At 37.6% G+C, this 72089-nt stretch overlaps 1 protein-coding gene and 2 non-coding genes across 3 annotated transcripts; 1 reads left to right on the top strand and 2 right to left on the bottom strand.

The window, feature by feature from the left end:
* Positions 1–7358: 7358 nt before the first annotated feature.
* LOC126007351 (U6 spliceosomal RNA) lies at positions 7359–7469 on the bottom strand. The gene has a single exon (XR_007494931.1). It is a non-coding gene; the product is annotated as a U6 spliceosomal RNA (small nuclear RNA).
* A 14828-nt stretch (positions 7470–22297) lies between these two features.
* On the top strand, positions 22298–67066 carry LOC126007187 (disintegrin and metalloproteinase domain-containing protein 20-like). The gene is made up of 6 exons (XM_049772663.1): positions 22298–24286; positions 24615–24770; positions 24807–25055; positions 25089–25223; positions 25392–25598; positions 66770–67066. The coding sequence occupies exons 1-6, from the start codon at positions 22298–22300 to the stop codon at positions 67064–67066; spliced, it is 3033 nt and encodes a 1010-aa protein (XP_049628620.1).
* On the bottom strand, positions 26787–26927 carry LOC126007698 (small nucleolar RNA SNORA70). The gene has a single exon (XR_007495194.1). It is a non-coding gene; the product is annotated as a small nucleolar RNA SNORA70 (small nucleolar RNA).
* Positions 67067–72089: the final 5023 nt, after the last annotated feature.

The following is a 72089-nucleotide window of genomic DNA, read 5'->3' as shown; positions in this document are numbered from 1 at the left end:
AATATGAAAATTCCTCAAAAAACTGGAAATTGAGCTCCCGTATGATCCAGTTATACAACTCCTAGGTATATATCCTAGGAACACAAAAATACAATTCAAAAATCCCTTACTGACACCTATATTCATTGCAGTGTTATTTACAATAAGAAGACTCTGGGGGGGCCAGCGTGGAGGCCCTGTAAGGTGTCTGCCTTGCCAGCGTCCCATATGGTCCTCCAAGCCAGGAGTGACTTCTGAGCGCATAACCAGGAGTAACCCCTGAGCGTCACATGGTGTGCCCCCCCCACCAAAAAAAAGAAGACTTTGGAAACATTTAATATCCCCTTCAACAAGCAAATGACTAAAGAAACTGTGATACATAGTCATGATGAAATATTTTGCAACCATCAGGAGACGTGATGTCATGAAACTCCTATACATGTATGTACAAGGAATCCATTATGCTGAGTGAAATAAGTCAGAGTGAGAGTGAAAGACACAGAATAATCTCACAAATCTCTGGTTTTTAGAAAAATTAAAGACATAGTTGTAATAATACCTAGAGATAATAGAGATGAGGGCTGGAAGGACTGACTCACAATGTGAAGCTCACCACAAAGTGTGGTGAGTGCAGTTAAGAAATAACTACACTGGATGGGGCCAGAGAGGTGGCACTAGAAGAACAGCGGTTCGATCCTCTGGCGTCCCTTATGGTCCCTCCAAGCCAGGGACAATTTCTGAGCGCTTATCCAGGAATAACTCCTGAGCATCAAACGGGTGTGACCCAAAAACCAAAAAAAAAAAAAAAAAAAAAAAAAAGAAATAACTACACTGGAACTAGCATGACAATGTTAATGAGTGAGAGAAGTAGAATGCCTATCTTGGTGAAAGTGGGTCATTAGATTTGGGAATGTTGCACTGATGAAGGTGTGTTCTGTTTAAAACTGAAACCCATTCTTGTAATTATGATTGTAATCATGGTGCTTATATAAATATTTTATAAAAATATTATCAATAAGTGAACCACTATGAGAAAATAGAATACAAAGCAATGACAGCACAGTAGCTAGGGCATTTTCCTTGCATGCTGCGACCTGGAGCAAACCCGGGTTCAATCCCTGGCATCTATAAAGTCTCAAGTGCCTGCTAGAATTGAGTTCTGAGGGCAGAGCCAGGAGTAACCCCTGAGTGTCACAGAGTGTGGCCCAAGAATAAAAAATAAAGGGTGGGGGGGAGGGACTTTAAAGTAAGGAGACAAAAGTAAAGTCTTTTCTTCGAATAGCAAATACTTGTATGAACACAGTGGCTACAAGGTTATTCATTTTATAGGTGATTTGTTTTACAGATAAATTTTATTCATGGTTGAGTTTCATTAATACAATATAAATGTGCAATAGGAACATTTCTTGCCACCAATGCTCCTAGCTTTCCTTCTGTTCCCTCATTCTCTCCCCTTTTCTGTTTCTACGTCAGATATTCTTCTTCTCTCTCTCTTTTTCTCTTCCTCTCTTTGTCCTCTCTTTTAGACACCATGGTTTGCAATATTGTTACTGAAGAGCATCATGCCTATCATTTTATTTCATTTCAGCAGCCATTTCTTTGCTAGAGTGATCATTTCCAATCGTTATTCCATCTATTATTCCTGGTAGGACCAGGAAGAGATTCAATTATCTCTGAATTTTATTACCATAATATTTTATTGTTTTCCAAGAAGGCTGGACCAGTTGCACTTGCACCAGCAATGAATGAGAGGCCCTTTGTTCCTGCATTTATGCCAACACTGGTTGTTTTTGTTTTTTTATGTGTGTATCAGTCTCTGAGATAAGAGATTGTATCTAATTGTTGTTTTGATTTGCATCTCCCTGATGATAAATGAAGTGATGCATTTTCTCACGTGCCTTTTGTCCATCTGAAATTCTTTCTTGAGTAAATATCTGATTATTATTTTATAATGGGCTTAGATGCTTTTCTTGCAAAGTTTAATCAGTGCCTTGTATATCTTAGCTATTAACCTTCTATATGATTAGTATTGGGTGGAATTTTCCTATTCAGTGCATGGCTTTTGTATTTTTGTTACTATTTCCTTTGAAGGGAAGAAGCTTCTCTCTTTAAGGTAATCCCATTTACATATCTTTGCTTCTACTTTTTTTGGCCAGTGTGTTCCATCCTTGAAGATCCATTAGTTTTAATGTCATGGAGTGATCTGCCTGCATTTTCTTCTATTTACCTTATAGTTTCAGGTCTGATGTCAAGATATTTAATCACTTTTATTTGATCTTTCTGAAAGATGTTAAAGACAAGTATGAATTCACTTATTTTATATGCAGTTGAAATATTCCCCAAACCACCTGGTGAAGAGGTTTTTTTTGCTCCACTAGGTATTTCTGTCCCTTTATCAAAAATTAATTAATCATATACATGTGGGTCCTCTCAGAATATTCAAGACTATTCTTTGAACTGAGGGTCTATCTTTATTCCAATAGTATGCTGTTTTCATTATATTCAGGAATTATTCTTGTGTTTACCCACAAAGAAACTTCTCAGTGCTTAGTAAATTATGTAGTGGTAGTGGGGATCATTCCAAGTTTAGCTAAGGGAATGGCCACAGGCCTAACTGTTGTAGTCTAACTCCATGCCAACTACTAGGCTTCCTTAATATAAAATATTATTTGGAACCAATCCCAGAAATGCTTAGGGCTTACACATGGCTCTTCAGTCATCACAACTGAGAGCTTGGAGAAATTATATACTTTTGTTCACAACATGAATCATTGCAGAATTCAGTACAATTATGAAGTTTTGCAATCAACCAGATGCTCAACAACAGGTGAATGGATCACGTAGATGTGGTAAATATACACAAAGGAATATTAAACAACAGAAAAGAATTATAAAAATATTCTAATTCTCCTGCAATATAGAACTCCAAAAATGTTAAATGAGGTAAACCAGAAGAATGATATCACTGATATCTGATATCTGATATATAGAACAACTGTATGAGGGAATGCAATATATTAAAGATGGGGTGCCTAGATTACTTTTAACAGTATAAAATAAGGAAACACAGCAACAAATAGAATAAGCACAAAGAGAAGACAGAGGAAATTGAAAAGAGATAGGTCTGGAGATCAGAGATTAAGGACATTCAGGTTTTTTGTGGTGTTAAGGAGTGAGGTTTTTCTGTGGTGTTAAAGAGTGACAGAGCTGAATACACAGATCACGAAATCAACAATTCTGAAATCATGAGAGCTAAACTATAAAAAGTGAACATAAAAAGGTGCCTATAAATATGGAAGGATAGTGTGTGTTTGCATGGGGGAGGAAACTTGGCAAAATTGATGTCTAGAATTTGACACTGGTGATAGGATCTGTGTGGTAATATTGGGTTTTTAATACTTTATAAATCTGTAAATAAGTTTTTATTAAATAAAAGGCATACTCAGTGGAACAAAAGAATCAAAGGAAAACAGAAGTCTTCTGTCATAGGGAATAATTTAGAAGCATATTGAGGATAATATAACAATATCTTAATTATGAATCAGAATTATCTAATTATCTAATTATGAATTAGAAAGAAAGAGGTTCCAGAACATAATATAGGAATTTGGGGGTGAGGTAATCTTGGCCACACTTAGTGATGATCAGGAGTTTCTCCTGTCTATGAGCTCAGAAGTCGCTCCTGACTTGAGGGATCATATGGATGCCCGGAGATAGAACCTCAGTCTGGTCCTTCCTAGGTTAGGCGTGTGCAAGGCAAATGCCTTACAACTTGCACCACCCCTCTGGCCTCAATATAGGAATATTAGATTCCAGGTTTTCACTTAATCGATTTATTTTTAGACCTGCACTTAATGGTGAGTTGATGCAATAATTCTATAAAATGAATACAAAGATGTGCACAGTCTGTCACATTTGTTTCCTAAAATAAATTTAGGACAAATGTTAGATAATATGAATGTGCAGTGAGAGAAAATGAACTTGGTATGTAGCAAAAGACTCTGAAAGGTATCAGACTGAAATACATGAAATTAAAAGAGATTTCAAAGACATTTTTAAATAAACACTAAGGGTTTGTATATATAAGTATATAGTTTATATATATCTTATCTTACATAGGACTTATTAATAAAAAAACTTATCATGAAAATGTTTGAATTTTAATACATGTCTTCAATTGAACAAACTATTTAGTTTTCTTTAGCTTGTTTACTTTTAGTTTATATTCAGTGAATGTTCTGGAATCAGAAGGATTTCATTATTTAGTTTGTTACTTAAATGTACCTCAGTGATTATATACAATGAAGATAAGGAATAAAAATAAAAGTATTCACATTAAGGAGTAGTTCAAAGGAAGTTACATGAAGACAATGTTCCACTGAGGAGACAAGCCTGTTTCCATGGTGTATAGAACAGGGCATGTTTATTTGCTAAGCATCTAGATCTAGAATGAATTCATCTTTAATGACTAAAGAAAATCTAAGTCATATTTCAATTATCCACAATCTCATTATGTAATGGTAAGATTAGCAGTAATAACTATAAATTTATTTTTACATAGAAAGTAAGATGGATGTTTTTAAATATTTGAGATGCAATAACTTAAAAATTTAATACAATCAGTAGTGTACTAATATTTTTGAAATATTTATTAAATATGTACTCATGAAACCACACTCAAATGCATGTAAATGACATTATATTTCAATTATTGAAATCTTGACATTTATAAATATTTGAAATATTGAAATTTATGAAATACATTTCAAATTTAACTTAATTTAACTTATTTGAGATAAATGACTTATTTAATGGATAATACTCATCTAGAAGTCTGTCACTTATAATGAAAAGATTTTAATGAGAAAGCAGTTAGGATAGAGATTGATGAATTTAATAAAATTAGCCATAATTGGAAAATTAAATTCTTAGAAAAGGTAACAAATAATGTCTGCTTGCATGGACTGTTATTGTATATATTAGAGCATAGTTCTGGTGATGTCTAATGTCTCAGAAAATGGAGTATCTATAGTTATTATAATAAGCAGCAAAATGACGGTGGATATTCTATTTATTTATCTATCTATCAGTATATCTTATCTAGCATTCTGTCTGTCTATATCAATTTTTACTCGAAACCTGAGAGCTAAGACATATATTCTGATTATTTTGTGTTAGCAAGTTTTTCCTCAATACTATTATATGATCATTATTTTGAAACATCTCTTTTTATGTTGCACAATTATTTGTACTCCACAAAATGAATTTGTATTCAGAGGGATACAAGGTGCATCCCAGCCACTTTTGTTTCAGTTATATTGAAAACTTTTTTCTTTAAATTTGAGTCTTTTTCTTTGGCCTATGAACATTTTGAAAATATTTCCTCAGTGACAGAAATCCCCATTAGCACTGAAAATATACAAAATATGACAGAAGAAACTTGAGACCAGAGTGATAGTGCAGTGGGAGAGCATTTGTCTTCCATGCAGCTGATCTAGGACAAACCTCAGTTCAGTTCCCAGAGTCCCATATGGTCCCCCAAGCCAGGAGCCATTTCCGAGTGCATAGCCAGGAGTAACCACTGAGATTCACTGGGTGTGGCCCCAAACCAAAATAAACCAAAACAAGTAAACCAAATAAAAACTAGTCATTCGTTATCATAATTATCATCACAAAACATGTGCTCTGCCATTCTCTGGACAATAAATAGTTCATTTCTTATTTAAGCACTTAAGAAAAATATGGTAAGTGAAGAAATTTTGATTTTATAATTTAAATGACCAATATAAAATATATTAATTAGTATATGTAAAAATGCTAATGTGTATTTTAGCTATACCGAGTGTTTTAAACACACATTTAATATATAATGTAAACAGTTCTCTGAAAAATTTTAAAGAAAACATTTAAAATATTATGATCATTATAATTAGAAACTGGACTATCATATCTCAAGTAGTATTCTTACACTTTTTTACAAATTATGAATATAATTGAAATTATATTTGGGAAGAATTAGTGTTTTAATGAGGAAGCTGCTAACCTAGGTACATAGCTTTAACCTACTTTACTATGTTGATTTGTCAATAATACTAAAGTAATAGAAATAACAGTATATAGGGTAAAATGATGAGATTTCAAACATTGTGAACTCTTGGGCCTGGAGTGAGCACAGCAGGTAGGGCATTTGCCTTGCATGCGGTAGACCTGGGACCAACCCAAATTTGATAACTGACTTCCTATATGGTTCCCCGAGCCTTCCAGGAGTGATTTTTGAGCACAGATCCAGCAGTAACTTCTGAATGCAGCCAGGTTGGTCCCCAAAACAAAACAAAACATAAAACCCTAAAACTTGGAATCTATTATGTTATCTATTATGCTGAGTGAAGTAAGTCAGAGGGAGAGAGAAAGATGCAGAATGGTTTCACTCATTTATGGGTTTTAAGAAAAATGAAAGACATTTTTAACAGTATCTCAGAGACAAGAGAGATGAGGGCTGGTAGATGCAGCTCACCACATAGAATAAAAAGTGCAGTTAGAGAAATAACTACACTGAAAACTATCATAACAATATGAATGAATGAGGGAAGTAGAAAGCCTGTCTCAAGTATAGCTGTGGGGGGGTGGGGAGGAGGGAGATCTGGGAAATTGGTGGTGGGAATGCTGCACTGTGAAGGGGAGTGTTCTTTACATGACTGTAATCATACAACTATAATCACATTTGTAATCACAGTGTTTAAATAAAGATAATTAAAAAAAACCAAAATTTTCAAAAAAACATTGGAAACTCTTCTGATACTTAAATAGTATGTTTTTGTTTGGTTTGGTTTTGGTTTTGGTTTTTGGGTCACACCCGGCTGGGGTTACTTCTGGCTCTATGCTCAGAAATTGTTGAAGAGATAATACAGTAAGTAGATCGCTTGCTATGCATGTAGTCAAATTGATTTTGATCTCAAGCATACACATGATTTCATGAGCACTGCCAAGAGTTAATTCCTGAGAGGAGAGACAAGAGCAAAGCCTAAGTATCACTTGGTATGAACTTCCAAATATAAAGATTAAAATCTTAGGTAATATCATATGCAATGTTATTCAGTTAGTTAAAGTGAATATTAGTCAGAGATAAATAATTACATAATTTTGAAAAATGTATTTTGAGGATGGAATTCATGTTTTATCAGTTATTGAAAACATATTAATTAGCATATCTTATGCAAATACAAAATGAGAGTGAAGCTATGTATCGTTCCTTCAAACCTAAATGTGAGTCAAGTTGGGTGCATTATTCTAGATGAAGCCTCCATTTCATTCAGTCTTGTCACAATATCCCACCACTGTCTTTGGCCCTGAGAGTTTCTTGTGATATGTCTGCTGTAAATAAAAATATGAAATGCTTCACGAATGAATTTGCATGTCATCCTTGCTCAGGGGCCATGCTAATCTTCTATGTATTGTTCCAATTTTAGTATATGTGCTTCCAAAGCGAGCACTATTTTTAATATTCTAAACCAAAGCTAGTACCATAGATATAGAGAAAAGCATTTGGCTATCGGATCTGCAGAGTATCCAGAGTGACTTAAGATAATTTGATTACTACTATGGAAGCCTGTCTAGAGTACAGCAGGGGTAGGGTGGGGAGGAGGGAGATTCGGGACATTGGTGTTGGGAATGTTGCACTGGTGATGGGGTGTGTTCTTTACATGACTGAAACCCAACCACAATCATGTTTGTAATTAAGGTGTTTTAATAAAATACAAAAAAAAAGATTAATTCTATAGAATAGTATGATGTGGTATGATATGCTTTGCGATGATGTGTTATTGTGTACTGTAGTACAGAGTAATATTGTATGCTACTGTATAGTATTATATAGTATAGTAATGAGTCATGGTGTGCAGTATATTGTAATGTAATATAGCATAGCATAACATAGTATAGTGTAACATAGCATGTATTATTTTAGTGCAGTAGAGTGTGGTGTAGTTTGATTTAGTATAGTTTAGTGTATTACAGCATAGTGTAATATAGTGTGGTATATTATAGTGTATAATTGTATAGTATTGAATAACAGTGTAGAATAATGGTATAATGAACTACAGTATATAATATCGTGTAGTGTACTATTAAATAGTATAGCAGAGCATAGTGTGGTGCAGTATATTATATTATAGACAGCATAACAGCATAGCACATTTCAGTAACATTTTACAGTAGAGGCATACAAAAGTGTCTTTATTTTTTCAAACTTAAAGGAATATTCAAATGGAGTACCAATGATAAAAATATATATAGCTACGTGCACCAGTAATTTGAAAAACAATAGAAAAGCCAAATGTATTTTCTCTGTATAAAAGTTTGTGTAAACACCTTGTTTATATTTATAACCTCATACTGGGACATATGATCATGGTTAATTTCAGCATTTGTGTTAGATTGTTATCTAGAATGGGAGCTCATGGCAAGTTTGTTTCCCTGCACTTCCCTAGTGCTACTTCAGAGGTTATATAATTCCCCTAAAGAGGATAAGAAGTACTTTAAAGTATAAGGCACTTATATGTTGCATGATATATTTCTGAAACTTAACTGAAAATTAAGGAACACTATGAATGTGCCAAAGGTATGTGCAACTCTCGAATTTATTTAAAATATATGCTAGTGTGTTTATGTATAATATGTTGAAATTGATGAACACAGAATAAAATGTAACTTTTCCTATTTTCCTATGCATGTATTCTACAATTCATTTATAAAGAAGTGAAGCACTTAGTTTTTATGGACATACAAAATTATCCACAACATGATTTTTCATCGCATTTCATATATTGAGGTGTATTTATAATGGTTTTTTTTACCCAAATATTTCTGTTATTTGTGTGTGTGTGTTTTGGAGCAATGAGCATTACTGCTCAGCTTCTGCATTATTGTCAGCTTCTTCATACAGCAACCAGTGTTCTCAAGAGATTTATGTCATTAACTAATTCCACTCTAATGCCAAACTACTATCTTTACTTTTCTTTGTATGTTTTTTAATTTTCAAAACATTAATTCTGATGGTGAGACACAGTAAGCAGTTACTTGAGGCCAACATTGTATAAGCCCAACTTAGGGTGCAGACAGTACAGTGAAATTTCCACCCCTAAACTCCTTTGTTCTTCCATAATGGTTGTGTTTAAGGCTGAAGTTCTTGAGGACCCTGTTATCACTGCTCTAGCAGTGATTGTTTCTGCTTTGCTGTAGATGGTTCTCATAGCCTTCCAAATCCAGAATTCCAAACACATTTTCATTCTCTTGAAGGTAAGAGTCTCCAGTAGAGACATAAAATCTCCAGATTGCTTTGATGTAGATTTTATTTTGAGATTTTGAGACACATTTTCTACAAAAAGGACAGTAAGTAGTTGATTGACTAGGCACATGCTCGTGTTCACCTACACAGACCAGGGAGCTCTCCTCTAGGACCAGCCGTTTTTACCAGACAACTTTTTTTTTTTAATCATAGTTATATATGGACAGATATCCAGATTCCCCAGTTGAACTAAATACTTGCTTGGGGGACTTTCAGGAACACTATAGACACCTGACAGTGCTTCTGAAATCACTGCCAAAGATCTTTGCAAATTTTAAATATTTGGTTGATAGGAGGGAGTATGAGGAATCTTTTATACCCACATTTGTGGGTTGAGATATGAAGAGCACACAAGGAAAGTGAAGATTGCTGAAAGGGTAGTCTTTCTGACATGTAGGTAAATTACTTGGACTGGTATACATTTGTTTTGTTTTAATTATTGAAATGATCATGCTTGTAAACAACCAGAGATTTTCATTATAACCACAATATTACACTGGCCCTCAAGTGACAGCTGCATAATAGTGAGTCATGTATGTATGTTGCTAAAAGCTTTGACAATCCAGGTGGCTTTATTGAATATTCTGGTCTGTGTGAGAAAAATATTCTTGCTACTAATTGATACACAGGGTAGCTTAAAAAAGCTTTGTTTGAGAGCTTTCTCCTTTCCTTATTTATGGCATGATTACTGATGCCATATAATGCCACTAATAACATATTTCCTCGTTTTTTCTTTTTTTCTTTTTTTTTTTTTTTTTGCGGGGCACACCAAATGACGCTCAGGAGTTTCTCCTGGTTATGCTCTCAGAAATCGCTCTTGACTTGGGGAACCATTTGGGGTTCTGGGGATCGAAAGATGGTCTGTCCTGGGTCAGCTGCATGCAAGGCAAAAGCCTGACAGCTATGCTATCATGCTGGCCCATAATGCCATTTTTTTTAATTTTTATTTTGATCATAGTGGTTTACATAGTGTTGACAATAATATTTTAGGTACATATTTACATAAAATCAGGGGGGATTCCCATCACCAAATTGTCCTCCCTACACCTCCGTTTCTGCCCTACCTCCCATTTCCTCTTCCCTCACCCCAGGTCGGCTAGAATATGTGGTCCCCTCTGTAGCTAACCCACAACTTAGTAGTCTTGCACCTGTTTGGTCTTGATGCCTCCCTTAGTTCCCCCTCTAACTGGAGGCAGGACTAGCTAGTTCAAGTTGTGTGGTTTTGTTTGAAAAAGAGAAAAGTAATAAACTGGGGTAAGGGTCTAATACCCCGAAACTGGGCGGAATCCTTCTATAGGCTCTCATCATCGATTTGAGAGATGGAGAAAAAGAAGGTGAAACACTCCACCAGTACCAAAAGAAGTGTCAAATATCCAGTGAGGGCTCGAGCTATATCGATAAGCACCACAAAAAAAAAAAAACAGGCAAACAAACAAACAAAAAAAAGCAAAACAAACAAAAACAAACAAACAAAAAAAACACGCCATGGTCTTGAAATGAGAAACATGGCATAGCACATAATGAAAGAAAAGAAAGGAAGAGAAAATATAAGTATGATTGGGGACAATTTCAATACTCACTCCCAAACAGAGAAATCGGCCAAAATAGATAGGTGAATAAAAATAATAATAACAATAATAAATGGAGGTAAAAAAATATACATAGATAATAACCAAGGTTTTGTGCTTTTTGCATTTTTATTTTTTCCCTCCTGCCCTGGCACAGTAAATATTGGGGTCATTCGAAAAGGAATTCACTTGGCCTAAGAGATATGGGGTTTGTTTTTTTTTTTTTTTTTTTTTTTTTTTTTGTGTGTGGAAGACTTCTGTTCTGTGTTTAGAGGTCTCAGTATCTGCACAGATCCTGAGATGGGACTTATGATGAAGTCAGTCTTTGTGGTTCTAGAGGTTTTGTTACCTCCGTGTCATTTTAATCCATCTTCTGTGGTTGGTGATCTTGGTCTTTTCACTGATCCTAGGGTGGCACCTAGGATAGCGTCTTTCTTTGTGCTTCCAAAAGCCCCGTTCCATTACAATTTTCTCTGCTGGACCTTTGGGACTGGGGATCCTGATTATTGTGCAGGTCATAGTTCAAACCCTAAACTAGGGCTTTTTTTTTTTTTTTTTGGTCCCAAGATGTATACCGTCTGGTTGTAGTTCTAGCAGCCAGTCATCTATAAAATCACGGTCTTGGCTTTTGGACCTACCAAAGGGTGCCAAGACTTCTGGTTTTGTCTTGTCGTTAGCTGGTAAGGTAGGTTAATCTGCTCTAAGGTCAGAATGTTCGCATTTTCCTCATTGTTAGGATATCATGTTAGAGTTGGCCCTTGTTGTTGACCCCGCAGTATTAAGGCTGTCCCGGATGGAGTTTGTTTCTTGCCACTGTTGTGGAGAACTGTGCCGTTTCTATGTCTGGGATCCAGAGTTCAAGGCTGGATGAATGGTATCTAATCACCTGAGGTCTAAGTTGATTCCACATGACATATTTTCAAGGTAGGAGATATCCCTGTATTGTAAACAACTATGAGTTCCCATCTCTAGTAGATAAGAGCTCTTTTTTTTATATGTAAGATTTCCCCTTTATTTGGTGTGCTTTTGCAGGGGGAAGTGGTGCTACATTATAATGTCGGTGTATTTGTGGGTGGACAGAGGGGATAACAGAAACAGGTCACATACCCCCCCCAAAAAAAAGGATATAAAAATGTATGTGCTCACAAATGTATATGTAGGACAAACATTTAAAAAATAAATAAATAAATTAAAAAAAATTAAAAAAAAATTTAAGGTGAGTTAGTGAGGTTTTTAAAGGACCAAAGTGGTGCAAAAGACTACCTTACATTTGGGGGAGAGCAGGTAAAGAGGTGGTGTATTACCAGTCTTATGCCTATGTTGGAGGTACAGTTTTTCCCATTGTCTTTTGGGTTTTTCTTGTGGTGTGTGGGTTCCCAGGCATCTTCCTATCACACCCCCTGACCTTCTTCAGATTGGTAAAAATTTGCGGCAGGGAGGTCTTGGAAGAGTTCTTGCATTGGGGATACTTTTGGACCTAGGTCCGGTTTCAAGAAACAGTCCACGTTAGGGGGAGTTGGTAGGGAAGGCCGCACAGCATGAGTCCGCAGGGAGTTGGCTGTCTTTTCTTGCAGGAGACGAGGTGTGGGTTTGACTGGGTGTCTCCTCGCCTGGGTGCTGGGTACTGGTTCGTTGGGTAGGAGGTCGGTCTTGATGCCTAATAGATTAAGGACTGAGGGTGAAGAGTTTTAATATGGTGGGAGATCTGGATGGAATTGAGGGGTGAAGGAATAGTTGGATTTCCAGAGGGGAGACAGGGGAAGGTATATGGGAGGGGTATGCAGGGAGAGAAAAGAGAAAATACCTTAGAAAGAAAAGGAGAAGAGAAAGGGGAAAAAGTAAAGAGAAGAATAGAATTTAAAAAAAAGTAGTGAGAAAAGAGGAGAGAATAGCAAGGGAATGCTGGTTAGGTTGAATGTGTTCGAAGAATAGAGCCTGTAGTTTAAGTCTGTACATCGCAGGCACTGCTTCGGTGGTCTGACTGGTCACGTGCTTCAATTCCTAAAAGAAGGTATAACCTAGAGATAAACTATATGTTAGAGAGTTTTCTCGTGGCCCTCTCGTAGTGCATGCTATGTATGGTATCTCGTGGTATCTCGAGTTGCCATCTTAGTTTGTCTGCCCTTTGTATCCAAGGGCACCTGTGGACAGAAAAGCTGAGAGGTTATTTACAATATAGTAAGATAAAGGCATTAAAACATAGTGTTATGGTATGTTGCCATTGCAGTTGTGATTTCCCTTGGTGTTCTATACTTGTGTTCCTGTATACAAACTCTAAGGGATTATTGTGGGCCTTTGTTTTGGAAGTCTGATTACATACCTGTTTTCTTAATGCTGTTGTTTCTGTTGTTGCTGTTTTCTTTGTGGTATAATGTGTTGTCAAGTGTTTGTGTTGCTCCATTTTCATGAATTTTGGACACTGCTCCCACGTATATGTTGAGTATTACAGTGTTCGAAGTTTCTACCCTGTTAAACCCTGTTATTTGATTGTTAGGTATTAGTTGTGTATAAACTATATGTTCTAGGTGTTTCAGAATAGTGCCACCATTCTGTGTTTATCTTTTGTCTTCTGACTTACTTCGTTTAACATAACATGATCTAAGTCCATCCATGTTGCTGCAAAGTCTGTGATTGTATCATTTCTGACTGCCATGTAATATTCCATTGTGTATATGTACCACATCTTAATGATCCATTCATCTGTTGTTGGACATCGAGGTTGGTTCCACGATTTCGCTATTATACTGACTGCTGCAATAAATAGTGGGGTGCATACGTATTTTGGAATGAATGCCCTTCCATCTTGGGGGTATATGCCTAGGAGAGCAATTGCTGGGTCAAATGGCAGCTCAATTCTGAGTTCTTTGAGCACTCTCCAGACTTTTCTCCATAGATGTTGGACTAGGGGGCATTCCCACTAGCAGTGGATGAGAGTTCCTTTCATACCGCATCCCACCAACAAAGGTTGTTTCCATTATTTTTGATGTGAGCCATCCTCACTGGTGTAAGGTGGTATCTCATTGTTGCCTTGATTTGGATCTCCCTGATGATGAGTGAAGGTGAGCATGTTTTCATGTGTTTGTTGGCCATCCTTCTGTCTTCCTCAGAGAAGTGTCTATTCATTTCATCTCCCCATTTTCTTATGGCTTTATTTGGTTTTGAGGGTCTCCGCTTTCTGAGTGCTTTGTATGTTCTAGATATCAGGCCTTTATCTGATGTGTCGAGTGAAAAGATTTTTTCCCATTCTGTTAGCTGTCTTCTTGCATTAAGTAGGGTTTCTTTTGCCATGCAGAAGCTTTTTAGTTTGATGTAGTCCCATTTGTTTATATTAGATGCTAACTTTCTTGCAATTGGTGCTCCATTCTCAAAGACCTTTTTGATATATAGGTCTTCGAGTGTTCTGCCTATTTTACTTTCGATAAACTTTATAGATTCGGGTCTGATTTCAAGGTCTTTGATTCATTTTGAGTTGACTTTTGTATAAGGGGTGAGATATGGGTCGATTTTCACTTTCTTACATGTGGTTTTCCAGTTGTACCAACACCATTTGTTGAATAGGCTTTCTTTGTTCCATTTCAGATTCTTGCCTCTTTTATCCAATATTAGTTGGCTGTATATCTGGGGGTTTATGTCTGGGAATTCTGTTCTGACCCACTGGTCTGAGGTCCTGTCTCTGTTCCAGTACCATGCTGTTTTAATTATTATGGCTTTATAGTATAGTTTCAAGTTAGGTAAGGAGATGCCTCCCAGCTTCTTGTTTTTCAATATGTGTTTGGCTATCCTGGCTCTTTTGTGGTTCCAGATAAATTTTGTGATTCATTGTTCTATTTCTTTAAAGAATTGTGTCTGGATTTGGATAGGGATTGCATTAAATCTATATAGAAGTTTGGGTAAGATAGTCATTTGACTATGTTAATTCTACCTATCCATGAGCATGGGATGTTCTTCCATTTCTTTAGATCGTCTTCAATTTCTTTCTGAAGTGTTTTGAAGTTTTCCTGGTATAGGTCTTTCACTTCTCTTGTAAGGTTGATTCCTAGATACTTTATATTTTTTGATACTATCTTGAATGGAATTGTATTTTTATTCTCTCTCTCCTCAACTTCATTGTTTGTATATAGAAACGCTACTGTCTTTTGTGTATTTACTTTGTATCCAGCCACTTTGCTGTATTGGTCGATTGTTTCTAGGAGTTTTACTGTGGACTCTTTAGGGTTTTCGATGTAGATCATCATATCGTCGGCAAATAGAGATAGCTTGTGTTCCTCTTTCCCTACTTGAATTCCTTTGATTCCCTTCTCTTGTCGAATTGCTATTGCTAGGACTTCTAAGGTTATATTGAATAAGAGTGGAGAGAGTGGACAGCCTTGTCTAGTTCCTGACATTAATGGGAATGCTTCTAGTTTCTCGCCATTAAGTATAATGTTGGCTATAGGCTTTTCATATATAGCTGTAACTATCTTGAGGAAGGTTCCTTCTAATCCTATTTTGCTGAGTGTCTTTAACATGAAAGGATGTTGGATTTTGTCAAACGCTTTCTCTGCTTCGATTGATATGATCATGTGGTTTTTGTCTTTCATGTTGTTGATGTGATGTATCATGTTGATTGATTTGCGTATGTTGAACCAACTTTGCATTCCTGGTATGAATCCCACTTGGTCGTGATGAATGATCTTTTTGATGAAGTGTTGGATTCAGTTTGCTAAGATTTTGTTAAGTATTTTTGCATCTATGTTCAATAGTGAGATTGGTCTGTAGTTTTCTTTTTTGGTGGTGTCTTTGCCTTTTTTGGGAATGAGTGTGATATTAGCCTCATAAAAGGAGTTGGGGAGGATTCCTTTTTTTTCTATGGTTTGGAAAAGGCTATGGAAAAATGGTAGTAAGTCATCTTGAAATGTTTGATAGAATTCACCTGTAAATCCATCTGGGCCTGGGCTTTTGTTCTTAGGGAGTTTTTTAATTACATCTTCAATTTCCTCTGAGGTGATTGGACTGTTTAGACTTTCTAGATCTTCCTTTTCCAGACTTGGAAGAGGGTGTTTGTCCAAGAATCTGTCGATTTCTACTGGGTTCTCTAGCCTAGTTGAGTATAGTTGTTCATAATATGATCTCATGATATGTTGTATTTCTTGGAGTTCTGTTGTAATCTCTCCCCTTTCATTTGTGATCCTACTGATTTGGGTGTTTTCCCTCTTTTTTTGGTGAGTTTTGCCAATGGTTTGTCTATCTTGTTTATTTTTTCGAAAAACCAACTCCTGGTCTCATTGATTTTTTGTATTTTTTTCTTGGTTTCGATGTTGTTTATCTCTGCTCTGATTTTTATTATTTCTTGCCTTCTGGTTGTGGTTGGATTTCTCAGTTGCTGTTGCTCCAATTCTTTGAGGTGATCTTTTAAACTGTTGGTTTTGTTATTTTCCTGTTTTTTGACATAGGCCTGTATTGCTATGAGTTTCCCCCTAATTACTGCTTTTGCTGTGTCCCATAAATTTTGACATGTTGTCTCTTCATTGTCATTCGTCTCAAGGAATCTTTTTATTTCTTCCTTGAGTTGTTCTTTGATCAGCTGTTGTTAAGCAGCATGTTGTTTAATCTCCAGGTATTAGTTTTCCTCCATTGCTTCTTCTTGACATCAATTATAAGGTCTGTTGCATAGTGATCTGAAAGGGTACTTCTAATGATCCTTACCTTTGTGGTCTTATATAAGTTGGCTTTGTATCCTAAGACATGGTCTATTCTGGAGAAGGTTCCATGTGGGTTTGAGAAGAATGTGTATTCTGCTTTCTGGGGATGGAAGGCTCTATATAAGTCTATTAGCCCTAAATCTTCTAATTTTTCATTCAGAGCTCTTATTTCTTTGCTATTTTTCTGTTTGGTGGATCTGTCCAGTGGTGATAGTGGAGTATTCAGGTCCCCTACTATTATCATATTTCCCTTCATGTGTTTCTCCAGGTTTGCCAGTAGTTGCCTCACATATTTTGCTGACTCTAGATTAGGTGCATATATATTGACCAGGGTTAGTGTTTCTTGATTTAATGTTCCCCTGATCAGTAAATAGTGACCCTCTTTGTCTCTGATCACTTTCTTGAGGTTGAATACAATTTGGTCTGATATAAGAATTTCTGTCCCTGCTCTTTTTTGTTTTCCATTGGCCTGGATGATTACTTTCCATCCTTTTATTCTAAGCCTGTGCTTACCCTGTAACTGTAGGTGTGTTTCTTGTAGACAGCAAAAGTCCGGTTTATTTTTCCTAACCCAGTTCTCTACTATGTGTCTTTTAAATGGAGAGTTTAGTCCGTTCACATTTAGGAAAATTATTGATAGAGAGGACTGTTGTGCAGTTGTATTGTGTGGAGTGGTTGTTGTTACAATCGGGCGTTTGGATTGTGTAATTCATCTCTGAGTAAGTCGCTTAGGATCGGCTTAGTTTGCACAAATAGTTCAAGTTCGTTCATATTTGAGAATGTTTTTAGTCTGCCCTCCCATATGAATGATAGTTTTGCTGGGTATTGGACCCTGGGTTGGAAATTTCTTTCATTCAGTCGTGTAAATATGTCATTCCACTGTCTTCTTGCTTGAATTATTTCAAATGGGAGATCTGGTTTGATTCTTATGTCCTTTCCTTTGTACTTGAGGTTTTTTTTCTCCCTTATTGCTTTCAGGAGTTCCTCTTTCTCTTTGTTTTTTGCCATTTGGATTATTATGTGTCTTGGTGTGGGTTTATTAGGGTCTATTTTATTAGGGACTCTCTTGACTTCCTGGATTTGTCCTGAATTGTCTTTCCAGAGGGTGGGAAAGTTCTCTGTTATTATCTCCCTGACTACCTGTTCTTCCCCCTTTCCTATTTCCTCCCCTTCTGGTATACCCACAATTCTTAGATTGTTTCTTTTGTCTTTGTTCATTAGATATTGGATTTTTCCTTCCAGTGCTTTGCCTTTTATTTCTTTGTTGGTTTCTTTATCATTTTTTGATTGCAGTTTTCCTTCGATTTCTTCGATGTGCTTCTCCAACTCTGTGTTTCTGCTCCTAAGGCTTGTTACTTTGTCTTTTAAATCCTTCACTTCTTTTTGTATGGAATCTCTCATGTTCTTTGACATTTCTTCTTTAATTTGGCTGATTCTTTCATGCATGGCTTTCTTATACTCGGTTGCTAGGGTTTCTTTCATCTGTTTTAGTAATTCTTGCATTTCCTTCCTCATGACCGCTTTTAGGTCTTCTTCCCATGGATCTGTGCGTTTTGGTGGACTTGGAAACTTGATAGGGTTTGTCATGTTGTCTCCAGTTATTAGGGATCTCCTTGATTTATGCATAATTCTTTGTATTTAATGGTGTGTTTTGGAGTGCTGTGGCTTCTAATTTCGGCCTGCTTTGGTCCCCTTCCTGAAGGTGTTTCTAGAGGGTGCTGTTGGGTGGGCTTGTTGAACCTAGCTCTTTCTCCTCCCCTTTGCTACCTAGAGTTCAGCCTTCCTGCAGTGGGTATTATAGCTTTTCTACTCCTTATTTCTGTCAGCGGTGCAGTTCCACTCCTGGCCACACTGGTTGCTGGCGCTTTTGAGCCTAGCTCCCAATCCCCCCTCCTTTCTCTGGGAGTCAATGGAGCTCTGCCCCCTCCAAGTTTCCCTTGAAGGAGTTCCCTCAGTCCGACCCTTCAGGCTCTGCCCTCGCCCTTGGGGAGTCCGTGGTCCACTCCAGGGTCCAGGGGGGTGGACTGCTCTAGTTCACCTGCGAGTCCAGAAGGCTGGCCCTATCTCCCCCGTCTATTCGCGTTGCTCAAGTTGCCGTTCCAGGTGCCCATCCGGGGGAAGGGACTTACCCAAATCACTCTCGCAGGCGCTCGTGGTCCCTGGGGGATGTGCTGGGCTAGGCTCCCGCGTGAGGCAGCAGGGACTCACCAGGCCTCCCGGGCCGGCGTCTGGGGTGTCCGGGGGATTTGGTGGTCTAGGCGCCCGCGTGAAGGAGCAGGGACCGGCGCAGGCCTCCCGGGCCGGCGTCTGGGTCTCCGGGGGATGTGGCGGGCTAGGCGCCCGTGTGAAAGGGCAGGGACCAGCGCAGGCCTTTCGGGCCGGCGTCTGGGGTCTCCGGAGGATGTGGCGGGCTAGGCGCCTGCGTGAAGGAGCAGGGACCCGCGCAGGCCTTTCGGGCCGGCGTCTGGGGTCTCCGGGGGATGTGCCCGGCTAGGCTCCCGCATGAGGCAGGAGGGACTCACCCAGGCCTCCCGGGCCGGCGTCTGGGGTCTCCGGGGGATGTGGCGGGCTAGGCGCCCGTGTGAAAGGGCAGGGACCTGCGCAGGCCTCCCGGGCCGGCGTCTGGGGTCTCTGGAGTATGTGGCAGGCAATGCCATATTTTTTAACATTACCTTTCTAACTACTATTATTGGAACTCTTTCAAAGTTAAAAAAAACTCTTGTGTGTCTTGCAGCAATAATTTTTCATGATATTTGGACAACCAGAAATAATATTGGTCTGATGAAAAAATAAAACTATGAAAAACTAAAAATGAAATGAGGGAACTGTTTCATCCTAATATATATCAGAGGATTGAAAAAATATAAACAAATGTACAGGGTTCAGGTAAATAAAAAACCAGCAATCTCAATACATGTAGAAAAAATTGATCTCCCTAAAATCATATATTTGTACCCTAGACTCTGGGTTTATGGTTCCTACTTTGAAGTGTAAATATGGGTCAGTTGATCATCCAAATATGGGCATAAAATTTGGAGTCATAGCAAAAATATAGAAGCAGAGATGGATGAAAAAAGGTTTAGACTAATATTCAAATTTTTATATCTTTTCTTTCCAGTCTGCACAGTTATGAGAAATGGTCAAGTTATTTAGGTCACTCATTATCTGGGAATATGCTGTAGCACTTTAAGCTAACAGATAATTTTCCCTCTGTTAGCTTTCTCTATTAAAAATAGTGTTTTCAATTCCTACCACCTTTTAAATAAATAGATTCTAAAAATAAAATACTACTTTTAATATTTTTATTCTTATGGCTGAAATCAAGAATTTGAATTTATTAGTTACATAATACCTCTCAAACTCTCAAATAAGCACACATAACTAACAGGGATAATTAAAAGGAAATGAAGTTCTACAACATATAAAATAATATAACTATCCATAATTATTTCTGATAGAAAATATTTATTAATTGTTTAGCAATGATTTTTCATGTGCATATAGTTAAATACAATTACTTGTTCCTAAGAAATATTCAATACATGTCTATACATGTCTATATTGGTAATGTAACCCCATGTAAATATTTTGATATTAATATTTCTATATTCACTGTGCTACTATTCACAACAGCCAGAATTTGGAAACAACCCAAGTAACTGAGAACAAATGAGTGGGTAAAGAAACTGTGACAAATCTACACAATGGAATATAATTGAGCTGTGAGGAAAAATAAGTGATAAAAAATTTATTATATGTGGAAGGATAGGTAGATTATTACAATGAACAAAAAGAGTTAGAGGGAGATATGTAAACATATAGAATGATCGCACTCATTTGTTACACATATATAAAAAGATAATTTGGAATTAATATCTAGAGACAATGGAGATAATGAAAAATCCACAGATAACGGCAATAAATAAGTTTAGAGAAGGGACCACTATGACACTACACTGTTAGTTGGAAAAGATTATTCGGGACAAGAACTGAAAGGAGATAAAGTGATATGTATGATAACTTTTCAGCAATAATATTGCACATCACGAAAGTATAAATAGAAAGACAAAAGGGAGAGAGAGCATGTAAGAGAAAAAAATGTGTGCCAGATTCAGGTAGAGGAGAAATCAATGCATTGGTGAAGCTGTTGAACATTTTATATTTAAAGCACAATCATGATAATAATCTCCATGTCCATTTTCCTTCCATGTTATATCAAATTTATGACTTAATTTTTCTAAAAGTTGCATAATTTTTCATTGTGTATATATACCAGAGTTTGTTTAGTTGTGAACTTTTCATTAGTACTTGGGCACTTGGTTGTTTTCCACATAGTGGCCATTGTAAATAGTGTTTTATGATAAAGGAATACAATAATAAATGATAGCGTGTTAATAATGACAAAAGATGAGAGCTAGTAGGAAAAGTTCATAACACAAACTTGAGACAAAAATCTGAGATTGTAATTTGGGTAAAGAAAGTTCTACTATGAAATGACAGTTAGACTGATCACTCAGGGTGCTGAAAGGACATAATGATAAACATGATACTGCTTCATTAACAATAGTGCAGATCACAGTGGAAATAAAGGCAAAGGGAAGGAGAGAGAAAAAGAAAGGGGAGGAGAAAAAGAGAGGTAGATAAAGAGAGAAAAATAGAGATAGAGATGAACTGTTTTTTCAGAAGCAAACAAGGGAAAAGAGGAGACATACTGAGGTCATTAGAGACAAAAAAAAGTATACTAGTGAAGGATACTATATATTGTTTGGCTGAACTCAACTGCAAACAATTTTGTGACCACATTTCTTAAATTAAAAAAATAGAAATTCAATCATGAACAACTTTGTAATTCATAACTCATGGTGAAGAAAAAGTTCAAAAAATTTTAAAAGAAAAGGACAAAAGAACAGAGGAATAGTTGAGTCAATAGAGTGCTTTCATGGTATGAGACCAAACTTGTTTACATCCCTGGTATTACATATGGACCACTAAGCTCCAACACAAATGGTCATATGGCTATCAGATGTCCTCACCACAGACAGTGAGACCCTGAAAATTGTATAAGTTGAAAAGAGAAGGCTAGAGATCACAGCAGGTTGAGTTCTAGACTTGATTGTGGTGCTGGTTCATGTTCTGTCCTGTGCCACACTTAGTGTCCCTGCCAACAGTACTGCCAACAGTCATACCTAAGGACAGAGCTTCATAAAAGCCCTGGTAAATTTTTATTCCAGAAGATGAAAAAAATTCAAAATAAAGAAAAGAAAGTGAATCAAGCCTCCATATATATTTTAAACTAAAAATATTTTTATATTATATAGAATATAAGTTAATTTTAGTGATGTGATGAGGCCCCAGAAGAGCAAAGTACTTTTAAAAGAACACTTTAATAGACCATAGGCATTATTCAGAGGAGTTAACCAAGGTTATTGCTAGAAAATTTTCTAAGCTCATTTTGAAACACCTTGATAACCGTTATTTCAAAGTAGATGTAATGCAGAACAGTGCCTTAAATTTTGACCTAAATGCAAATCAAATGTTTCATAAAATGGCCTGTTACTTATTTATGTCATAGCTTTGTGTCTATTTTTTATACATTATAGTGCCTTAAATTGATTATGTGAAACTTTAAGAAGACAATTTCTTCAAGGACATTTTAGTGCAACAGTGATCTTGTAAGCCCTTCTTCTCGACTGATCTCACCAGCTGATCTTCCTGAAGACTACATAATGGTCATAGGTGAGGAACAAGTAAGATTTACCAGACAGCTACTACTGCTCATGCTAAAGGTGCTACTTTTCCATAATGGATGGTCCTCAGTTGTACTCTCTCAAAGCCAACCCAACCCAGAAGTAATGATTCCATTGAAAATTTTAGACTCTGCTCCAAGTGAAAAGCCTTCAGAATGGATTTCTTACAGAATGAAGTTTGATGGCCAGGAACAAGTTGTTCACATGAAGGTAACCAAGTATTTGTTGGACAGAAACATGCCAGTGTTCACCTACACAGACCAGGGTGCTCTCTCTCAGGACCATCCTTTTATCCAGAACAATTGCTATTATCATGGTTATGTGCAAGGGGACCTATTGTCCCAGGTTTCCATCAATAGCTGTTTTGGGGGATTTAATGGAATTTTACAGAAAAACAACACAGTTTATAAAATAGAGCCAAAGTTAAATTCAACCACATTTGAGCATCTGGTATATAAGCTGGTCAGTGAGAACAATGACTTACCAGCTAGGAGATGTGAATCAATAGATGATGAATCTCAATGTGAATTCAAGGTTATAAAGAGTGACCAGTTAACCACATCAGAGCAGAGTGGATATGTGGGGTGGTGGATCCACAAGCGATATCTTAGATTAGTAATAGTGGTTGATAATACTATGTTTCATCATTATCGTTCTAATACCACATTTACAAACAATAATCTACTTCCTATCCTGAACGTTGTGATTGCTAATTATATGCAATTTGATTTAACAATAACTTTAGCGGGAATTGAAATCTGGACTGACAAAGATCCAATACCTTATGACCCTAACATTAAACATGTAATACCATTCTGTAATTGGAAGGAACACACTTTGAACCTACGCATTTCACATCACTTAGCACATTTACTTTATATGTTTCCAGAAGGTGAAACAGTATACCATGTATATATGAAGTCAATATGTCAAACACAGTATAATTGTGCAGCTAATGTGATAAGGGATGACTACAGAATGGATATAATTGCAGTTATAATTTCAAGAACAATTGCTATTAATATTGGTATTGGCGTAGATGAAAAGTACTGTGCATGTGGGCAAACTTTTTGTATTATGCACAGAACCTTGCAGTCTGCACATGTCTTCAGTAACTGCAGCTACAGTCAGTTTTATGAGGCAAATACACATTGTCTGTTAAGGCTACCAGATACCGAGGAAACCTTAGGAGAGGAACGCTGTGGGAATGGTAAGCTTGAAGAAGGAGAAGATTGTGACTGTGGGACAATTAGTTCTTGTGCAAATGATCCCTGTTGTGAGGCAAATTGCAAACTGGCACGGGGGGCTATTTGTGCTTCTGGACTTTGTTGCAGGAATTGCAAGTTATTGCCAGCAGGTACATTGTGTCGAAAAGATGAAAATGAATGTGATCTTCCAGAGTGGTGCAATGGGACCTACCATGAGTGCCCTGAGGACGTTTATGTGCAGGGTGGGATCTCATGTAAAGGTGATGGATTTTGTCATAGAAAGAGATGCCGAAGCCGCCAAGAACAGTGTAAAAGACTTTTCGGTGACCAGGCTAAGAGTGCTAGTCTTAGTTGCTATGTAGACGTGAATAACAGAGGTGATCGCTTTGGTAACTGTGCATACTCTACCGATTCTTACACACCTTGCGCTATAAAGGATTCTCAATGTGGAAGGCTTCAGTGTGTGAATGTGAACCCACTCTCTAATCTGCAAAGTCACAGCACCCTCATTTCAACGAATATCAATGGTGTCATTTGCTGGGGTATTGACTACCATTACGGGGCACACGCACCAGATCTTGGTGAAGTGGAAGATGGAACTGAATGTGGAGAAAATAGTTTTTGTGTTGATCGACGCTGTTTATCTGCGTCACACTTCACAAATCATTGCTCTCCTAAAAAATGCAGTATGCACGGGATCTGCAACAATCGACATAACTGCCACTGCGATTCTGCTTGGCGCCCACCCTTCTGCAAAGCGGCAGGAAAGGGGGGAAGTGTTGACAGTGGCCCAACATCTGGAAGTCATCAAGGAGGAGGAGGAGGAGGAGGAGGAGTTGGAGGAGGAGGAGGAGGAGGAGTTGGAGGAGGAGGAGGAGGAGACGGCAGCGGAGGAGGAGGCGGCAGCGGAGGAGGAGGCGGAGGTGGAGGAGGAGACACTGGAGGAGACGGCAGCGGAGGAGGAGGCGGAGGAGGAGGCGGAGGCGGTGGAGGAGGCGGAGGCGGTGGAGGAGGCGGAGGCGGAGGAGGAGACACTGGAGGAGACGGCAGCGGAGGAGGAGGCGGAGGAGGAGGCGGAGGCGGAGGAGGAGGCGGAGGCGGAGGAGGAGGCACTGGAGGAGACGGCAGCGGAGGAGGAGGCGGAGGAGGAGGCGGAGGCGGAGGAGGAGACACTGGAGGAGACGGCAGCGGAGGAGGAGGCGGAGGAGGAGGCGGAGGCGGAGGAGGAGACACTGGAGGAGACGGCAGCGGAGGAGGAGGAGGAGGCGGAGGCGGAGGAGGAGGCGGAGGCGGAGGAGGAGACACTGGAGGAGACGGCAGCGGTGGAGGAGGTGGAGGCGGAGGCGGAGGCGGAGGAGGAGACACTGGAGGAGACGGCAGCGGTGGAGGAGGCGGAGGCGGAGGAGGAGACAGTGGAGGAGACGGCAGCGGAGGAGGAGGCGGAGGCGGTGGAGGAGGCGGAGGTGGAGGAGGAGGCGGAGGCGGAGGAGGAGACAGTGGAGGAGACGGCAGCGGAGGAGGAGGCGGAGGTGGAGGAGGAGGCGGAGGCGGAGGCGGAGGAGGAGACAGTGGAGGAGATGGCAGTGGAGGAGACGGCAGCGGAGGAGGAGGCGGAGGCGGAGGAGGAGGCGGAGGAGGAGACAGTGGAGGAGACGGCAGTGGAGGAGACGGCAGCGGAGGAGGAGGCGGAGGAGGAGGCGGAGGCGGAGGAGGAGGCGGAGGAGGAGACAGTGGAGGAGACGGCAGCGGAGGAGGAGGCGGAGGTGGAGGAGGAGGCGGAGGCGGAGGAGGAGACAGTGGAGGAGACGGCAGTGGAGGAGACGGCAGCGGAGGAGGAGGCGGAGGAGGAGGCGGAGGCGGAGGAGGAGGCGGAGGAGGAGACAGTGGAGGAGACGGCAGCGGAGGAGGAGGCGGAAGCGGAGGCGGAGGAGGAGGCGGAGGAGGAGACAGTGGAGGAGACGGCGGTGGAGGAGGAGGTGGCGGTGGCGGAGGAGGAGACGGTGGCGGAGGAGACGGCAGCGGTGGTGGAGGAGACAGCGGCGGAGGAGGAGGCGGTGGAGGAGGAGGCGGAGGCGAAATCGGAGGAGGAGGCGGAGGAGGAGTTGGAGGAGGAGGCGGAGAAGGAGAAGATACAACTGAGTTTGAAGTTTTAACTGAATTTGAAGATGTCGAACACTCACACATTTGTTTTTTTCTTCTGCTCTTGCGTTTCATTATATTTCTCTTGATTTTCATCGTTGTAACGTTAAAAGCATTGTTAAAATGTTAAAAGAATGTTTTAACATCACTTTTGAAATGAGTGTTCCAGCTGGATCCTAGAAATACTATCAATCAGTTATGACAAAATAAAGAAAATCAAATCAATTCTTAAATATATTTTGTTTCCTAATTCCCAGGGGTCACCGAAAAAAAAATCTTGTAATAATTATCTTTGGGTATCTTAAATATTAACTCCTACAACTCTAAAAATGTTAATTCCTAGATATATATTTCTAAGTTTTTCAGTAGTGTGTATTCATTTCCTTATATGTTGGAAAAATATATTTCATCTTTTCATTTTTTTTTAATATATGCACTAATATATTCACTTTAAAACATGAGACACAAAATGAGAAACTAAACATCGTGTTATTTTTTTAATTGTTTTGTTTTGTTTTGTTTGGGGGCTACACCTGGTGGTACTCAGGGATTACTCCTGGCTTTGCACTCAGAAATTGTTTCTGGCAGACTCAGGGACCATATAGAATGCTGGGTATTTACCCAGAGTCTGTCCCGCATCCCGGCAAATGCTCTATCATTGTGCAATGACTAGCCTCTATGTTTTCAATATTAGTATCATTCAGCAGAAGAATTAGAACTCACTGAATAATTAAGGACATATTTTCTTGTTCATGTCAGAGATACAATATAACTGATTTTCACTTACAAAAGACAGTGAGTTTACAATTAGCATACTGCCATTCATATTAATAAACCAGTATAAATATATATTAAAATATAGTATTTAATTGAGAAAATTATAAGACGTCACATATATCAAAAATATGAAAATCTATCCTCTTATTTAGATAGATTTCTGGTCTAAGAATCCAAGGTCACACGGTTTGCTGGAGATTACTCCTGTCTTTGTGCACAAGAATTTCTCCTGGAATTGTTTGGGGGACAAATTGCAGCCTGTGATTGAACTTGGTTCTGTATTCAAGATACTTTTTTTGTTTTATTTATTTATTTATTTATTTATTTATTTATTTATGATTTAAGACTGTCTCCAAGGTCCCTTATTACAGCCTATAAAGGTCAGAGGTTGCATTACTACCAAGGAGGCTGCTTGCTTGCTGTCTGCAACCATTGCACACAGGGTCCCACAGGGAAGAGAGCATGATTGGCTTAATTGGCTGCACCCAAGACTTGTTTTAAACCCTGAACCTTCTCTCCAGGCCCAGAGGAAAGATAATTTTGGATTTTCAAACCAACAGTTTTTCTATCATAGAAAATGACAGCTAAGAACAACATACACAAAGGAAAATCATACGTGTTTAAAATACACTGAAGTATCTACTATCACAGTCAAGCAACACATTTATTTGGATGGTAAATCTTTCATGTGCATCTTTAATTTTACTTCTAAGGAATTATTTTTGGAGGTAAAATCTAAGGAATTATTTTTGGAAGTGAAATTGGAAAGATGATTTTTCATTTGAGTTCAAGTGCTGGATATTTTTATATTAATTTTCTCTGACCTCCAAATTACAGCAAATATTTTTGAGCTAGGAGGTATTTTATCAAAGACTTAGATTTCCAAAGTCTAACATATAGTCTGCCAGTTTTGATCATTCTACTTTTTTTCCAGTATGAAGTTCATAGAGTTTTTTGTGTATATTGCTATGGCCAGTATTTCCAAAACAATATTGAATAATCAACTTAATTACTCATTAAGTAGTACATATTGAGTAAGTTTTTCATGTGGTTAATTATAAAAGGAATGGTTACAATATTAATTTATTGACTAATGAACAGAGAACAGCATCATATGAAAATTGGACTATGCGGGATTTTATCATGCAAGAAATGAATTATCAGCATCTTACGTGGAAGCCTATACAATGGATTTTAAGCAGAAATAAGAAATCTCAGAATAGTGTATACAGGACATCACTTTTGAATATAATACATAATACTGCAAAAACTGACAATGAAATTTTCTGAAGTAGAGGAATGGACATTTATATTCCTAAATATAAGATATAAAATATTTGAACTGTTCATAGAGATAGGCAAGATTTGTAGTAGAAATATCTGTGAGTATAGAAAGATTTATAACAAATTAATTAAACCATATCTTTGTTTGGTAAGTTCATACCTACAAAGTAAAAGCTATGATATTTGTGACTTTAAAACCACTTAGAAATAAGTTGATTTTTAAAAATTTAATGATCTTGTATTATACACTTGTTCATGAATTTTGAAGTTTTAAGATTTGGGAAGAGCTTTCCCAATATTTATAACATGAACAAAAGCTAAAAATTGAAAATGCAGAATTCTTGTTCATTTTGGCAAACAGTGAGTTTTAGAGTACAATAAGTGAGAAATAAGTGCTAATTAGGACACATTCTTTCAAAAGGATTATTTTATTATATCCTAAAAAAAGTATTGCTATCAATGTACAAAATCATAAATTGTGTGCATTGCCAAAGCATTGTGCTTTCTGGCTGCACAGTATCCAGAGTAGCAAAAGTCCTCTTAATTGCTACTTGGAGATCCTCCTTTGAATACAAAGTATATATTGTACAACAAGAGAATTCTAAAGAGCACTGATGGATGACATATATGAAAATTGTCAGATAGTAGTTGCTAGAAATTCCTTCTAAAGAATATATGATTATATCGTTCTTGGTTTCTTATATCTATATTGGAATACCTTTAAAGATATTTGTCATTTTTCACAATAAATCAAAATATTATGCTGTACAAAATAAAACTTTTATGAATGTATGTCAATTAACTAGCAATAAAACAGTAAGTTTCTTTCTAAAAATAATTTTTCATATAGTTGCTTGTCAGAGCTGAACTGCTAGAGAAGGTTCCGTGTTGCTGGAGTCTATAGGGTCTTGCAAGCAAGACTCTGCCAAATATCTCTGTCTCATTAATAGGAATCCTATTAATTTGCCCTATGACAAACCCATAGGACAGGAGAGAGATAAAGAGGGAATGAAAGCTGGATTTGGACTAGAATAAAGTCAGATTGAGGGCCAGGTAAAGCAAAAGGGTTCAGCTGAAAGTTGTAAAATATCAGTTCAAAATCAGGGAGAAAGCCATAGTGTAAGGGAAGAAACAGTTCAATCCACTGCTCTCTATCTCTTCCAACTGCCAAAAACTCTCCACTGGTCTTCCCCTGGGGGGGGGGGGATTGTACATAATACTGTATGTACTGCATGTATTATGTACACACAGCAATCACATTTAAGATCTTATTAAAATGGCAGACTCTTTTTATGGCTGCTGGTTCTGGACTGTAGGACTAAAGACACTAGTAAATGGATTTCTTGGAAAGTACATGAATAAAATAGATTAGAAGCATAAAATAATTTATCATTTTTCAATAATATTATGAGACACTGAGAAATATGTCCAGAAACAATGGACATATAAACAAATAACTGTTGAAGATAAAGCACAACTATAAGATAGTTTTGAACAATATAGGCAGGTGTAGTGCAGTGTAGAGTAGTGTAGTGAAGTAGATTATAATTTAGTATTGCATAGTATTAATTAGAGTAGTGCTGTGAGCCAATTCTGTTGCAGCCTGCAACAGATTCTTCGTGGAGTTCGGGAATACCCCACGGGGAGAGAGTGGGTACACGGAATGGCGAAAGATGGAACAATATTGTAAAAATGAATGAGACCACACAGAATGCATGGGGACTCGCGTCTAGAAAGACGAAGACAAATTTATTTTTTGAGCTGGCTGCTTTTTAAAGGTTGAGGTTTGGAATGCAGGGTGTAAATTTTTGACATCAAAGAAACTGGGAAAAGAATGAAGGACCCTGGCTTAAATTAGCATATTAAAGAACCGATACTGAAGGTGAAAAGGCGGTTTTGTTTTGGGTTAGTTTTGTTTTGGGTAAGCAGGGGGAAACAGGTAATTTTCAGGGAAGTGGGAAGAGAGAGAAATGTTTTAGAGTTTTGGGGGAAAACTGAAAATTACTTTGTTTTGAGTAAGCAGGGGAAAACTGAAAATTACTTCACTCATGAGCTAAGTGTTTGGAAAAACCTGATCTTGGCGCCAAAGTAGCAAAAATCACAAGAGCTGGTTAATGGGAGACTTTTGGCGGGATTTGTACTGTTCTCCTTTGTTAGAAAGAATTTACTAAGGCTTGATTTTAATATTGGTTAAAAATAGAGAGATAGTTACAGCCACTTTAGAATTATTGCCAAACAATCCACGCAAAGGGTCAACTGATTTTGACTGCTCTAAGCGGGCCTTTTTGGCAAATAATTCCTTTTCAGGAGAGCACTACACCTTCTGGTGTGTGCCCCTCCTGAGTGGGATGTGACAGAGTAGTTTAGCATAGAATGGCCTATTTCACTAAATTTGTTGGATATCACAGCATAGATTAATATAGTCTAGCAAGCATGCTACAGTATTAATATAGTATATGTTAGTATTAGTACAGTGTTGCATAGTGTAGCAATTCTGTACTATGTCATAGTATTGTATAGCATAGCACAGTATTGTAAAGTATAACAAACTGTAGTATAGCGAGAGTGCAGTATGGTGTAGTGTAGTACAATTCAGTGTGGTGCTGTATAGTGTGTGTAGTATTGCAAAGCATAGTGCAGCATAGCATAGTGTGGCATAGCATGGCATAATATGGTATGTTAGGTTTACTTGTTATAGTGGAGTGTGGTGTGTTTTGGTGTGATGTAGTGTAGTATAGAGCAATATAGTGTAGTTGCTATATAATGTGCTTTTGGTTTAGGAGGTCTGGGTTTTTATGGAGTGGTATATATATATATATTTATATATATACATATAAATTATGTATGGTTTGATATAGTATGTTAAAGTATAAAATGGTATGGAATGGTGTAGTATGCTATAGTATGTTAAGGCATAGCATAGCATGGTTTGGCATGTAATGACATGGCATAACACAGCACAGAATATCCCAGAATAGCAAATAATAATACAGTACAGCACAGGGTAGTTAAGCACAGTATGATAAATACAAGATAGTCTAGCATTACCAGGTGTGGCATACAATGTTATATATGGTTTGGAATGGAATGACATGTTAAATTATGATATGGTATGACATGACATTATAGTATGGTAATATATGCTAAATTATGGTAAGGTAAGACATGGTGTCAAATGGTCTAGTTTTGTATGGTATGCTATTTTATGATATGGTACAAAATGTTATGGTAGGTATGGTTTTGTATGTTGTGTCTACCTACGAATGGCATGGCAAGTCAAGGCATAATGACATACCATGGCATGGGATGAAATTATATGCTATGATATAATTTTATGGTATGTTATTTATGGTATGATATGCTATGTTATGTCATGTCATGTCATGTTATGCTATGTTTTGTTATGGAATTGTATGGTGCATTATGGTATGTTATATTATTCTGTGCTATGGTTTTATATGGCATTGCTTGGCATGGTATTGTATGGTATATTGTGTTACGGTTATTATGGTGTGAAATGGAGTGGTGTGTTGAGCGTAGTGTATTCCAATCTTGAGTATTATAGTACAGTACAGTTTATTGTAATATAGAATAGTGTAGAATTGTACAATACAGAAGAACAGTATAGTATAGCAGAGCATAGAATATTATAGCGTAGCGTAGTGTGACAGTGTAGCATAGCATAATATAGCATAACAGTTTGTATAGCATATGGTAACATATAACAGTATAATATAGTACAGTACAGTCTAGAAAAGACAGAATATCAATTTGAAATATAGTATAGTTTTGTGTTGTATAGTGTAGTGTAGTAGAATATAGTATAGTACAGTATTAATTATTAGTGAAAAAGTTGCCCCTATGATTTTTCTCTTAACCATAACCTAAAGAATATTTAACAGAATATTTTAAAACCTAAAGTAAAATTATAATTGCATACTTAGGTAACAATTTTGCTAACTATACAGAGCAATGAATTGATATATAAAAGGAGAGGCAAACATGTTGCTCTGTGCACAAAAGTTTGTGTTAAAAACTTGTATATTGGGGCCGGGCGGTGGCGCTAGAGGTAAAGTGCCTGCCTTGCCTGCGCTAGCCTTGGACGGACTGCGGTTCGATCCCCCGGCGTCCCATATGGTCCCCCAAGCCAGGAGCAACTTCTGAGTGCATAGCCAGGAGTAACCCCTGAGCGTCACTGGGTGTGGCCCCAAAAAAAAACTTGTATATGCTTTATCCAAGGGCTTTTAATTTATCTGCATTTAGATTTTATATATTTAAAATAGAAAGGGTGGCTTCAGTACCAAGAGGATTAACTTAAGATTTTTCATGCATAATTATAAGTTGCTATTATTTTAAATTGAAAGTAGAGTTTAGACTCATAGAGACTTCCTGGATTCAGTCACATTACACTTTACTTCTTATGCAAATAGCAGCATTCAAAAATCACTGAGAAGCCCATGTTGAAAAGCAGCAGATAATTCCTTCCCATATTTTAATTGCCATTCTCTTTCTCTAATATGTTAGCAAGCAGTCAAGTGGCAGGGTTGCAGGATCTCTTCCTGGCAGTAAAATTGGATTCCTCTTCTCCATCCTGTAGCAGCTCTTTCAGCCTCTATCATCAGAGCATAAGGTTTTAACTTTTCAGCTAGCTGCAACAGTACTACCTCTTCATGTAGAGGATACTCAGAGGTAAGGGAAGTCTTCATTTCAATACTGCCAAAAGCAACTGAAAGAGCCCCATATTGATAAGGACCAGGATGCCAAGAGCCTGAAAGGAAGTCATCTTCTGGAAGCATATTATGTCTCACTGGCAGCCACCAATTAGGGGCAGAGTTGTAATTGAGGCAAGGCTCAGGTGTCTCCATCCTGAGGCTTATAATCATGGCTAATTCTAGCATTTGTGTTGGCTTCTTAACTAGAATGCATGCTAGGGATTAGTTTATTTCTTGGCATATTCCTACTGCTAATGTGGACTTTCACTAATTCTCCATTAAGGCTAAGAGATGTTTACAATTATAAGAAACTTTGATTCTTGCATGGCATATGTCTTAACCATAACTGAGAAATAATGAACACATTGAATTGGCCAGAGGAACAGCTACTGTCACAATTATTCAAATAATATGTTAGAGTATGACAGAACATATTACGTTGAAATTGATGAATAGACAATAGGCATAACTTAATTTATTGACATGTTTTCTATATGATGTAACCTGTTTTTACAATGAAATTAAATCCAGAATAAAATCAGAAAGAAAAAATTTTCTATTCTTCTTTGTCACATGAAATCTCAAATAAATATCCTTGCTCAGAGAATGTGAGGGCACCAACTATGATGAGGCTATAGGTACAAATGAACTTGGAGCAATGCCTTCTACTATAGGTAAGTCTTTCTAGGATTTGTATGTAAAAAAATGAAGCATTTTTATTTGCAGCCTATAAAAAAACAGAACATGATTCTTTACCACTGTTCATATACTGAAGTGCATTTAAGTAAAATTTTGCACCATGGTATGTTGTGTTTTGTGCACTTTGAAGCAATGAGCATTCTTACTCAACTTTTCCATTTGTCAGAGCAAGCAGTATTTCAAAGTGATCCCTGTCTTCAACCAAATACATACTTTTACCACACCAGACTTTCTATCTTGCTTGTTTTCCTTTTCACTTTTTAGCCAACACTTTTGATGTTGTGACAGTAGAAAAGGGCAGCTGTCTGGGGTCAGCACTAATAGAGGGAGCTCAGAGACACCAGTAATATTTCTAGACCTATCCTCCATGTTTCTTCCATGCTTTCTCCATAGTGGCTGATTATGAGACACAGGTGCACTTAAGCACCCTGTTATCACTGCTCTGACTCTGTGTGTTTCTGCTCTGCTGGGGATGGCCCTGGAATATACCCTCTCAAAGCCATGTTTCCCAAGAACTGATGATTCCCTTGAAGGTAATTTCAGTGTTCTGATACACATGGTCTACATATTAGTCAGCAAGTAGTTGCTTTGCTAGACACGTGCCAGTGTTCACCTACACAACTATGGAACTCTGGTGGACTGGTCACTTTTACCAGAGAAATCTCTCTATATTGGTTATGTGGAGAGAATCAGTTTCATCCTATGTTGACTTCATTACCTGTTTGAGGGAGTTAGTCAGATATGAAAATATCCAAGAAATGAAATTAGCAAAAATGTAGTCAGGCTAAAACGCTGATTTGGGGAACACAAATTCCAAACACTGGGAGCTGGAGAGACAGCAGGAAGGTACTGTGTTTGCCTAGTATGCAGAGACTATGGTTTGAATCCTAACATCTCATATGGTCCCCTGAGCCTGCCAGGAGCTATTTCTGAGCATAGAGCCAGGAGTAACTCTTGAGCACTGCTAGGTGTGAACAGAAAATAAATAAATAAATAAATTCCAAATACTGGACCCCATAGGGAATGTCCTATTGGTAGTGAGTCTTTAGTCACTATTATCCACTTTTCCCAGAAGGAGACAATACATTTATTTTGTATTATCAGCTCCTTTGAGACTACCCCTTTGATATGTTAAATCCCAGATATATGTAATTATATGTATTGTGTATATGTGCATATAATGTATTTGGAAATTATAGATTTATAATATAATACATTGTGTAATGCCCATATAATAAAATAATAAAAAGTAGTGTATAAAATGTGGATATTATATTTACCAATTTTCATACCTACCTCTAACAATTTTTCCTTTAACTCCTTTTTTAAAAATATATTTATTTCTTCTATATTATATGTATATATACATATATATTTATTTTCTTTAACTTCACCTGTTTTGGCTCTGCTTGGTACAAAAACCTTGAAGAAAAAATCTTGCCTGGGATAAAATCTCAGGTCAAAACCATTGCACAGAATATGTAGCCTGACATTCTTATCCCCAAATGCACCAGCAATATAATATGGCACCATTCTTTGTTACAAAGGCATACTAAAAATGGGCAAATCTTATGTATAGAAACAAGATCTTATCTACTAGGGATAAGAATAAATACGTTGGGCCTGGAGAGATAGCACAGCGGTGTTTGCCTTGCAAGCAGCCGATCCAGAACCTAAGGTGGTTGGTTCGAATCCCGGTGTCCCATATGGTCCCCCATGCCTGCCAGGAGCTATTTCTGAGCAGACAGCCAGGAGTAACCCCTGAGCACTGCCAGGTGTGCCCTCCCCCAAAAAAGAATAAATACGTTATAATACAGGGCTCCTCCCTCCCTGAACATATGTCATGTGAACCCAATTGAGACTCTCTGAGATCACATAACAACCTTCCAATCCTGAGACCTAGATCCCAGACATAAAACAGACACAATTCCCTGCAAAAGCACCAGAAACCAAACTTTCCCTGGGAAATTCCTAATACTGGCCTATCACCAACTTGCGCCAGTTTTGATATGATATCCTGACAGCAACAACTTTATCTTATGTATGCAGGGGCGACTACTGCACATGTTTTCAATAACTTCACTTACAGTTCGTATGATACATCTGGTTCATATTGTCTGTTAAGGCTACCAGCTATAAAGGAAACCTTAGGAGCTAAACACTGTGGAAATGGTTTGACTGAAGAAGGAAATGATTGTGACTGCCCAATTGTGGCACCATTATTCATGTGCAAAATATTCATGTTGTGAGGCAAAATGAATTCTGGCACATGGACTGTTTGTGCTCTTGGACTTTGCTGCAAGAACTGCAAGGTTTGCCAGCATGTACATTGTACAGAATAAAGAAAATGAGTATGATCTTTCAAAGTGGTACATAGGGACATCCCAGGAATTCCCTGATGATGTTAATGTGCAGGGTGACATCACATGATGGGGTAGAGGATATTATTATGGTAAAAATGCAAAACCCACCAATCACAGTGTAGAAGCATTTTAGGGACCCGAATAAGAATACAAGGCTACATAGAAGTCAATAGACAAGATGACTGCTGTGGTAACTGTGGTTTCCACACTCCTTCAGACACCCCTTGCCCTTTAAAGGATTCTCTGTGGGGAAGGATTATTCATTATGAAAATTTCTCATCTACAAAATCACAACACCCTAATTTCAGTGAATATCAGTGGCGGCAGTTGCTGGGGTATTGACTACCATTTTGTGTCACATACAAGTGAGGTCAGTGAAATGGAAGAGGTTACTGAATGTGGAGAAAACGATGTCTATATTGAATGATGCTGTGACCCTACCTCATATTTCACAAGACATTGTGATCCAGTGAATATCAAGACACATAAGATCTGCAACAATCGACATCACTAAAATACAATCTTCCTTGGTGTCCACCCTATTGCTATGGAGTTGGCATGAGGTAAGTACTGACAGTAGCCCACCACCTGGACATAGTATTCCCACATCTCAAGAAAGATACTCAATTGACTCTGAAGTATTTTAGCACCCAGTATTTTTTATATTCTTCTATTGTGTATAATGGCATATCTATTTATTTTCATTGTTTTAGTGATAAATGTAATGATAGTGAAATGATAGAAGAAATGTCCCAGATGACTCCTAAAATTTCTATTAAATGGTATGAATAGGAGCTGGAGAGATGGCATGAAGGTAGGGCATTTGCCTTGCATGCAGGACTGTTGTTCAAAACCTGGCATCCTATAGAGTTCCCCGAGCCTGCCAGGAGGGATTTCTGAACATAGAGCCAGGAGCCGGGTGTGACCAAAAACAAACAAACAAAAACAAAAAACAAAAAATGTTATGAATAATAAATACCAATGTTGGAAAGAGAGATATAGCACAATGGTAGAGCATTTTCCTCGGATGGGTCTTGGTTTGAATCCTGGCATACCATATGGTCCCCTCTGCCTGATAGGAATGATTTCTGAGTGCAGAGCCAGGAGTAACCAGTGAGGGCCGCAAGGTGTGACCCAACCACCCCCCCAAAATAAACAAGAAAACAAAATCAAAAAACAACATTAACAATTATTCATGTATAAATATTTTCTCCCGATAGTAAGTTAATTCTGGTGCTATAGGGCACTCAAAGAACATATAATCGACTGATTGCAATCTGGTATCATAAGTATTAAGCATTTAATACATATAAAGATGCGAATCATGAAAATATATTTTTCTAAAAGTATTCTTTTATTTGTCTAAAAGTATCTTTTATAAGAATGAAATAATTATTTTTAAAATAATTCTCAGAAAAATATTATTATTATTAGAAAACAATTCAAATTTTTATAGAATTATTCTTTGTAACTTGCCTGAGCTAAAGCACAACAAATCATATTCATTGTAAATCTAAATATTTGCTTTTGAATGTGCATGGATATTTCTTCATAAAGAGATTAATTTCATGTTTTTATAATTACCTTCAATTCTGAGCACTGTTTTCTACTCACCTGAATTTCAGAGACACCTAATGTGAAACTAATTATTTTATTAATTATGTTTTCATTATTTGTTTCTTGTTCAGAAGAATTAGAGTTCAGTTGGAAAAATAGGGATATTTTTAACTCACTTTCTTGTCAGAATTTCAGCATCACTGATTTTAACTTAAAAATAGCAAATTTTCAAACTATATAGAGACATACAAATTGACACTATTAGTGTAATCACATATATTGAGTAGTATTTAAGGGGCCGGAGAGATAGCACAGCAGCAGGGCATTTGCCTTGCATGCAGAAGGACCGTAGTTCAAATGCTGGCATCCCACATGGTCCCCCAAGCCTGCCGGGGGAGATTTCTGAGCATAGAACCAGGAGAAGCCCCTGAGGGTAGCTGGGTGTGAAAAAAAAAGGGGCAGAGAGATAGCATGGAGGAAAGGCATTTGCCTTGAATGCAGAAGGATGGTGGTTGAATTCCAGCATCCCATGTGGTCCCAGGAGCCTGCCAGGAGTGATTTCTGAGCTTAGAGCAAGGAGGAACCCCTAAGTGCTGCCGGGTGTGAAATTAAAAAAAAAAGTATTTAATTATGAAATGTTTTATATGTTACATATGCTCAAAGACATATATATTATAAATACATTTTTGAGTGAAGCATCATCAGCCACATAGTGATACTAGGGTTTACTAGTGACTCTGTACACACGACTCACTCCTGGAAGTGCTTGAGGGACCAATGTGCTACGTTAGGGGATTGAACCAGGTTCCTGTACATTTAAGGGGAATGCTTAAATCCTGGAAACTCTGCTAGGCCCAGGTAGAGAGTTTTTTTGATTCCTTAACAGAATATTTTGTTATCAGAAAAAATAGAGTCACTCAACTACATATATACATGAAGGAATTTTGAACACAATTTGTTTAAGCCAGGGAAATAGCAGTCTCTGGTGCATAAATGGAGAAAAATGGGACAGAACTAAATATTCGAGCAAAAATCAACAACAATGGAATCAAGATAGCAAAACTACAACAATATAACCTTTGTAAATGAGCCTGTTATATAGGCAGGCTATGGTCATAAACTGGTGAGTGGGATATACTCCGGAAACATCATGGAGGGAGTTTGACACTGGTGGTGTAATTGACGCTGATTCATTGAATATTTGACATCCAATTATGAAGGACTTTGTTGTGGGTGCCCCTGCCTACAGGGACAATTAAGATTTGGTTATTTTTTCTTGGAGAGAGATTGCACATACACAAAGATACAAAGACAGACACGGAGACAGACGAGAGTGGGGAAAGGATTCCAAATCCAAATTCAATTCCGTTTATTGAAACTCAAGGCCCAGCTTATATAATTTTTGCAGGCACATTTCCCCTCTTAAGTATATCTATAGGGGATAGATACATTGAACAGGCCAGATTGTCCAGATAACAGGACCCATCGCAAGTGGGATGGAATGTACATATAATAGGATCTATCTCCAACAGCCGGGGTGCACTGATAATGGAACCCATCTCAGGCAGGTCGAAATGTACAGATAACGGTGACCTCATAATTTAAACTAAGTTTCCCAAGACCAAAATTTTGTGCCTTCTTTGTTTCTGTGCAAGACTTAAATCTTAAATGTTTAAATTTATTTCTCAAGGCTGCCTGCTTTAGCATAGCTCTCTGCTTGTTGCAGAGGCCTGCTTTTAACAAAGTTCTGCACCTATCACAAGACCATGCATTTCAGTTGAGTTTTCTGCCTGTTGTTAGGGCTCCCGGCACTTTGTAAGTCAAAATAATATATATTAAAAAAGAAAACCAACTTATGTATCAATTATCACAAAATAATTTTGAAGATATATTTTTCCTGTCTCATTCAAAACAAAGACACAGAATTTTTTAGAAAGGTTCTCAGAAGATTCTCTATCACATTATTTATTTCATTTGGTGAATTATTGAATATAGGTTGAGTCCATAGTTTTTAGCTATTGCCTAAGATACTAGGAAGTAAAAGGAGAAATAAAAAACTGATTCAAGATCCTTAGATTTGAAAACAATAGAACTAAGCAGAAATATGAACCACTACCAGAAGAAGTATGAGTCCAGAAGAAATTATTGTTTCACCATTTTATGTCTTCAAGCATAAAACTGAGTGGCAGGCTAAGAAACCAATGCAGAGGTCCAAAAGAAGAGTACCTGAGATTGTGTTGATACATGTGAGATGACAGAGTTTTGAACTCATCCCCACCAATCAGCAACTCTATACTTAAAGGTCTCAAATTCAATGTTCTATGTGTCTGTAACCACCACTCAAATTTATTGGAAGGGTGAGAAGGATGGGCTCAGGGCTTACTCCTGGCCTGCCAACAGAGAACAATTGAGGAATTCTGTATCATATATTGATTGAGGAGAATTCATTGAGGTTGGCCAGTGTAAGTCAAGTGCCCTATATGCTGGATTATCTCTCCAGGTTCAGTACTAGAATTTCTTAATATAAAAGACAGTTTTTTTTGTAGATTATCTATTCTGTTGTTGTTTGCGATAAAAATGATAAGAAAAAAGGAAGAAAAAAATGTGGTAGCAACTACCAAAAAAAAAAAAGAAAGAGAAAAAAGAAAAAAATGCACCCGGTTAATAAGAAAAGAAAAAAATCACCAAATAATAATCACAGGAGTGAAAAGGGAAGAGAAAAGTGGGAGAAAAAGGAGAAGAAAAGGAAAGTAAAAAACTAACAAATCAAAACAAAACAAGAAAAAGAAGGGCTGCTGGGTGGCAGGGTTTGGCATTCCCTCCAGGTTTTTTGTTTGTTTGTTTGTTTGTTTGTTTTGTTTTTTTTGCATAGGTATAGTAAGCATTGGGGGAGAATGGGAATTTCCGTGGCCACAAGCTGTAAAGTGGAGACCAGTTACACTAGTACTCTGGGGGGAAAAAGGAAGGAGAAATGAGATGCATGCTAAGAACGGGGGTTAAGGGAGGACAACACTGGTGGTGGGAATGCCCCTCACTCATTGTCACTATGTACCATAAATAATTCTGTGAAGAAAAAAATAAAATAAAATAAATAAATTAATTAATAAAAAAGACAGTTTTGCTTATGCACAGATGAATATTAAGAGGTTTTTTTTCTGAGCAAAATGTGTCTGAGAAACAGGGATAGACATAGAATGATCACATTTATTTGTAGAATATAAAGAAGATGATATGGTATTGATATCCAGAAGCAAAGAGAAGAAGAGAAACTTGCTACAAATAGTTCAGGGAGTGCAGTTGGGACAGACAAGGACAGTTAGATTACACCTTCTATTACCAAACACAAAGATCATCCCTGGTTCCTTGGTATGTTCATTTACAACTTGGCTTTACCCCAAAACAGAGAATCAATTACTTGTAAACCAAAGTGTGACAGGCTTAGGATAACCTAAAAATAGGCAGGTCTTTAGTATAATAAAGACAGAAAATCTTTCTTTACACTGAGGAGTTAATACAAATAGTAAAAAAAAACTATTTTTATGCAAGAAAATTATAAGGAGCAAAATTAATGGAGTAATGCTAACATCTTCTGCTCCTGGCATAAGACTAGAATTTTAAATATATAGTAGAGGAATTAAGGCATAGAAAACAATAGAACATGTAAACAAATTTTGATAGGAATGTCAGTAGGCTAACTGCTGATCAACTGAATCTCCCCCTTGTATTTTTTGAACATAACAAAAAATCTAGATAAGAGAGTAAAGCAATATTAGTGGGTGCTGTTAAACAAAATAGGCTTAACAAGAAACATATATACATAAGAGCTAAAAGCAATAATTTATTTAACAGTCTCTAAGATGCAGTCATGATACATTTGATCTCAAACGGAGGCTCTGACATCAGATGTTCTCGGGAAGTTTTTAGCATTAAGATTCAGCAGGTATTTTCAGGATGACATGAAGTTTTCCAGGCTGGTACCTGAGGGGGGTTAAGTCAGCTGAATCTGCAGGAATTCCTGTCTTCAGGCAGAGTACTCAATCCAGGTGACAAGGCGGTTTCCGTTTTTTCTTTCTATAAGGCTAAAACTTACTACCTGTTAGTGTAAAGAGAGCATAAATATTGGATACTCTTAACTGGGTTATAGAGAAAATGCCTCTTGAACTGTATTAATTTTAATAGCCTATACATATAGGGGGAAGCTTACAGTCTTCACTTCTAATTTTATATGCTAGAGGTTCTATCATCTTAGAAATATTACAAAAGGATTGTGTTCAGCATGGCATGTCGTTTCTAATTATAAAAAAAAATAAAATATTTATGCTACTGTGACTCCTAGTGGTGCAATTGACTGGTTTGGTTCTGCAGTTTCAATTTCTGAAAAAGAACAAATTAATGAGATAGTGGAACATTACTTGAGCAGATAAGATCCTGGAGCTGCAAGTGGTCCTCTCTCTTTGGGAGGACAGAATTTTCTCTAAAATTATAACACAAGAGTTAAGTCAAGACATCATAGCATTATATATCTCAGACTTGTTATGAAGCAAGGTATATTTCTTATAGTCTTAATAATTAAATGTATTTTATATACAAGTAGTTAATAAAGGAGTGGTAGATATAGTTATTTTTGAGACTCAGAAATATAAGGAAATTAAAAGAAACAAAATGTTTACCATAATTGCAAGTTTTAATTGAATTTAGCTACATATAGAATTATAAAATAATTATTCTATACTTAAAAGGAATTTTTATTAAGAAAATCACATAATTGACATAACTGATAATAACATATATTTTTGATTCAAGGAGAGCAAATTTATTGAAAAAACTGAAAGAAAATAGGAAGAAAAAACTTTAATGAATGAAAAAATTTAAGTAGCAAGTATATTTGTGAAAATTATTAATGTAGATTATACTTGTTGTCCTGCATTTGTGTGAAGAAACACTGCCAGTCTTAATAATAAAAAGCTTTTTCAATGAGAACTATCATAACCATGTGAATGAATATGGGAAGTGGAAATCCTGTCTAGAGTACAGGCGAGGGTGGGTGGGGAGGAGGGACATTTGGAACATTGGTGGTAGGAATGTTGCACTGGTGAAGGGGGGTGTTCTTTACATGATTAAAACCTAACCACAATCATGTTTGTAATCAAGGTGTTTAAATAAAGATATTAAAGAAAAGAAAAGCTTTTTAATGATATACAGTGTTTGGTTTGCTGGGACAAAACACAGCTGAGTTAAGTTTACTGTTATTTCTCGCATTAATTTCAGGCATATTTTCCCTGATAAAGTTTAAGCCAGATTAGTGATTGCATTTAAGCTATCAGTTACCCAGTCTGTTACAATTAGTAAGTAACATCCACATAACCAAGAGGATTGGACCTTAAGTTAAGTCCTCCAAAATGTATTTAATTTAATAAAGTACAGAAAGTTCATAGCTCTTCACATCTTAACTTTAAATTTTCTTTCCAGAGAGCTGAATAATTTTATGTTACGCTCTGTAGCATAAATTTAGTAAGATTGAACAAATCTCCACTTGGGACACCCATGGAGGGCTGCAGAGTCCCTTAACTGGTCTAAAATTCATTCAGCATGAGGCATGATGTACACTGCAGAGAGTCTCCTGTGTGTGTGTGTGTGTATAAATATACATATATATATAGAGAGAGATAGAGAGAGAGAGAGACAGATAGATAGATATAGATCTATATATGTGCAAACTAACTTAGCCATTAAGTATCACTATACTAGAAAAAATACTGGGGTACCAGAGAAAAGGCAAAATTTTTATCAAATTTACAGAACACATAAAGCAATCATTAAATTTTTAAATAGTATTTTGATAACTTATGTTTCTATAATTTATATAGATCCAATATTATAGGCACTGTAATAAGTTTAAGAGCATCTAAGTTACTATTTCCTAGAATTTGCTATATAAAACACCAGATTATTTCTAATTAGAAAAATAATTCAGTTTTATCATGCAATATCATAAATACACTATTTTTTAAAAATTTTTGTTTGTTTGTTTTGGGTCACACCCAGCAGCGCTCAAGAGTTACTCTTGGTTCTACACTCAGAAATAGCTCTTGCTGGCTCTGGGGACCATATGGGATGCTGGGATTTGAACCACCATCCTTTTGCATGCAAGCCAAATGCCCTACCTCCATGCTATCTCTCCGTCCCCAAATCCACTATTTTTTTTCTAATTTAAATTTTTAATATAATTTCTATTTTAATCATAGTGGCCTACATATCATTGACAATAATATTTTAGGTACATATTAACATAAAACCAGGGGAATTTCCATCACCGAATTGTCCTCCCTCCACCTCCGTTCCTATCCTACCTCCCATATCCTCCTCCCTCACCCCCCCCCCCCCCGGGGCTGCCAGAATAAGTGGTTCCCTCTGTGCCTAGCTAACTACTTAGTGGTCCTACACCTGTTTGGTCTTGGTACCTCCCTTATTTCCCGCTCTAGTTGGAAGGCGGGACTAGATAGTTCAAGTTATGTGGTTTTGTTTGAAGAAGAGAAAAGTAATAAACTGAGGGGGCAAAAATCAAATAAGCCGAAAATGGGCGGAGTCCTTCTGAAAGCTCTAACCTTGTTTTGAGAGAAAAAGGGGAAAAAGGAGGTGGAACATCACAACAGTACAAAAAGAAGTGTCAAATAAAACATCCAGTGAACACTCCAACAATAAAGATAAGCACCACATAAAGGCCATGGTCTTCAGTTAAAAAACATGGCAGAGCACATAAAGGAAGAAAAGAAAAGAAGAAAAAAATTAAATATGAACGGAGAAAACAACTTCAATAACCACACCAAACAAATAAATCTGCAAAAACTAGATAAATAAATAAAAAATTGTGCTTTTTTCCTTTTTTGTTTTTCTTCCCTCCTACACACGCACAGTAAATATTGGGGTCATTCGAAAAGGAATTCCTTTGGCCTAAGAGAAACAGGGTTTCTCCACCCCTGAAGTATATTGTCATGGGATTAACTATAGACTCCTTTCAGGTTCATTTACTCTCCCCTTGGTGCTTTTGTTGTGTATGGAAGACTTATTTTTTTAATCACTCAGTTACACTCCCATTTCTATTTTTCTTATTACTATTTGATGTTGATTACCAAAGTTCTATGATAATAATTTATCTTTAATAAAGTATGTAAATTCACTCTTCTGGTTTTATTTGCCAAATGCAGCCTGTGGGAATTGAGGTATGATATTTTAAAATTTATTAGTAGTTATAGCTGAAACTAATTTGCACTACTTGACTAATTATCAATGACCAGATTAATTACCTTTAATGCCATTTAGCTACAAGAAATAAAATATTTAGAGTCCGGGACAGGTCCCCTTTTACTAAATAAAGTACTTAAATCTGGTATAATTTGAAGGCTTCCTATAAAGGTGGAATTACACCCCAAATTTTTCTCAGTAGACACTGACAAGTTTGAGTTCAGTAGTGCTTGAGACTAGATTAAAATCAGGGCTACTGTGTGGGGCACGATCTCCCAGCTCCTTGCTCTGGAAGTTTAGTGTGCTAGGCATACTGTTTTAAAGGCATACCAGCTATTCTAAAACTTAGCATCTAGGGTTAAGGAGGTAAATATGAATCCTCCTTAGGGGTAGAGGTTAAAGACACTTAAAGTTAATTTCATAGACCTCCCATTTTTAGGATGGCAAGGAAGTATCATGTTCAGATAGCATTTCTAATATTCTGATCCATTGATAATATTACACTTCATAAAGTTATTTTATGATCAACATTAAATTTAAGACTGCCAATAAAATTAAGTTCTTAATATCATGTACTCACAAAATTAGCAATATTATCTAAAAATGGTTAACCATAATATATTACAACATTATTTAAGCAACTCTTATTCTTGAAAACTTATAAATTAGAGAAACTTGAGATCTTAAAAAATCTAGACATACTATTTCCCTAACTAGTTGTTTACGAACAGACAATAGGCTTCCTGGAGAAATTCTCTTCCACAGGAGCAATTTCTAAGCCTTAGAAGTGGCTAGTATTTAAAAAGGCAAACACATTTTTTTCCTTTGCAGCCAATTTGACCTTGGAAAAGCAGCTGGTTAAAGTATACATATGTACAAGATACTTAGTCATGGTAAAAACAATTCACTGTTTCAACACAGGATTCAAACATACAATTTCAATGCACTCTCAAATGAACTTTCAAATTCACATATTCATATTGGCAAACAGTATAAAGATGAGTAACAAATAAAAAGAAATAAGAGAGATGAAAAAACTGGAAAATCCAGATGTCTCCAAAATTCCTGCCAGATATTTGCTAGCTATCTATCAGAAAAAATTAGAAAAAGAAGGCCTTTTTAGAAGAATAAGATCGAATCTAATTAAATAGTAGCTTTAGAGGAAGAAAAAGAATAGAGAAAATTAAATGCATTTTTATTTCTTTAAATTTGTAGTTGTTAAATGCCTATTTTGCAAAAGATATTGCATGTAGTTTTCGATTGATATATAACAAGAACATTATTTTGCATAAAATTGTGCAGAGACTTCTATTACAACTTTATTCATTATTAGATGTTAGTTACCATGATGTTTAGAGACATAACCTACATCTTCCCCACAAGGTATATGATATGTTGGTTAAAACATAGGGCTGGAAAGTTTCTTTGCTCACATCATCATCCCAAGTTAAATAATTTCACTTTTTTCCACATTAATTGATAATCCTAGGCCCATCTAAGGAGAAGAAAGAAGTTTAATAGATCATGAATAGGGCCAGTCCTTTCCAGCAATGCAAGAAATATCTGTTCTCATATACAAAAAATCTTAATATCTCCTTCCCCCGGACCCTTCTAGATGTTAAAGGCCTTCCACTTTCTAGTGTTTGATTTCTATAAAGCAAAGGTTGCACTAGGGGTCCTCATATTTCTCAAACATTACAGGAGAACAAAACCCTGAAGCACCTGAAACTACAGTATTCGGACTAGTTAGTTCTATAAAATTCCTAATCTTTTGCCTGTTGTTTATGTATTGTAGTTATTAACCTGCAAAATCCTGTTTTTGAGTAAAATTACCCTTTTACCTTCTCATCTTTCTAACCTGATCTAATGTGCCAGGGAGTCCTAGGTACTCTTGGTGAGGTCCTGCTCCATGCACCTAAAAAATAAAAATGAAACGAAAAAATAAGAGAAGAGAAAAAGATAAACCACAATTTTCTCGATGGTTCCCCACATTGGGTGCCAGATGCTGCAGGCAGCTTCTGCCCTACAGTTTTAGCTGGACTTCAATGAGCCAGCTTCAGGGAAAGTGGGTTGAAATGGCAGTGAAATATAAAATAAATGATGACCACACACGAAGTATACGTACAATACATTTCTGGCAGACAAGTGACAAGTTAAATCTCCATGTTGGGTGTATATATAGGGCAACTTCACAATAGGCATGAAAGAAATTTCTGCATTGACAAAGGCAGGAATTCAGGAGAAAAAGAAATATTAAAAGTAGAGCCTTTGTAAATACATGACAAAATGACAGACTAAGCTGGGTTAGAAAGGAAGATCTTATAACAAAAGATGAAAAACTTATTAGACAAATATTTGGGAGTAGTGCCAGGATGGCAGTACCTGTAGGCTAGCAGTAAAGGTAGAAACTGTTTAGTATTTAGAAACTGAAACCAGAAAAATAGACTTTGCAAGCTAGCTGGCTGACTTGGTTTTAAGATGTAAATACAACTGGCAGAGAAAAAGGAAGTTTGTCTTAGTAAACTTTGGTGCTGGAATTTCTCTGGGCAAAAGAATTTGATTGAGGTCATATTTTGGCCTCTAATTTTACAAGGAAGAGATAGCCAAATTATATGAAAGAAATGTAATGTACATACTATGGCATTAATCTCAGAAATATTGCCAGTAATCCATGTAGAGGCAAAAATATCCCTAATGGACCTGCTGGGCAAATATTTCCTGGTGTGAATAAGCTCTCTGAGGCAGGAATGTTCAGAACCCTATGTTGCTGGGATTGCTGTTTTCCCTCTAAATGGATGTGTCTTATGCACTCTGCGAAAATCTTCCAGAGTAGTGCAATAAGACCTACCATGAATACCCTAAGGATGTTTATGACAGGGTGGAATCTCATGCAAGAGTGGTCAATTTTATGATGAAAAGAGATGCAGAAACAGCCACAAACAGTATAGAAACATTTTTGGTGATCAGGCTAAGAGTGCAAGGCTTAATTGTTACATAGACATGAAAAACCGAGGTGAACACTTGGTAATTGTAGTTTCAACACTTCTTCAAACACACCCTACCCTATAAAGGATTATATGTGTGGAAGGATTCAGTGTGAGAATGCAGGATGCATGGGATCTGCACAAATCAACGACACTGCCACTGCTATTCTCTATTGTGCTATGAGGTAGGATTGGGGGGGGAGGCAGTTTTGACAGTGGTCAACCACCTGGAAGTAATTTTTAAGAAGGAGATTCAACTGAGTTTGAAGATGTCAAACACTCACGCATTTGTTACTTTCTTCTGCTCTTAAATTTCATAGTATTTATCTTTATTTTCTTTGGTATAATGATAAAAACATTGATATAAGATCAGATTGCTTTACCATTCTTTAAGGAATGAATGGTCCATCAGGATCCTAGAAATACAATTAATCATTTATGCTAAAAATAAACAAATCAAATGAACATTTAAATATATTTTGTTTCATGCCAAGCAAATATCACTGGTAAAATAATTCGTGGATTCTTTATAATTTGATAGCATATTGTAGATTTAGAAAACTCTTAATTCATAGAATTATGTATTTCTAAAATATTTTTTCCTCACAAGATATTACCTGTGTACATAGACCTTTAAAGTGTATGTGGTCGCAACCATAAAATATATATCTATTCTTGATCATTTTAATTATTTGGCACTCAATAATACCTCAATAATTGGCAACATCCCTTCAATATAATTTCACAGACACAAATGAGAAACTGAATTTTCCATCATTTTTATTTTTCTTCCTTTAAGTTTTTAATTCTAATATTGATGACCTAGTCACTTTTTATTTAATGGATATCTTTTTTGTTCCTTATTAGAAAATTCTTCTCCCACTAAAATCAGACTACTATTCTCCAATACATTCTTTCAAGTGTTTTAAAGTTTCTTTCAAATAATATATTTAACACCAGTTACAAACATGTTTATATTTGAGTTTCAGTCATAAAATCTACAACCACCTTGACCACTGCAACCTTCACACCAATAATGTCCCCCTCCCATCTTCCTACCTTTGTACTCCCTGCCTGCTTTCAAGACAGGCATTCTATTTTCTTTATTCATGACTATTGTCATGATTGATGTTACTGTAGTTATTTCTTTAATAGCACTCAACACTCTGTGTCTTAAGCTTAATATTTTGACCTAGTTCTTCCAGACCTCATCTCTATTGTCTCTGGTATTATTAGCATACTGATAACAATTTTTCTTAAATCAAGAGGTGAGTGGTGCTATTCCATTTCTGTACTTCTGACTCATTTCACTCAGCATAATAATTTCCAAGTCCATCCATATATAGAAAAATTCATGACTTCAATTTTCCAGGAAGCTGCATAACATTCCATTGTGTATATGTACAACATTTTATTAGTCACTCATTTGTTTTCAGGCATCTGGGATGTTTCCAGATTCTGGCTATTGTAAATAGAGCTTCAATGAACATAGTTGTGCAGAATGAATTTTTGTATTGTCTTCTTCCTAGCATATATCCCTAGGATTGTTATAGTTGGATCGTATGACAGCTCAATATCCAGGTTTTTGATCAATGTACATACTGTTGTCCATAAAGGCTGAACTACAAAAGCATTCCCATCAGCAGTACATGAGAGTTCCTTTCTCCCCACATCCTCACCATCTCTGATTGTTCTTATTCTTTTTTATGTGTGCCAATCTATGTAGCATGAGATGGTAACTCATTATTTTGATTTGCATCTCTCTGATGATTAGTGATTTGGTGCATTTTTTTCATGTGCCTTTTGGCAATCTGTATTACTTTTTAAGGCAGTATCAGTTCATTTCTTCTCTCCATTTTCTTCTTGGGATTTGGTGGTTTTTCTTGTTATTTTCTTCCAGTAACTTGTGTTTCTTAGATAGTAGTCCCTTATTGGGAGGTTAGATATTGGATTTTGGATATTGTGGGAATATTTTCTCCGATTCTGTGGTGGGTATCCTTTGTGTCCTAGTTACAGTTTCCTTTGAAGTACAGAAACTTTTCAATTTAATGTTGTACCATCAGTTTATCTCCAATTCTACTTATTTAGACAGTAGTGTTTCCTCCTTGAAGATGCCTTTTGTTCCAATGTCATGGTATATTTTACCTATGATTTCTTTTATGTGCCTTATGGTTCCAGGTCTGATATCAAGGACTTTAATCCATTTGAATTTTACCTTTGTTTATGGTGTTAGATGGAGGTCCAAGTTCTCTTTTTTGCAAGTGGCTGACCAGTTGTCCAAACATCAGTTACTAAAAAGACTTTCCGTGCTCCATTTTGCATTTCTTGCCCATGTCAAATATTAATTGATTGAATGTCTGGGGAACATTCTCTGAATACATTGAGCTGAGAGTCTGTATTCCAATACCATGTAGTTTAATTTAATAGTTTTAATAATAATAAAACTATTTAATAATAAAAGTATTGTTAATTATAAAATTATTATTGTATGTATAATACAATTTTTATATTTTAATATAAAGAAAATACATCACATAGTTGACATAACTTATAATATTTTGTTTCAAGATGATAGAAAGCAAAGATATTAAAAAGTAGAAAGAAAATAGAAAGAAAAATAAAAATAAAATAAAAAAGAAGAAAAAGTCAATAGAAAATATCTTTATGAAAATTAATATATCTCCAATGTAGTCATTTATACAATAGCAGAAATTTTGTTAACAATTTATCATTGAATATAGATAAAATATAAAATAAAAAGGTGTGTGTCTGCATTTGTTGCTTGCATAGTCACAGCAAGATATGGGAGAAAGATAGGAAACACATTTGGTGTAAAACAGGGAACCTTACCCATGAAGTACTATGGCATACTAGGTTTTTCCAACCTCAAAGTAATTCTCTATGGTCCCAGAAAAATTTCTTCACAATCGCAATTGTTGCTATCCTATTTATGTATTTAGGGATCATGGTTTCTTCTGTACAGATCCTATTGATGTCAGGGTGACATGGAGCATCTTCTGGTTTCATCTCACCATTACTTGACAATGCAGAGAACCCTGCACTGAAAGTAGATTATTACTTTTACCAAGTCATCAGGGTTTCATAAGAACCCTCTCTAGAGTAAGTCGATGCCAGGGCAGCTGTAGGACCTTCCCTGGTAGAAGTTCTATTCCTGGTGATGCTGTAGAAATCTGTGGTTGTTTCCATAGATGGTATTCAAAATTCAGGCATAAATGGTAAGTGTTCGAGCTTCTGAAGTTTAAGACAAGTCACTATGTCAAATATTCAGAGTGTAAGGCCCCACGCAGTATAAAATTTATGTGTTTAGATCTCAATTAGAGAAGAACTTGTCTGCACACATAACATATCCCCATTTTAATGTACCTATACAAAAAGGAACAATGCCATATAGTAGTACTAGTGCATATAGTGGCAGAGGTTACAAGCTGAATAATAATCATAACTTGGGTCTAACATCAATTCTATAAACATTAGACAAACTTATTTACTAAAATTCTCTACTAAACAGATCACCCAAAATGGGGGATATTGCTGCTACAACTCACTATATTCAATAAGGCTTATACCAAATAAGAAATACATCTAAAGAAATATTAAAAGGAGGTATATATGTAACTTATAAGTCTTTTGAAATAGACTGGGAAGGTATAAAATCAAGAGGCCAGATTCAGCTTGTGATTTTGTCTTGGGGAGTCTAAAAAATAACTAACAGCAGTCACATATCAAAAAATGATCTCAATCAGGGGGCTTCTCAGAAACTGAGTCTGGTAGCATGCAAAGTCCACTGTGAAGGGAGGTGGGGAAAAAGATGTGGTGAGAATGAATCAGTATTAGCATAGTATAAGCTTTTTCTCAGGCTGAAAATCTATTTTATTAACTTGGATGCTGGTTAGCAGCTGGCTGGGGTGGGAAAATATTCTGCTTCATGAAGAGTTAAGGAGTAGAGTAAAAAGTTAAATGTGGGGGAAGAGTAATTAGGGGTGAGGGAGTGAAAGGCTAGAAAATTATTTGTAAGGTGGTAAGCAAACGGGGGAAATTATGGATTATATATAGCAGGGGAAATTACAATATACAACATAGATAATATGTATATTACAGACAGACCATCACATGGCCAACACATACACTCACGCACACACATAGACATACATTGAGAATCAATCTATGGGTAGCTGTTAAAAGGCTTACCTAGGTGAAATGGGAAAGAATAGTTAAAATATGCTTAATAAAAGCTTAAAAATATAGAGCTGGCAAGTCAGATGCAAAGTTTTATGATTTCTAGGCAAATCATGTTTGGTGAGGATAAAACACTGAAGAAAGACTTCTGTGTATTTCTCTCTCTCTGACTTATTTTACTCAGCATAATAGATTCCATGTACATCCATGTATAGGAAAATTTCATGACTTCATCTCTCCTGACAGCTGCATAATATTCCATTGTGTATATGTACCACATTTCTTTAGCCATTCATCTGTTGAAGGGTTTCTTGGCTGTTTCCAGAGTCTTGCTATGGTAAATAGTGCTGCAATGAATATAGGTGTAAGGAAGGGGTTTTTTGTATTGTATTTTTGTGTTCCTAGGGTATATTCCTAGGAGTGGTATAGCTGGATCATATGGGAGCACGATTTCCAGTTTTTGGAGGAATCTCCATATTGCTTTCCATAAAGGTTGAACTAGACGGCATTCCCACCAGCAGTGGATAAGAGTTCCTTTCTCTCCACATCCCCGCCAACACTGCTTGTTCTCATTTTTGTGATGTGTGCCAATCTCTGGGGTGTGGGGTGGTACCTCATAGTTGTTTTGATTTGCATCTGCCTGATGATTAGTGATGTGGAGCATTTTTTCATGTGTTTTTTGGCCATTTGTATTTCTTCTTTGTCAAAGTGTTTGTACATTTCTTCTCATTTTTGGATGGGATTAGATGTTTTTTTCTTGAAAATTTCTATCAGTGCCTTGTATATTTGGAGATTAGCCCCTTGTCTGATTAGTATTGGGTGAATAGTTTCTCCCAATCAGTGAGGGACTCTTGTATCCTGGGCGCTATTTCTTTTGAGGTGCAGAAGGTTCTCAGCTTAATATATGCCCATCTGTTAATGTCTGCTTTCACCTGCTTGGAGAGTGCAGTTTCCTCTTTGAAGATGCTTTTAGTCTCAATGTCCTGGAGTGTTTTACCTACGTGTTTTTCTATATATCTTATGGTTTCGGGTCTGATATAAAGATCTTTCATACATTTGGATTTAACCTTCGTTAGCTAGGAATCTAAGTTCAATTTTTTGCAAATGGCTAGACAGGTGTGATAACGCCACTTGTTGAAGAGGCTTTCTTTGCTCCATTTAGGATTTCTTGCTCCTTTATCAAAAATTAGGTGACTGTATGTCTGGGGAACATTCTCTGAGTATTCAAGCCTATTCCACAGATCTGAGGGCCTGTTTTTATTCCAATGCCATGCTGTTTTGATAACTATTGCTTTATAGTACAGTTTAAAGTTGGGGAACACCTATTCTAGGGTGTTTATTGTTCCAAATGAATTTCAAAAATGCCTGATCCACTTCTTTGAAGAATGCCATGGGTATCTTTAGAGGAATCGCATTAAATCTGTACAATGCTTTGGAGAGTATTGCCATTTTAATGATGTTAATCCTACCAATCCATGAGAAGTGTACGTGCTTCCATTTCCACGTGTCTTCTCTTATTTTTTGGAGCAGAGTTTTAGTTTTCTTTGTATAGGTCCTTCACATTTTTAGTCAAGTTGATTCCAAGATATTTGAGTTTGTGTGGCACTATTGTGAATGGGGTTGTTTTCTTAATGTCCATTTCTTCCTTATTATTATTGGTGTATAGAAAGGTCATTGATTTTTGTGTGTTAATTTTGTGGCCTGCCACCTTGCTATATGAGTCTATTGTTTCTAGCAGCTTTTTCGAAGAGACTTTAGGGTTTTCTTTGTAGAGTATCAAGACATCTGCAAACAGTGAGAGCTTGACTTCTTCCTTTCCTATCTGGATTCTCTTGATATCTTTTTCTTGCCTAATCGCTATAGCGAGTACTTCCAGTGTTATGTTGAATAGGAGTGGTGAGAGAGGACAGCCTTGTCTTGTGCCAGAATTTAGAGGAAAGGCTTTCAGTTTTTCTCCATTGAGGACAATATTTGCCTCTGGCTTGTGGCAGATGGCCTTAACAATATTATGAAAGGTTCCTTCCATTCCCATCTTGCTGAGAGTTTTGATCAAGAATGGGTGTTAGACCTTATCAAATGCTTTCTCTGCATCTATTGATATTATCATATGATTTCTATTTTTTTGTTGTTGATGTTGTGTATTATGTTGATAGATTTACGGATGTTAAACCATCCTTGCATTCCTGGGATGAAACTACTTGATCGTAGTGGATGATCTTCTTAATGTGGCATTGAATCCTATTTGCCAGGATTTTTTTTGAGGATCTTTGTATCTGTATACATCAGCGATATTTATCTCTAATTTTCTTTTTTCGTAGCATCTCTGTCTGATTTAGGTATCAAGGTGATGTTGGCTTCAAAAAGCTATTTGGAAGTGTTCCTGTTTTTTTTTTTTATTATTTCATGAAAGATCTTGCCAGGATTGGTAGAAGTTCCTCTTGAAAGGTTTGAAAAAATTCATTAGTAAATGTATCTGGGCCTGGACTTTTGTTTTTGGGCAGTTTTTTGATTACTGTCTTAATTTCCTCAATAGGAATGGGTGTGTTTAGATATGCTACATCCTCTTCATTCAACTGTGGAAGATTATAAGAGTCCAAAAATTTATCCATTTCTTCCAGGTTTTCATTTTTAGTGGCATAGAGTTTCTCAAAGTAGTTTCTGATTACCCCTTGGATCTCTACCATATCAGTAGTGATATCTCCTTTTTTCATTCCTAATATAAGTTATCAAGTTTAGCTCTCTTTCTTTGTGAATTTTGCCAGTGATCTATCAATCTTGTTTATTTTTTAAAAGAACCAACTTCTGCTTTCATTGATTTTTGGATTGTTTTCGGGTTTCCACTTCATTAATTTCTGCTCTCAGCTTTGTTATTTCCTTCTGCCTCCCTATTTTTGGTTCTTTTTTTTTTGGGCCACACCCTGTAACACTCAGAGGTTACTCCTGGCTATGCGCTCAGAAGTTGCTCCTGGCTTGGGGGACCATATGGGACACCGGGGGATCGACCGTGGTCCGTCCAAGGCTAGCGCAGGCAAGGCGGGCACCTTACATCTTGCGCCACCGCCCGGCCCCAATTTTTGGGTCTTTTTGTTGAGTACTTTTTAATTCTATGAGCTGCATCATTAAGCTATTCAGGTATGCCCCTTCTTCTTTCCTGATGTGTGCTTGCAAAGCTATAAATTTTCCACTCAGTACCGCTTTTGCTGTGTCCCATAGGTTCTAATAGTTTGTATCTTCATTGTCATTTGCTTCTAGGAAGCGTTTGATTTCATTTCATTTCATTTCATTTCATTTCAGCTCTTTGATTTCATCTCGGACCCACTGGTTATTCAGTATTAGGTTGTTTAACTTCCAGGTATTAAAGTTTTTCATCTGTGTCCCTTTGTGGTTTACATATAATTTCAGGGCCTTGTGGTCAGCAAAGATATCCTGCAAAATTTCTAACCTCTTGATATAATGGAGGTATGTTCTATGAGCTAGCATGTAGTCTATCCTGGAGAATGTCCCATGTACATTAGAGGAGAATGTGTATCCAGTCTTCTGGGGGTGAAGTGTATATATATATATATATATATATATAGCCTCTTTCTTCCATTTCTCTTTTTCAGGTCTAGTATATTCTTGTTGGGTTTCAGTCTGGTTGACCTGTCAAGATTTGACAATGCTGTGTTGAGATCTCCCACAATTATTGTGTTATTATTAATATTATTTTTCAGATTTGTCAACAATTTTATTAAATATTTTGTTGTCCCCTCATTTGGTGCATATATGTTTACGAGAGTGATTTCTTCCTGCTGTATGTATTCCTTGATTAATACAAAATGTCCATCTTTGTCCCTTACAACTTTCCTAAGTATAAAGTTTGCATCATCTGATATTACTATGGCCACTCCAGCTTTTTTATGGGTGTTTTTTGCTTGGATAATTTTTCTCCAGCCTTTTATTTTGAGTCTATGTTTGTTCTGACTATTCAGGTGCATTTCTTTTAGGCAGCAGAAGGTTGGATTGAGTTTTTTGATCCATTTAGCCACTCTGTGTCTCTTAACTGGTGCACTTAGTCCATTGACATTGAGAGAAAGAAAGTCCTGGGAGTTAGTGCCTCCTTAATATCAAAGTTTGGTGTGTATGTTGGTCAGTCTTGTTTTGAATAAGGCCATTCAGTTTTTCTTTTAAGAATGGTTTTGTGTCTGTAAAGTTTCTGAGCTGCTGTTTGTCTGTGAAACCATGTATTGTTCCTTCAAACCTGAAAGTGAGTTTTGCTGGGTGCAGTATTCAAGGCAAAGCTTTTATTTCATTGAATTTTGTCACTATGTCCCATCACTGCCTTCTGGCCTTGAGTGTTTCCGGTGACAGTTCTGCAGTAAATCTCAAGGATGTTCCCTTGAATGTAATTTCTCTTTTTGATCTTGCTGCTTTCAGAATTCTGTCTCTATCTGTGGGATTCATCATTGTGACTAGGATGTGTTTTGGGGTGTTTTATCTGGGGTCTCTTTTAGTTGGTACTCTTCGGGCATGCAGGATTTGATCGCATGTATTCATTAGCTCTGGTAGTTTCTCTTTAATGATGTTCTTGACCGTTGATTCTTCCTGGAGATTTCCTTCCTGGGTCTCTGGGACTCCAATGATTCTTAAGTTGTTTCTGTTGAGCTTATCATAGACTTCTATTTCATCTGTTCCAATTCTTTGAGTAGTTTGTCCATTGTTTGATTGTTTGCTTTAAGGAATTTTTCCAATTTCTTCTGCTGTATGGAATTGTTATTCATCTCATCTTCCAGTGTACTAATTCTATTCTCAGTTACTGTTAACCCGTGGGAAAGCTCAACCATATTTTTCTTCAATTCATCTACTGAGTTTTTCAGACCTGTTATTTGACTTGAAATTTCAGTTTGGAGTTTTCTATTTCTATCTTCCTATTCTCTTGATTCTTTTTAGTGTTCTCTTCTATACTTTCTTTGAGTTCTTTGAACATCTTCCATATTGCGACTGTAAACTCCTTATCTGAGAGACTGACTAGTTGGTTGGTCATGTTCAAGTCATCAGATTTGCCATCGTCATTCTCTATGTCTGACGCAGGCCTGTGATGTTTCCCCATTGTTACACTTATATTATGAGTTTTTCTACGTGTTGTGCTTGTATTCATTGGCTAAATGATTTTGCACAGCCGGGAAGTGAAGCAGAGATGCTGTGCTCCTCTGGCTCCACCCTTTCTGGGATTGTAAACTCACCTCCAGGGAAGGCTCCAGAGAAGGCAAGCCATCACAGATGAGCCATATATAGGATGAAATCAGGCCGAAGATGGAGCACAGCACAGAAGACAGGCAGATAGGGGTGCTGGCATCTGAGTTCCAACAGAGTTCAGCGGTTTCCCCTTTCTGAGTGTGTAAGCTCACCTCTAGGGAAGGCTCCAGGGAAAGCGAGCCATCTGCAGATGAGCCACGCACAGGATGAAATCAGGCCGAATATGGTACACAGCACAGAAGACAGGCAGATAGGGGTGCTGGCACCTGAGTTCCAGCAGAATTTAGCGGCTTCCCCTTTCTGGGCTTGTAAAGTAAGCTATTTCTTATTCACTCAATTGCTCGCTGGGTAGCTTCATAATGCAGTTTTTGGGGGGTTCACTTCCCAGGCCTCTGAGGAGAGCTTCAAGGATTCAGAAAAGACAGAGAAGCATAGGACAGGGTTCTCTTTAGGTCCTCAGTTTCCTCAGAAGAAGCACAGCAGGGCAGAGACTCCACAAGGAAAGCAATCAGCACTTCACCCAGCAGTCCCCACAGTCAGCCATTTCTTACTCACTGGCTCACTGGGTAGCTTCATAATGCAGTTTTTGGGGGGTTTGCTTCCCAGGGCTCTGAGGAGAGCTTCAAGGATTCAGGAAAGACAGAGGAGCACAGTACAGGTTCTCTTTATTTCCTCATTTTCCTCAGAAGAAGCACAGCAGGGAGGAGACTCTGCAGGTGAAGCAATCAGCACTTCACCTGGCAGTCCCCACAGTCAGGCATTTCTTACTCACTCACTTGCTCGCTGGGTAGCTTCAGAATGCAGTTTTTGGGGGGTTTGCTTCCTAGGGCTCTGAGGAGAGCTTGAAGGATTCAGGAAAGACAGAGGAGCACAGGACAGGGTTCTTTTTAGGTCCTCAGTTTCCTTAGAAGAAGCACAGCAGGGCGGAGACTCTGCAGGTGAAGCAATTAGCACTTAATATGGCAGTCCCCACAGTCAGCCATTTCTTACTCGCTTGCTCGCTAGGTAGCTTCAGAGTGCAGTTTTTGGGGGGTTTGCTTCCCAGTGCTCTGAGGAGAGCTTGAAGGATTCAGGAAAGACCTAATGTGATTTTTTGCGATTTATTTTACTAATGCAATTTTTATTGAGAATATTTGGTAAGCTAATAATCATGAATATTTTGCCCCTAGCACAGACATCATTTCTGCTGCTCCTGCCCGCTGTTCCTTGCATTATCGGAGGCCTAAGGAAGAGAAGGGAGAGAAGTTTATTAAAGAATTAGATTTTGTCATACCTTCATCATAACTTCATCAAAGCCTACAGTGAAGAGAAAGATTGATGATGAGCAGAGACAATATCAGGAAAAGTGGGAGACACAGTATTACTTTTTTGAGCACGGGGCATCCCACATGTCTTATTTGCTCAGAGAAAGTTGCATTGTACAAGGAATACAAAGTAAAACGCCATTATTCAACTAAATATGCTGAGGAATGTGAAAAATATCAAGGAAATGAGAGAGCCAAGCGGGTTTTCAGCCTTAAAGCATGTCTAATGAGGCAACAAGATTTCTTCAAGAAAGCAACCAAAGAGAATGTTGCATCAGTCGAAGCTAGTTACATGGTTAGTGAGATGATTGCTAAGGCAGTGGAACCATTCACAGAAGAAGATTTTGTTAAAAAAAATGTGTGTTACAGGCTTCAAGTATTATCTGTCCAGAAAAGAAAGGTCAGTTTAGCAATATCAGCCTTTCCACGAACACTGTGGCAGAACACATTTCTGACAAGTCAAGTGACATTTTTCATCAACTGTGTGAGAAAGCCAAATGTTTTTATGCATACTCAGTTGCTCTTGATGAGGGCACTGATATAACAAACACTGCGCAGCTCACAATTTATGTCTGTGGGTTGATTGCAATTTTGAATTGACAGAGGAGCTGCTCACAATAATTTCAATGCATGGCCATACCACCGCTAGTAAGCATCTGTGTGATGCCATTGAGAATGCAGGTTTGCCATAAAAGAGGTTTGTTGGAATAATAACCAATAGAGCACCATAGATGACAGGGAGGAAAAATGGACTGGTGGCACTGGTTCAAAAAAAAACTTGAAGTGGAGCATGTAGAGAAGACCATTGCTCTTCACTGTATTATCCATCAGCAGGCCCTTTGTAGTAAATGCCTGCCATGTGACAATGTGATGTCTGTTGTTGTGAAATGCATCAACCAAATCAGATCCAGGGGCTTAAAGTACAGTAGTTTCCGTGCTTTTTTAGAGGAAATGGAGTCAGAATATAGAGATGTGCTCTATTTCATTGAGGTACATTGGCTCAGCAGGGGAAATGTCCTGAAAAGATTTTTTGAGTTGAGTGAAGAAGTGAAAGCCTTCATGGAGAAGGCTGGGAATGCTGTTTCTGAGTTGAGTGATCACAAATGGCTCATGGACTTAGCATTTTTTGTTGAGATCACACATGAGCTGAATGTACTAAACAAGATGTTACAAGGCCCGGGGCAGCTTATCAGTGCTGCCTATGACAACGTGAGCGCACTCTCCACAAAACTTGTGTTTTGAAAATCCCAGCTCTCTCGCACAAGCCTTTGCCATTTACCAGCATGCAAGGAACTTGTAGATGCAGGCATAACATTCAGTGGTGAGAAATATGTTGATGCTATTTTTAAGCTAGAGAAGGAATTTGATCACAGATTTGCAGACTTCAAAAAGCACAGATCCGGGGCTGGGCGGTGGCGCTAAAGGTAAGGTGCCTGCCTTGCCTGCGCTATCCTTGGACGGACCGCGGTTCGATCCCCTGGTGTCCCATATGGTCCCCCAAGCCAGGAGCAACTTCTGAGCACATAGCCAGGAGTAACCCCTGAGCGTTACCGGGTGTGGCCCAAAAAAAAAAAAAAAAAGCACAGATCCACTTTCCAAATTTTTGTGGATCCCTTTTCCTTTGATGTGCAAGATGCCCCTCCTGTGCTTTAAATGGAGCTCATTGACCTGCAATTCAAATCTGATCTCAAAACCAAGTTCAGGGAGATTAGTGGAAATGCAGACATGCATGAGCAATTTTTGAGAGAATTGCCCCCCAATTCCCTGAGCTTTCCTGAATGTTCAAGTGCACCATGTGCCATTTTGGGAGCACATATTTGTGTGAAAATTTATTCTCCACATTAAACTTTAATAAGTCAAAGTACATGTCTAGATTTAATGATGATTATTTTCAAGCCATACTGAGAGTCTCAAGTGCTTCCTCTCTAAAGCCAAATGTGGTTCAGATTTGTGAGGAGAAGTGCTGTCAAATCTCTGGCAGCAAGGAATAGGCAAAAGATGCCATGTTCAGAAGAACTTCTCATGATCTTCACTCAATATTCTATTCACGTTCAGAAGAAATAATTAAAACTATTAAGAAGACATTTGAGGACTTTTTTCGTGAAATTCCTTATGCGGACCTGCCTCACCCCGACTTTGCCTCTAGGTAAATTGAGTGTGAGACCCCTGCTCTAAACCCTAACAACCACACTCATCATTCTGCTTGCCTAGAATGAGCATTTGAACAAAACCCTGGGATAATTTTAAACTTTTTACCATGTTAAGCATCCACTATTGTAAAGTCTCTTGCATGGTCAGCATAACCACCGCTGGACTAAGCCACAGTTTCTGAATTAAGAGCAATCCTGAAGAGCTTCCTAAGCAAAAATCAAGTGCTGAAATTGGACGGTATTCTGGTGTGCATCAAGGACTAATATGCTGATATGTTTGCCAGGTCCAAGATCCAGATGTGTGAGTAGGCCAATTGGGAAGCCAGGTGAATGTGCTGCATCTCCTCCAAGGCCCTGTCATGACTTAGCTACCAATAAATGGCTTCCTGCAGAAAAATAATCTTTATTAATACAACAGATAAAGGGGTATTGTATAAAATATAGAAACAGAAACATACTAACAAAATTAATAGTCCTATCAAAAGTACAAAAAATGAAAATGCACTTCTATGTTGAAAACATAAAGATGGCCAAAATCTTGCAGCACTTTTGTAGGAAATACATTGAATAATTGAATCTATATGATGCTGAGCAGGATAGTCATCTTGACACCATTATTTTTTTTTCTGATGAACATGGTTTCTTCAATTTCTTTCTGTCTTCTTTTACTTACATTAATAGTGATTCACAATTTCTTTATAGAAGTCTTTCCATTTTGTTAGATGACTCCCAAGTATAGTTGGGAGGTGAGATTTTTGAAATGTATTTTTCATTGATTTTTAATGCTATGGATATTTGTTTGCATGTTGATTTTTAGCCTCCAAATTACTATATAGATCATGTAGTTATTTTTGTTGAGTCCTTAGGTGTTTGAAGTATGTTATCATATAATCTACCATTATTATAGTTATAATTCTATTTTAAATTTGAATTCCCTAATTTTTTGAAGAATTGTTATGGCCACTCATTTCAAAACAGAGTTGAACAATTGATTGTGGCAACCTTATCTTGCACCTAATTTAATGAGAATGGTAAGTCTTTAATTGAGTACTATGTTGATATGATGTTAAAATCATTAACAGAGATAAATTTGAAAATTGAGCAATGCTATTTTGCAAGGAAAATTTAGGAGAATCTTAGGGAAAACCTAACGTTTAAAATAGATATTTATCAAGAACATTCAAAAAGAAGGGATACACATGGGCACATTTTGATATACAATTCTACAGATTCTATGACAATAAGAAATTTCAGAGACATAGAAAATAAAAGAATCTTCCAGCATAATAAGCTCTCAAAATTTTTAACTGCTAATATGAGAACAAAACAAGCTGCTATCCACACAATGGAAAGCCAGTCAACAAGAGAGGAGATGCCCAAGTCATGCCTGCTGCCTCTAGCACCAAGAATCACTATTTTCCCAATGGTTCTGTATCATCACCCCTTTATGATTCTTTTGGAGGACACCAATGCAAGCAAATTCAGGTATGGAAATTAGGGGTGTAATATAACCAGTGATTTTGGGATTTAGTGTGGGTACCACCCTCACCCTGTATCTATCTTCTTCTCAGTGTCTTGGCTGATGAGTAAGGCCCCTACAACTTGCAGTATTAGTAATAGTGCTTTGACTTTCTGAACAATTTTCTTAGTTTGACAATGTCATCCTGATAGGAACAAAATGTTTTAAAAGAATGGATAACTATTAACAAGTTTATTAAATCTTCTGCCATCATCTTAACGACCTCAATGGAAATACAATAGCTACCACAAATGTGCTTCTACTATACTTTTTCTTTTCCATTTAAAAAAAAACTCATGATTCTTCTGTTTTTTAATTTTAATTTTTTCTTTCTTTTTTCAATATTTGTGCTTTATTATTTATTTGCTTTTATTTATCTGGAAGAAAATATGTTATAGTCAATTATGTGATGTATTTGGGGGAGATTTGGGCCATATCCGGTGACACTCGGGGGTTACTCCTGACTATGTGCTCAGAAATCATTCTGGCTTGGGGGACCATATGGGATGCTGGGGTGTCGAACCGCAGTCCATTCTAGGTTAGAGTGTGCAAGGCATACACCTTTCTGCTTGTGTTACTGATCTGACCCCATGAAGTATTTTCTTCAAATAAATTTAAAAAGTTAATTATATGAAGGGCAAATTAGTAATATAAATATCTATGAATACAGAAAGCATTTTAACAGTTTATGGAAACCATCATATTTCTGCTTTATAAGTCACTATGAAAAATATGCATTAATATTTGTGAATGTTTATTATAAGTGAATTGAATACAATTCAGTATTGAATATGACAGTTATAGAGGGTTGCTCCTAATTAATTTATCAGCTTTTAAAGGGTCAGACTCCTCTTCTGGCTGACCAGGAACCATACGCACCTGTGAAAAACAAAATTTCTCTATTTTATGGGGGTAGGAATAATACCAATGTATTGTTACACTCTGCCTATCAAGTTGTAGGTAAGTCAGAACTGAAGAGCTTCAAATGATGACATAATCAAATTATCTCAGGCAGTCAGGAAGTTGTTAGTTCCTTTGTAGATTGAGGATCCCAGTCAGAAAAAGAGAAGCAGATTCAAGCTGATTCAAATAGGGTGGTTGTAAGCAGAAGTTATACCCTATAAGATTTGGCATTCCATTGTCAAGGAAACAGAAAAGAAAAAAAAAGCACTTATCAGTGAAATCAAGCACTAAGACAAGATTCAAATTAATAATAAGAGTAGAGCATTCTAGAGCATATAAGGTTCCAAATAAAATTGAATGAGCTGAAAACACTAGCAAGCTACAGCAAACAGATCTGACAGGTTGAGAACTGTATCATGAATTTGAAGACAAAGTTCAAGCCAGCACTCTATGTTTCTCTGAGATAACAATTCTCAGAGACATCAATATGGCAAAACTCCAAGTATGTGGGTATTTTGACTGGTATTAACAGAATGTCTTTGGTGTGAGAGCAGACACCCTTCATTCCCTCTCTGTGCATTCTTATTCTTCTTGGAGAACTGGCAGCCATAACCACTCCCCACAAAAACCTCTGTATCCTTAATAGCACTTTGAATTTAAGGACAACATTATTTGATGATGCTGTCATCTTCTAGGAATACACCAGTTTAGATTCCAATGAGTAGCTGAGGTTACTGGATGTTCAGGAATAAAGAAAATAACAAAATGATCTGTCAGAAAGAAATTAGTAAATTTCTGCTGTTGACTTATGAACTCATTAGAGATTAAAATAATTATCACAAATTTCTTTCTCTCTTGACTTCTTTTTTCTTTTTTTAAACTCTTAAATTATCTTTATTTAAACATCGTGATTACAAATATGATTATAGTTGTATGATTACAGTCATGTAAAGAACACCCCCTTTCACCAGTGCAACATTCCCATCACCAGTTTCCCAGATCTCCCTCCTCCCCACCCCACCCACACCTGTACTCGAGACAGGCTTTCTATTTCCCTTATTCATTCATATTGTTATGATAGTTTTCAGTGTAGTTATTTCTCTGACTGCTCTTATTACTCTATGTGGTGAACTTCATGTCATGAACTGCACCTACGAGCCCTCATCTCTATTGTCTCTGAGATACTGTTAAAAATATCTTTCATTTTTCTTAAAACCCATAGACAAGTGAAAAGAAAGAAAACAAGTGAAATCAGTCTTTCTCTCTCCCTCTGACTTACTTCACTAAGCATAATAGATTCCATGTACACACATGCATAGGAAAATTTCATGACTTCATCTCTCCTGATGGCTGCATAGTATTCCATTGTGTATATGTACCAAGGGCATCTTGGTTGTTTCCAAAGTCTGGCTATTGTAAATAGCATTGCAATGAATATAGGTGTGAGGAAGGAATTTTTGTATTGTATTTTTGTGTTCCTTGGGTATAGTCCTAGGAGTGGTATAGCTGGATCGTATGGGAGCTCAATTTCCAGTTTGTGAAGGAATCTCCATATCGTTTTCCATAAAGATTGGACTAGACGGCATTCCCACCAGCAGTGAAAAATGTTCCGTTCTCTCCAAATTCCACCAGCACTGCTTGTTTTACTTCTTTGTGATGTGTGCCAATCTCAGTGGCGTGATGTGTTATCTCATAGTAGTTTTGATTTGCATCTCCCTGACGATTAGTGATGTTGAGCATCTTTTCATGTGCCTTTTGGACATTTGCCTTTCTTATTTTTTTTTTTTTACAAAGTGTCTTCATTTCTTCTCCCCATTTTTTGATGGGGTTAGATTTTTTCTTGTATAGTTCTGTCAGTAACATGTATATTTTGGATATTAGTCCTTTATCTGATGAGTATTGGGTGAATAATTTCTCCAACTCAGTGGGTGGTTTTTGTATTCTGGGCACTATCTCCTTTGAGATACAGAAGCTTCTCAGCATAATATAGTCCCATCTGTTTATCTCTTCTTCCATTTGTTTGGAGAGTGCTGTTTCCTCCTTAAAGATGCCTTTAGTCTTAATGTCATAGAGTGTTTTACCTACATGTTGTTCTATATACCTTACAGTTTCAGATATGATATCAAGGTCTTTAATCCATTTGGATTTTACCTTTGTACATGGTGTTAGATGGGGGTCTAAGTTCGCTTTTTTGCAAGTGTGCCAACACGAGTTGTTGAATAGGCTTTCCTTGCTCCATTTAGGATTTCTTTCTCCTTTATCAAAAACTAGATGGCTATATGAGAAACATTCTCTGAGTACTCAAGCCTATTTCACTGATCTGAGGGTCTGTCTTTATTCCAGTACCATGATGTTTTTATAATTACTGCTTTGTAATACAGCTTAAAATTGGGGAGAGTAATGCCTCCATATTCTTTTTCCTGAGGAGTGCTTTAGCTATTCGAGGGTGTTTATTGTTCCATATAAATTTCAGAAGTGTTTGATCCACTTTTTTGAAGAATGTCATGAGTATCTATAGAGAAATTGCATTAAATCTAGTCCTCTTTCTTCCATTTCTCTTTTCAGGTCTACTATATTTCTTTGTGTTTCAATTTGGTTGACCTATTAAGTGTTGAGAAGCCTGTGTTGAGGTCTCCCACAATTATTGTGTTATTATTGATATCCTTTTTCAGATTTGACAACAATTGTATTAAATACTTTTCTGGTCCCTCATTGGGTGCATATATGTTTAGGAGAGTGATTTCTTGCTGCTGTACATATCTCTTGATTAATACATAGTCTCCATCTTTGCCTATTACAACTTTTCTGATTATAAAGTTTGTGTCATCTGATATTAGTATGGCCACCCCTGCTTTTTTAAGGGTGTTGTTTGCTTGGATAATTTTTCTCCAGCCTTTGATTTTGAGTCTATGTTTATTCTGACTATTCAGGTGTGTTTCTTGTAGGCAGCAGAAGGTTGGGTTCAGTTTTTTGATCCACTTTTCCACTCTGTGCCTCTTAACAGGTGCATTTAGTTCATTGACATTGAGAGAGATAATTGTCATGGGGTTTACTGTCATCTTTGTGTAGAAGTTTGGTGTGTTTGTTGGTCTGTCTTGTCTTTAGAATACATCTTTCTGTTTTTCTTTTAAGGCTGGTTTTGAGTCTGTAAAGTTTTTGAGCTGTTGTTTATCTGTAAAACTATGTATACTTCCTTCACACCTGAAAGTGAGTTTTGCTTGGTGCAGTATTCTTAGTGAAGAATTAATTTTATTGAGTTTTGTCATTATATCCCACCACTACCTTCTGGCTTTGAGTGTTTCTGGTGATAGGTCTGCTGTAGATTTCAAGTATGCTCCCTTGAATGTAATTTCCCTTTTTGATCTTGCTGCTTGCAGTATTCTATCTCTATCTGTTGGGTTCATCATTGTGACTAGGATGTGTCTTGGTGTGTTTTTCCTGGGGTCTCTTTTATCTGGTAATCTTTGTGCATGCAGGATTTGGTCACAAGTTTTCTTTAGCTCTGGTAGTATCTCTATGATGATGTTCTTGACTGTTGATTCTTCCTGGAGATTTTCTTCTTGGGTCTCTGGGATGCCAATGATTCTAATGTTGTTCCTGTTGAGTTTATCAAAGACTTCTATTTTCATCTGCTCATATTCATTGATTAATTTTACCATTGTCTAATAATTTGATTTAAGGTGATTTTTTAGTCTCTTCTGCTGTGTGGAGTTGTTATGCATTGCATCTTCCATTGCACTAATTCTATCCTCAGCTGCTGTTAACCTAAGGGAAAGCTTATCCATTATGTTCTTCAATGTCTGCTGAGTTTTTCAGATCTGTTATTTGACCTGATATTTCAGTTTGGAGTTTTCTGATTTTTATCTTCATATTCTCTTGATTCTTATTAGTGTTCTGATATATACTTTCTTAGACTTCTGTGAGCATTCTCCCTATGTCTTCTCTAAACTCCATATCTGAAAAACTACCTAGGTGTTTGGCCATTGTTGGGTCATCAGAGTTTCCATCTTCATTTTCTATGCCTGATGTTGGTCTGCATAGTTTCCCCATTGTAACGCTTATGTTGAGGGTTTTCTACGTGTTGTGGTGGTATTCATTAGCTAGGTGGAGTGCGCAGCCACGAAGCGTAGCAGAGCAGTCATGGTCCTCTGCTTTGACCCATTATAGGTGGGCTTTAGGGGCCTAGCAGAGTGAGCCTATTATCAGCAACTCCAGCACAGAAAGACACACCTCTGCCCAGGCACATCATCAAGGAATTAATGCTAGAGAAGATCAACGTTCCCAGGTTGAAGCAAGCTGGGGGAAGCCTCAAAATGTCTGCCGGCCTTAAGGGGCTCATCAGTGTCAGCCTTATTCACAACTCCAGCCTGGAAAGACACACCTCAGCCAAGGCACACCCTCAGGGAATGAATGCCAGAGAAGATCAAAATTCCCAGGTTGAAGCAACCTTGGGGAATCCTCAAAGTGTCTGCTAAGCTTAAGGGGCCCAGCAGAGTCAGCCTTATTCACAATTCTGGCTCAGAAAGACACACCTCAGCTGAGTTACATCCTCAGGGGATTAAGGCCAGAGAAGATCAAAATTCCCAGGTTGAAGCAAGCCAGGGGAAGCCTCAAAATATCTGCCGGGTTTAAGGGGCCCAGTTTTGTCAGCCTTATTCACAATTCTGGCCTGGAAAGATACAGCCTAAGCCAAGACACGACCTCAGGGGATTAATTCCAAGGAAGATCAAAGTTCCCAGATTGACACAAGCTGGGGGAAGCCTCAAAATGTCTGCCAGGCCTAAGGGGCCCAGCGGAGTGAGTTTTATCCTCAACTCCAGACTGGAAAGACTCACCTCAGCTGAGGCAAGCCATCAGGGAATTAATGCCAGAGAAGATCAAAGTTCCCAGGTTTAAGCAAGCCAGGGGAAGCCTCTAAATATCTGCCGGGCCTAAGGGGCCCAGCAGAATGAGCTTTATCGCAACTCCAGCCCAGAAAGACTCACCTCAGCCAAGGCATGCTCTCGGGGGATGAATGCCAGAGAAGATCAAAGTTTTTAGGTTGAAGCAAGCTGGGGAAAGTATCTTAATATCTGTTGGGCCTAAAGCAGAGTGTGCTGTATCACACCTCCAGCCCAGAAAGACTCACCTCAGCCAAGGCAAGTCCTCAGGGGATTAAGGCCAGAGTCCGCCTTATTCACAACTCCAGCCCGGAAAGACACACCTCAGCTGAGGCATGCCCTCAGGGGATCAAGGCCAGAGAAAATCAAATTTCCCAGGTTGAAGCAAGCCAAGGTAAGCCTCAAAATATCTGCCGGGCTTAAGGGGCCCAGCAGAGTCAGCATTATTGAGAACTCTGGCCTGGATAGACTCACCTCAGCTGAAGCACAACCTCAGGGGATTAATTCCAGGGAAGATCAAAGTTTCCAGGTTGATGCAAGCAGGGGGAAGCCTCAAAATGTCTGCTGGGCTTAAGAGGCCCAGCAGCATCAGCCTTATTCACAACTCCAGCCCGGAAAGACACACCTCAGCTGAGGCAGGACCTCAGGGTATTAATGCCAGAGAAGATCAAAGTTCCCAGGTTGAAGCAAGCCGAGAGAAGCCTCAAAATCTCTGCAGGGCTTATGGGGCCCAGCAGCATCTGCCTTATTCACAACTCTGGTCCAGAAAGACACACCTCATCCGAGGCACGCCCTCAGGGGATCAAGGCCAGAGTATATCAAAATTCCTAGGTTGAAGCAAGCAGTGGTAAGCCTCAAAATGTCTGCCGGGCTTAAGGGGCCCAGCATAGTCAGCATTATTTAGAACTCTGGCCTGGATACTCATCTCAACTGAAGTACGACCTCAGGGGATTAATTTCAGGGAAGATCAAAGTTCCCAGGTTGATGCAAGCAGGGGGAAGCTTCAAAATGTCTGCCAGGCTTAAGGGTCCTAGCAGTGTCAGCCTTATTTACAACTCCTACCTGGAAAGACACACCTCAGCCAAGGCACGACATCAGGGGATTAAGGCCAGAGAAGATCAAAGTCCCACTTCATCAAGGGATTAATGCCAGAGAAGATCAAAGTTCCCAGGTTGAAACAAGATGGGGGAAGCCTCAAAATGTCTGTCAAGCTTAAGGGGCCCAGCAGCACCAGCCTTATTCACAACTCCTACCTGGAAAGACACACCTCAGCTGAGGCACACACTCAGGGTATTAATGCCAGAGAAGATCAAAGTTCTCCGGTTGAAGCAAGCCGGGGGAAGCCTCAAAATGTCTGCCAGGCTTAAGAAGCCCATCAGAGTCAGCCTTGTTTAGAACTCCAGCCCAGAAAGACACACTTCAGCTGAGGCAAGCCATCAGGGGATGAATGTCAGTGAAGATCAAAGTTCCCAAGTTAAAGCAAGTCAGGGGAAGTCTGAAAATGTCTGCCAAGCTTAAGGTGTCTCCCTTGCCAGTGCTAGCCTAGGACAAACTGCGGTTTGATTCCCTGGTGTCCCATATGGTCCCACAAACTAGGAGTGACTTCTGAGCGCCTAGCCAGGAATAACACCTGAGCATTATCGTGTGTGGCCCAAAAACCAAAAATAAAAAAAGATAAGATATCTTACACATGTGAGAATTAAACATACAAAACAAAAAGGACACAATCTATGTTGAAGAGGATTTGGTGAAAAGGAACTATTCTTCACAACTAATGGGAATGTTTTCTGTGGCTACCCTCGTGTAAAATAGTATATATGTTTCCATAAAAACTGAGAACTGAACTGCTGTGTAACTCTTTAGTGGTATCTTTTTTCATGAGAGTAATATTCAAATGGATGGACCATCACCATTATTCATTACAGAACTAAGTACAATGGCTAAGATTTTAAATCACCTAGATGTCAAATGACAGAATACTACATAATGAGTATAGTAGTCAAAATACAATCAAAATATTCAACCTAGGAAGGAGTGAAGAAACCTTGCAATTTTCCTGCAACATAAACTGTAAAAATGTTAAAAATATAAAGTAATCCAGAAGTAGTATAAATACAGAAAAATGTCACTGATATGTGATATTTAGACTAACTATATGAGGAAATGCCAGGGATTAAATAGAGGATTTCTAGATTACTCATGGCACCAGAGTCTAAGCAGGAGATAGAAATATACAGAAATTAAGGTTTAGGAGGAAGTACATATGAGAAGCAATAAAGTAACGAGGTATGGTTCAAGCGGATTCAGGTATTCCTGTGGAGTTAAGAAGTGATAGAGTTGAATATCCAGATCAGAGAATAAACAAACCTGAATTAATGAGAGATGAAAAATAAATACCTAAACTAGAAAAGGTTTATAATGATGGCCTGAGTGTGTGTTATGATAGGATAAGGAATTTGGCAATTTGGTTGTTAAAAGTTGACACTGTATTGAAATTTGTGCCAGAAAATTGTATGACTAAAACTCAATTATGAATAATGCTAACATTCAGTGCTTTACTCAAATAGAAAATTATATTGGGAAATGAAAGGTATCAAATGAAGATGGTAGGCTACTGTCTTAGAAAAGAATCTAGCAGAATCTTGAGTAGAAAACAAATATAATATCTTAATTATGAATCCTCAGAAGGAATTAGGTTTTCTGGGCTTAATATAGAAATACTAGCTTCCTGGATTTTCAGAAAATTTTTTTCTGAAATTACCCATTTTTCTATTAAGTAGATACAACATTTCTAAAAAATTAATACAAAGATAAACAATATCATAGCCAATTTTTTCCTTATGATCTATTATGATAAAAGTTAGAAAGTATGAAGGCGGCCTCTCTACTCTGCTGTCCTGCATTTTCGGCCTGATTTCACCCTTGGTGCGGCTCATCAGCCAGCCTGCCTTCCTGTGAGCTTTCCGGGGAGTCTGCCTTCCTGTGAGCCTTCCGTGGAGGTGAGTCGACACGCCCAGAAAGGGAGGAGCCACTGAACTTTGCTGGATCTCAGATGCCAGCACCCTTCTGCCTCTCTACTCTGCTGTCCTGCATTTTTGGCCTGATTTCATCCTGGGTGCGGCTCATCTGCCAGCCTGCCTTCCTGTGAGCCTTCCGTGGAGGTGAGTCGACACGCCCAGAAAGGGAGAAGCCAGAGGAGCACGGTTGCTCCGCTCTCCCCTTTGCGACGGTGCACATCATTTAGCCGATGAATACAATCACAACACGTAGAAAAACACGCAGTACTAGTGTGACAATGGGGAAACAACACGGGCCAGTGCCAGACATAGAGAATGAAGATGGCAACTCTGATGACTTGAACATGACCAACCACCTAGTCAGTCTCTCAGATAAGGAGTTTAGAGTTGCAATATGGAACATGTTCAAAGAACTCAAACAAAGTATAGAAGAGAAAACTAAAAAGAATCAGGAGAATATGAAGATAGAAATGAGAAAACTCCAAATAGAAATTTCAGATCAAATAACCGGTCTGAAAAACTCAGTAGATGAATTGAAGAAAAACATGGTTGAGATTACCCACAGGTTAACAGCAGCTGAGGATAGAATCAGTACACTGGAAGATGAGATACACAACAATTACATACAGCAGAAGAAATTGGAAAAAAGCCTCAAAGCAAATGATCAAACAATGGAAAAATTACTCAAAGAATGGGAACAGATGAAAATAGAAGTCTATGATAAGCTCAACAGAAACAACTTAAGAATCATTGGAGTCCCAGAGACTCAGGAATAAAATCTCCAGGAAGAATCAACAGTCAAGAACATCATTAAAGAGAAACTACCAGAGCTAATGAATACATGTGATCAAATCCTGCATGCCCGAAGAGTGCCAACTAAAAGAGACCCCAGAAAAAACACCCCAAGACACATCCTAGTCACAATGACGAATCCCATAGATAGAGACAGAATTCTGAAAGCAGCAAGATTGAAAAGAGAAATTACATTCAAGGGAACATCCTTGAGATTTACTGCAGACCTGTCACATGAAACACTCAAGGCCAGAAGGCAGTGGTGGGACATAGTGACAAAACTCAATGAAATAAATGCTTCGCCTAGAATACTGCACCCAGCAAAACTCACTTTCAGGTTTGAAGGAACAATACATAGTTTCACAGACAAACAACAGCTCAAAAACTTCACAGACTCAAAACCATTCTTAAAAGAAAAACTGAACGGCATACTTTAAGACAAGGCTTACCAACAGACACACCAAACTTTAATATAAAGATGGCACTAACTCCCAGGACAATTCTTTCTCTCAATGTCAATGGACTAAGTGCACCAGTTAAGAGACACAGAGTGGCTAAATGGATCAAAAAACTCAATCCAACCTTCTGCTGCCTACAAGAAACGCACCTGAATAGTCAGAACAAACATAGACTCAAAATAAAAGGCTGGAGGAAAATCATCCAAGCAAACAACACCCAAAAAAAAGCAGGAGTGGCCATATTAATATCAGATGATGCAAACTTTATACTTAGGAAAGTTGTAAGGGACAAAGATGGACATTTTGTATTAATCAAGGGGTATGTACAGCTGGAAGAAATCACCCTCCTAA

The sequence above is a fragment of the Suncus etruscus genome, chromosome 4 (assembly GCF_024139225.1).
Source record: "Suncus etruscus isolate mSunEtr1 chromosome 4, mSunEtr1.pri.cur, whole genome shotgun sequence".
NCBI lineage: Eukaryota > Metazoa > Chordata > Mammalia > Eulipotyphla > Soricidae > Suncus > Suncus etruscus.
This window is presented reverse-complemented; position numbering and strand designations above follow the sequence as displayed.

What these genes read in the sequence shown, in the direction of transcription:
- LOC126007187 (XM_049772663.1), top strand. Translation starts at nt 22,298, where the DNA reads ATGGTCATAGGTGAGGAACAAGTAAGATTTACCAGACAGCTACTACTG. An exon ending in GCCCACCCTTCTGCAAAGCG is followed by an intron (nt 24,287 to 24,614) that starts GCAGGAAAGGGG and finishes GAGGCGGAGGAG; the next exon opens with GAGGCGGAGGCGGAGGAGGA. An exon ending in AGGAGACACTGGAGGAGACG is followed by an intron (nt 24,771 to 24,806) that starts GCAGCGGAGGAG and finishes GAGGCGGAGGAG; the next exon opens with GAGGCGGAGGCGGAGGAGGA.